Here is a 72,089-nt window from a genome sequence, read left to right as displayed (position 1 = left end):
TAGGAGCGGGCCCAGGAGCGACAACCGACCCATCGGCAACGGGAGCGAAATGAGCCGTGCGTTCAAGCAGGGTTTGCAACGCCACGGCGAACCGACCCAACAGGTGATCCTGCTGATCAAGTCTGGCAACCAGCGTGGGTAGCGAGGATGGCCCTGTACCGTCAGAATTCATGGCTTGGTCCTAATGTCACGGAACCATGAACCAGACGTACAACAACAGATAAGTGAAAATAAGAAGGCTTTATTGAAAATCAAGCTGTAAAGCAAAAGTCCAAACGGATGGCGAAACCGAGGCAGAGTCCTTGCGAAGCCAGAGGTCAGGAACCAGCAGGGTAGTCAGACGAAGCCAGGATCAGGAACCAGCAGGGTAGTCAGACGAAGCCAGGATCAGGAACCAGCAGGGTAGTCAGACGAAGCCAGGATCAGGGACCAGAAGCAGCAGGAGTCTTAGAAGCATGTGAACACAGGAGGACCAAGCAAGGAACTGAAGCCACAGACCTCCTATATATATGAGCTAGGCATCCAGCTCCTCCCAGTGGGAAGGAGGAGCCGCAGGGTGGGAGGCTACAAGAAACCCAGAAACCAAGATGGCCGCCAGCACATGTCAAACGAAGGAGAACAGCAAGAAGGTAAGACCATGACATGGAGTCCATCAGGAAAGGAAAATTACGGTAAGTATTTGATATCAATTTTCCGTTTTCCTGACAGACTCCATGGCAGCATACGTTCAGGAAATAACTCGCTATACACTCACGGGTGGGAAGATGCTGAACAAAGAAAATTTAAATTGGCTCCGTCAACTGACAGGACTTGAACGCCAAAATTAACAGAAGATAATGCGGCAGGTTCAACACAATAATGGGAAAGAAAAGTGTTGATAGATGACCAGGAGGCTGCCCTGCAGATCACATCAGGCGCAACGTGTTTAGAGACTGCCCAAGACGTAGCAATGCTTCTGGTAGAATGAGCCGTAATCGCCTCCGGAGGAGCCAAGCCCTTTGCTCTATACGCCCATTGGATAGCCTGGACAATCCACGCAGCCACCGCTCTAGAAGAGGCACGCATTCCTCTCTTTTTCCCATGGAGGAGAACAAAAAGAAAATCCGATTGGCGGAAGGAGGATGTGGACTCCAAATATTGATTCAAAGTGTTGCCCACATCTAGAGGATGGACTGGAGATTCCTCATCGGTTCTGAAGGTGGGAAGAACTATCTCAGAATTTTCATGGAAGACAGAGGTCACTTTAGGGTTTGATCCTAGCATAGGTATTAGGACCACTCTGTCCTGAAAGAAGGTCAGAAAAGGCTCTTTGCAACCTAGATTATGCACTTCAGAGACCCTTTTAGCAGAGGTAATAGCCACCAAAATACTGTCTTCAGCGTAAGCTCCTTGAATGACATGGAAGTAACATCCGCAGAAGTAAAGAAGTCCAAAACTAATGGGAGATCCCATTTTGGGAATCCCGGCTTTCTCTGAGGCCTGAGCCTGATTGCGCCTTTGAAAAACTGTTGGACCAGTTGATGTCTTGCCCACGGAATTCCGGTGAAGGCTGAGATGGCAGAGACTTGCACCCGGAGAGAACTAATCGAAAGGGAGAGATCCAGACCAGACTGCAAGAAACTCAGGACTTGCTGAATAGTAGGTGTGTCTACTGGACCAGACCCCTGGGCTTGATGACTCATGAACCTAGCCCAGATCCTCTCATAGACCCTGTTGGTGCTACCTCTTCTTGAACTCATGAGAGTAGGGATCACCTCTTCTGGGCATCAGAGAGCCTCCAATCTCCCCCTCTCAAGAACCAAGCCTTGAGGTGCAGACGCGCAGGGCATGGATGCAGGGTAGGACCCTGTGATAGAAGGTCCGGCCTGAGAGGTAGAGGGATTGGATCCCTGAAGCTGAGCCCTTGCCATCCAGATCTAAAATAGTCATAATGCACAAGAAGGAGACTGTCTTACCGTAAATCACTAAGCCAGAGTCTGGGGGAGGCTGTATATTCGTGCCGACCTTCCCACCAGCTCTGACACACTGAGAGTTTAAATAGACCGCTTTGCGGCCGCCGAACACTACTGCGCCTGCGCGAGTAACGTCACGCGTCACCCCCGCGCATGCGCACCGAATCCCGTACACGGAGGCTACTGCGCATGCGCAGAAGCGCCGCGCAACCCGGAAGCGGCGGCCGCAAACGCAGCCGCGGCCAGACCGGGAGGCGGAACGGGCAGAAGATACAGCAGTTAACGATGCACTAAAAAGGGGAACCTGGCCTAATTAAGGTAAAGAAATCCCACGAACACACGCAGGTACGCAGCAAGCATATTATGCACAATCAGCACAGCAATAACAAGACACAGAGAGAAAAGAAACAAAAGGGTCCCATAACAGGGCTTACCACCCTGCCCAGAGCAGAGGAGGGTCCAAGAGACGTAGCACCGGTCTGTATCTTCGGGCAAAATTAGGCCACCCGCCGCAGCTGGGCTCTCTCGCCCAGACCACAGAGCTCCTGCTGAGGGTCTCTTCTATTGCCCCCTCCATACCCTGCTAAGAGCCAGGGCTTAGCAGAGGCTCCATGACCCGATCTGCTTTCAATGTGTAGGACCAAAATAGTAGGAACACAACACCGTATGTATGAGGAGGACAAAAAAGGAACACTGATGCTGAAAGGGAGCAAAGATTTATGGGAGTGGGGTCCTATGAGGTAGGAGAGGAGGCGGGGCCTACCCGAACGTATGCTGCCATGGAGTCTGTCAGGAAAGAATTGTTGCTCTACATAAAGATGGCCAAGGCTATAAGAAGATTGCCAAGATCATGAAACTGAGCTGCAGCACAGTGGCCAAGACCATAGAGCGGTTTAACAGGACAGGTTCCACTCATAACAGGCCTCACCATGGTCGACCAAAGAAGTTGAGCGCATCATATCCAGAGGTTGTCTTTGGGAAATAGACATATGAGTGCTGCCAGCATTGCTGCAGAGGTTGAAGGGGTGGGGGTCAGCCTGTCAGTGCTCAGACCACACGCTGCTCACTGCATCAAATTGATCTGCATATCTGTAATTCCAGAAGGAAGCCTCTTCTAAAGACGATGCACAAGAAAGCCCGCAAACAGTTTGCTGAAGACAAACAGGCTAAGGACATGGATTACTGGAATCATATCCTGTGGTCTGATGAGACCAAATTATAAAATGTAAAAAGGTGCCCTGTTATGGTGATACACCAAAAATACCTAAAAAACAAAAAGCAGCTACCACTAATTCAAGTAATCATGTGCGTGTACAATAATTATATATATATATATATATATATAAAAATGGTGCGCTAATCAATGTATAAATAGTATATAAATAAATATATATGTGGTGCAGATTTAGCCAATAATGTGCAAACAGTGAATATGAATATATATATACAATCAATTGATCTCTAAATTAATTCTTTCTTCAATTCAATCAGTGATAAAATCCTATCTAAACCTTGTGCAAAATAGCAACTCTTGTGCAAATGAAGAAAAAAAAAAATCAATTCAATCCAGAATAAAATATCAGTTCATATAGAAGCCCATGAATGGTAGGATTCCATCAAAAAATATATATAGTCAGAAAATAGTGTATTAAAAAAAAATAAAACAATATGCCACTCCAAAAGTTTGATAAATATTAAACAATCTTCATCCACTGTTACTGCATAAATCCCATATCCCTGATTCCAGATATAGAAAAGAGAAAAGAAACACAATAATAGTGCAATATTGTCTTAATAAAGTACACCTAATTAAGAGTGAATAAATCCAATAGTGTAACAAAATTGTGTGCACACAGTGAAAGTGCGCAAATTCATTCAGGGTGGTGATAAAAAATCTCACAAAACTCTTCCACCAAAAAATATTTTCTGGCTTTCATATGCACTTACCTCCAGCACATAAGCTTCATATAAGAGTGTAATTAGTCCTTGCCCAAATCGCTCATAAGTTAATTAACTCATATATGCTAGACTAAAGCCCCGTACACACGTACCGAATGTCGGCCGAACGATCGGCCGTCTTTTGTCCGGTGCTGTCCTGTCGGTTGAAAAGTGCTAAAGACTGCACACGAATTTTGTCGGCCAACAACAGCCGACTGCAGAAGTGATGTCATGTGATGGTTAACTTTCCGTGTGTTTTTTCTTCTCTGAGCATGCCCAGTCTTGCTCATCTGCTGTTAGTCGGCCGAATTCTGTACTGACTGGTGAAAAATTGGCCGTTCTGGTGACGGCCAACAAAAATTTTATAGCCTGCACACCCGATTCTGTTCGGCCGAAAAGTCGCAGTCGGTTGTCGGAAGCATCATACTAACAAGCCGACAATCGGACGATCGTTCTGCGGCCGAATATTTACAGCCGACAATCGCTACGTGTGTACGGGCCTTTAGTGCCGGTTCACACTTATGCGCTTGCGCTTGCAATGCAAATTTGCAGTGTGAGTTTATCTTGTGTTTTTCAATAGTACCAGCGCGATTGTAATGAAAATTTGATTGCGTTGATTATGTTAATTAAGCTCAGGAGGGGTGGAGCTGAGGGGAAAATCAAACAAAAAATAAGAATTCGCACATAAGAATTCGCACATATCTGAACTGATAATGCGAGTCCAGACCGATTTACATTGATGTCTATGGAGACTAAATTCGCAACGCAACGCTGTAAACTCGCACAAGACCCTTTTTATCATCGCATCACATTCGCATCTGGATCGCAACGCATAGATCTGAACGACCGTCACAAATTCAATGTATTTTGTAAATGCATGCGATTGGAGACTATTTAGAACGCATCGCATTCGCAGTACAAACGCATAAGTGTGAACCGGCACTAAAGGTATAAATTGACAGGGTGCTTCTTATTTCAATCTCCCCAGTATATATAAATAAAACAGGGCGATTCTCACTTACATAATCGTAAGCAGCTATCAGTGATTCCTATCTCTCTGCAAGACTCTCTCTGTATCTCAGCCTGGCCTGCTAGCCAAACACTCAGCTGTTCCGCACACAGCAGACAAGCCTCAGACCATACGTCACTAACTCCGCCTACACGTTACATCACAGACACCTGACTTCCTCAAGGTGGCTCAGTGGATGAAGATTGTTTAATATTTATCAAACTTTTGGAGTGGTACATTTTTTTTTTTAATACACTACGACCATATATTTTTTTTGATGGAATCTTAGCATTCATGGACCTTTATATGAACTGATATTTTATTCTAGATTGAATTGATTGTTTTTTTTCCCTCATTTGCACAAGAGTTGCTATTTTGCACAAGGTTGAGATAGGATTTTATCACTGATTGAATTGAAGAAAGAAATAATTTAGAGATCAATTGATTTTATATATATTCATATTTACTGTTTGCACATTATTGGCTAAATCTGCACAGCATATTCACATATATATTTATTTATATACCATTTATACTCTAATGACATGATAACGACCCCAAACACACCTCCAAGATGACCACTGCCTTGTTAAGGAAGCTGAGGGTAAAGGTGATGGACTGGCCAAGCATGTCTCCAGACCTAAACCCTATTGAGCATCTGTGGGGCATCCTTAAACGGAAGGTGGAGGAGCGCAAGAGCTCTAACATCCACCAACTCTGTGATGTCGTCATGGAGGAGTGGAAGAGGACTCCAGTGGCAACCTGTGAAGCTCTGGTGAACTCCATGCTCAAGAGGGTTAAGGCAGTGCTGGAAAATAAAGGTGGCCACACAAAATATTGACACTTTGGGCCCAATTTGGGCATTTCCACTTAGGGGTGTACTCACTTTTGTTGCCAGCGATTTAGACATTAATGGCTGTGTGTTGAGTTAATTTCAGGGAACAACAAATGTACACTGTTATATAAGCTGTACACTCACTACTTTACATTGTAGCAAAGTTCATTTCTTCAGTGTTGTCACATGAAAAGATATAATAAAATATTTACAAAAGTGTGAGGGGTGTACTCACTTTTGTGAGATACTGTATGTACATGTTTTTTTTTTAATTTTTAATACATTTGCAAAGATTTCAAACATCTTATTTTACGTTGTCAATATGGGGTATTGTTCGTAGAATTTTGAGGAAAATAATGAATTTAATCCATTTTTGGAATGAGGCCATAACATAACAAAATGTGGAAAAAGTGAAGCGCTGTGAATACTTTCCAGATGCACTGTAGATGCACAGAGCCTGGCTCCACTATGCACCATTCCAAGTGACTTGTTAAAGGGAGTGGCAAGCCTTTGTTCATAATGTAACTAATTAAAGAAGACAAGTATGAATGAAAAACACACAACACATGCTCGTACAATTATACAACTTTTATGAGTCCTGCAGAGCTTAGAATTTCTTGTCAGTAATATATCTGCTGATAATTTTGCAAGCTGGGAATATTCACATTACTGGCAGATGGAGACGCAGCAAAAGCATTACTGGGCACATACATAATGAGCTCAGACTAGAGAAGGAAAAGCTTATCTCCTGCAGGGCCTGCTGTTGTCACTGTAGAGCTTAGGGCCCTGTGCCTCCACAGGTGGGCCAGGACTAGACTAAAAGAGGGGAACAGTGGTAGTTTATGTAGTTTAAATGTAGTTGGCTGAGACCCTGACCCACACGTACCTGCCTAGGTTGGCTTCAGGGTCATTTGCACTGATAACACATTGTATTTTAATTGAACACATAGTTTTGATAAAAATGTAATTGTTTATTAGATTAAAGTAAGTAACCTCCATTAGGAAAAAAAAGTTAAGAAAAAAGCAGTATCCTGTACGTTTTTCCCAGCAACACTTTTACACATTATAACATTCACCTCCAAAGGATGTTTTTGGCTCCCTCTGCCTGGCACTCATGATGACTCGCCACTACCTGGCCTTGTGAACACTGACACACCTGTTTGGGTTTAAAAGGACTTTAGATAAAGCCCCGGGAAGAGAACTGGCTAATCAAACAACTACAATACAAAGGCAATATTAACAAGGAATTACAGCTGGAGAACAGGCATGAAACAGGCTATATAGTACAACCTAACTGAGGGCAATGGACCTTGTCTAAACCTCGGTTAGGGTTACTAACAGCAATAGCCTTGTAGGCCGTGGGGCCTTTTCAGGGGAGTGTGTCATGGACATGGGTACCGAGGGTACAAGGATGTGGAGGACTGGCTGACACACAAGGTATCGACGTCTGTTTTGCATCTTTGGAAATCAACCAGCACTCTGGCAGATTATTACGAGAACCACAAGTTTCCAGTCCTGACATGGATAATAGTTGTTCAACCGCACACACGCTATACTATCCCACTACTGCCACCAAAATGTCATGGACTCAAGGCTACGGCGACTAGCTAACCAAGACAAGAACCTTGTTTGGTGTCGGACGGGTGTGATACACTTTTCACATCCCGCACTACCTCTGGCCATCACTAAAGGAAGACTCCACTCTAATTTAGCTAGCTGACCACACACAGAAGCAGATACAAATTTTACTTGCAATTTGGTGCACTCCAAAATTATGGAGCAGTCTAAGAATTAGCACATACTTCTTGGATTCCTTAAGCTATCCTAACAGCTAGAATCTCGGTGTTATTCACCCTTTCCACTGTCCACTTGCCATGACCTAGCAGTTTGTCTGCTGACTGGTCGACTGGTCTGCAAGGCCACCACATACACACACAAATAACTATCTGGCAGATCTGCTATTTACAATCTGCTTGGAATCTGCTAACACATAGCACATTTGCATACAGATTAGCAAGGCACTTAGACCAATTGCATAAGACACTAAGATGCAACAATCTCTCTCTAGGATATGAGCCCTAGTTTAGTACACTGAAGCCACTTATTCGTTTTATAATTTAATATCCCAAAGGTGGGCAGTTTATAAAATATGTACAAAAAAAAAGAGTTAAGAAAAATACAAAAAAAGGCAAAAGGACATGTGAATCACCCCATCCATACCACATGCTCCTCAGTTTATTGCGATATACTGTAGATAGGGGATTGGACTTTAGCCCGTGGCCAATCAACCCTGGGGGTGTCCTCCCCCTCAGTCAGGAGGACAGTTCTGAGTTCTAAAGTGAGCACAGTTAAATGGGCCATGAATGGTTCTGATGGTTGGGTCAGGGATAAGATTTCCAACACCAGCTCATCAGTCTGATCGCAACAAGACCAATTATCGCTTGGCTGTCTCAAGCTCCATACAACAGTTTTGTGGAACTCTCATAAATTCTATACACGCTACACAGACACTTTTTAATGTATGTGTACCCCAAAATGCATGTGATCAGAAGGAATTTATTTCCGTCTCTCTGCAAGTAATATTTTAGTTTTTGTAAGAGATAAAATATATTCCTCTGATCTTGACATAAATCAAATGTTGATGGCTTCTGGGTGCACAAGCCTTGTCCAATGTTAGGCCTGTAGACAGACTGGCTGGAGCTTCCCTTTGAGGCTCAGTGAGGTGACAGTTTGTTTATATATACCTCCAAAGAAGTGAAAATTCTCTTGGCACCTAGGTGTCAGCTCTGGTCTACAGGCCTGCTTAGTCCTTTCACATTCTAATTGAGTAGCACCTTTCTACTATTGATTGCTAAATCAGGAGAATGATGTATCTTTAATGCTACTGAATTAAACTATATCTATAGTCACTACTTTTACAGGTTATGTTACATCTCAGCTATTGGTAAAATGACCCTACTTTTACATTTTTGTTACAGAACACTCAACTAAGAAAAAACAAAATGGCAGTAAAATGCCTCTCAACACTTGTCTCTAGCGGCCCAGCCATTGAGCCAATTTTTGTCAGGTTTAACAAGCTGACTGGAACACAATGACAGGGTAGCAAGAACACTGGAATGAAGGATAGCTGAAACACTCCGGAAATAGGAACTGCTGGAGTGCTCTTTAGCAGTAGTACAGCAACACATGGTCTTGAGATCTTTAATAGGCTCTCTCTCTGTAGCAAAGTCCTCCACAGGCAGCACAACTCTCAGAGCCCATCCTGTCAGTAGCAACAGGAGCAGACAGTCCTGTGTCACCTTGGAGCCCTGTACATATTTTGCAGGTTCACAGGACTTTGAGCCCAGTATACATTAAACAGCATCTCCTCTCCTCTTTTACAAGGCTCCTGCCTCTCGGCTGTGCTCAACACATGCAGCAATGGCCCCTAGAACCTTGATGCTCCTAGGCTCAAGGTACTTTCAAGTAGATGAGACAAAATTTCTAAGGGAAGTTATAACCACTGCCAGTTTTTTCCCTTCACTTTCTGTGCCATAGCCACAACAGGAAGTAAGAGGAAATCCCTCCAAAATTAAGAAAAATCCCTGGTAGTCCCCAGAACTAGTGTCCCCTTTGCAAGATTAACCCGCTACCACTTACAATTTTGAATTTTCTTTCACTTTCAGAGCATCAACAGTGATTACACAAGCAATACACTGACACCAGTGCACATAGGCAAATTTTTCACCCCCTGATCACCCCCAAGTTAACTCTTTTACTCCCTGTCACAGTATCATGATATACAGTGTACAGTTTTTTTTACTGATCACTGTATTAGTGTCACTGGTGATGCCAGTTAGCATGAGTAGTTAGCGTTGATGGTAGTTAGCGTCAGTCCCTGATAGGTTTAGGGTACCCCCCATATATTCCCTAATAAATATTTACCCCCTTATCACCACCAGTTAACCTCTTCACTGCCCTGCCACAGTGTCATTATCATAGTGTACAGATCTTTTTTCTGATCACTGTATTAGTGTCACGGGTGGCGTCAGTTAGCTTTAGCATTAGTTAGCGTCAATCCAGGATAGTGTCAGATTGCCCTCCACATATTAAGTAATCAACTTTAACCCTTTGATTGCCAGTGACACACACACACACACATATACTAAACACCTCCATTACTAGTAGAATGTCTGAACAGATCAATATCTTTGATCAGATCAGAACAATACTAGCGTCCCCAATAGTTTAGTATAGTGTTCCCAAAACGCATCGTTAGCAACATCAGCCCCTGACACCTGCCAGCACCTGCAATTAGCCCCTCTACCCAGCCCCCAATTGCAGTATCAGGTGGTCACTGTCCCTTCCAATACACAGCACACAAAACTGCAGCGTTAGCAGAGTCAGGCCTGATCTCTGCTAGCGCTGGCAGTTAAATCTTTGGCAAACAGTCCTTGACATTGACAACCAGGTGCTTTTTTACCTGTGAGTCACACTAGGTATCTATAAATTTATTGGCCAAAATGTCCAAACAGAGGTACACTAGTGAAGAGGCCTACACGATGCTGAGCATGACAGATGAGAGCGATGGGGAAGCCTCACTGTCAGAATCAGGCTCAGTATTCAAACCTGTAGAGAGCAGCAGCACCCTGACAGTAGCTCTGACGACGGAGTAGTGGTCCTTGCTAAGGTCAGGCGTACCCGACCCCATTCCCAGGTTGCTGAGGTTCAAAGATCGCATTGGTTCTTGTATGCAGCAGAGTGTCAGTACTAGTGCCGCTCAACCTTCTGGTGAACTGGCAAGCACCAGTGGCCTAGTACATCCTGGTCGTAGACAAACCAGAACTGCAGTAACACTTGATGACGTGGCAAGTCCCATAAGTGCAGTTCAAGCTGGTGTCCCGTAGCCACCAAGAATTCGAAGACAGGCCCGTAGAGCCCATAGTGTCTTTCCTGATGCGCTTGCAAATCCTGATTGAGAGCCCACCACTTCTGCAGCACCTGTACTTCCCCCATTCACTGGCGCTAAATAATATCATATAAAACAATCAAAAAAGTATATAAATAAATAAATGATAACAACTGTTGGAACCTCAGTTGTGATAAGTGTGCTATACTAGAGGTTACATGTTCTTTTAAAAAACATAAAGTCCACAACTATGCAAGTTTTATGTAAATATATTGTGAAAATCCTACCCTCCACCAACATCCGTGTTGTACAGGGTGCTCCCTCTTCCTTTTCCTTTCGTGCAGTTAAATGAACGCATCCATATATCACCACGACGAGTGCTCCCCACCTTATAGTTGTGTTCTCACCTCAAATGATGTGACCTCGCAACTAATCTCGGTCTAAGAACGCCTGTCATTTCCACGTCATGTTACTTAGAAATCACTGGGTGGACCCTGGAGTCAAATACACTCAGCCGGATGGGATACACTCTCTCCTGGGCTTAACACCGATCTCCAAACAATCCCCTTCAAGCAGGTAGTTTAAAGAAGGGCCCCAAGATCTTTATCCCCAAGCTTGATCACACACTCCACCAAACAGCACGGATCATATAGCATTCAAAAAGGGGAGGGAACAGCTCATAGTGTAGTAAGCATAAACTTTATTAATTCCCAAGTAGCCCCCCTTCATACAATGCACTTCCACAGATCATAAAATTAAAACACTTTAAAATAGCCGTAGTGTCAGCGGGACCTTAATCACCCGCATCTCTCACCCAGCTACCGGCCCGCAGTGTACCGATGAGAAGAAGGTGATCCTGAACGATCTGTAGGTGTACTAGTATATATATATATATATTTTTTTTATTAACCGTTTGAAATACAGCTGTACTGCTGGCTGGTGGGTTCTGCCGTGGGTACTGTTGGCTGGTGGGTACTGCTGTGGGTATTGCTGTGAGTACTGCTGTGGGTACTGCTGGCTGGTGAGTACTGCTGTGGGTACTGCTGGCTGGTGGGTACTGCTGATTGGTGTGTACTGCTGTGGGTACTGCTGGTTGGTGGGTTCTGCTGTGGGTACTGCTGGTTGGTGGGTTCTGCTGTGGGTACTGCTGGCTGGCGGGTACTGTTGTGGGTACTGTTGGTTAGTGGGTACTGCTGTGGGTACTGCTGGTTGGTGGGTTCTGCTGTGTGTACTGCTGGCTGGCGGGTACTGTTGTGGGAAATACTGTCAGGCGGTTACTGCTGGCTAGTGGGTACTGCTGGCTGACAGGTTCTGCTGTGGGTACTGCTGGTTGGTGGGTACTGCTGTGTGTACTGTTAGCTCTCGGGTACTGCTGACTGGCTGGACTGCTGTGGGTACTGTTGTTTGGTGGGTACTGCTGTGGGTACTGTTTGGTGGTTACTGCTGTGGGTACTGTTGGTGGTGGGTACTACTGGCTGGTGGGTACTGCTGTGGGTATTGTTGTTTGGTGGGTACTGCTGTGGGTACTGTTGGTGGTGGGTACTGCTGTGGATACTGTTGTTTGGTGGGTACTGCTGTGGGTACTGTTGGTGGTGGGTTCTGTTGGTGGTGGGTACTGCTGTGGGTACTGTTTGGTGGCTACTGCTGTGGGCACGGTTTGGTGGGTACTGTTTGTGGTGGGTACTGCTGTGGATACTGTTTGTGGTGGGTACTGCTGATGAAGTGAGGAGTGGTGCAGAGCCAATGCTTCCTGTAGCTTCGCTCTCCTCAGTCTCCTCCCATGCATTTGATATCACTCCTCCTGTGACAGAACGGAGCCAGAACTACACAGGAAGTATCGGCTCTGTTCTGTCAGCTGAACTCTGACACAGACAGCCACGATATCGCAAGTCAGACATCCCAAGTCTCTGGCATGCGGGCTGCAGCTGTCATAGACACATATAACACTGAGTGGCCAAAATTCACAATCCATATACAGTGAGCCGGCTGCATGAGAAGCATTTTCTGGATGTCCTCCCTGGTACCGCTACCCAAAGAGCACCCCAAAGAAGATGTGGTGTCTGTAGAAAACACGGATATACCCTATTTTTGTCCATCCTGTCCTGGCCAACCTGGTCTCTGCATCGGGGACTGTTTCTGTCGCTACCACACACTAGTGGAGTATTAGTATAGGGTACAGCACGGCACAGTCTAGGGCACACTTTAACACAGGGTCTCGAAAGATGTTAGATGGCTATAGCATTTTGAGAGACCCTAAACTGGAACGTTTAAAGTTTTTTACAGTTACAAAATAAGTGTATAAAAAAAAAGTTAGTTAATTTTCTATTCTTGCTGTTTTACTGTACTTTATAATATACTGTTGTACTGTAATGTTTTATTGTTACTGTTTTTCATAGTTTGCTTTGCAGATACCACCCTTCTACTCCTACTGTACACTATTATATTGAAATATTTTATTGTAACTGTGTTTTATTGTTAACCATTGTTTGCTTTGCAGGTATGCCCATCAGCTGCAGCACTGATTTGTTTATCCTAACAGCAACAGCATTTGCTATAAGCACATATGTAAATCAATGATTGCAGCACTGTAGGAGGTGATTTCACCACCGCAGTTAAAAAAAGAGCATATATGGCAAAGCATAGGGGATGGAGTGTACACAGAGGACAGATTTCCCCAATGTTTCGCCATATTTTAATTTTTTTTACACTTTTCTTGGCAGAGATTGCTTTATCCAAATTGATCAATGTGAATGGAGGAAGCTGTTATGTTCTTTTTTTTTCGTTCAGCCCCAAAAAAAAAGAACATTGCATGTATGCCCATCATTAGAAGTGGGTGGATGATGGAAGGTCTAATGGTGGACATGCCACACACTTTTTGGCAGAGATTTCTTCATCCACATTGATCAATGTGAATGGAGGAAGCTGTTAGATTCTCTTTTTTCATTCAGCCCACAGGCTGCATTAAAAAAAAGAACCTTACAATATATGCCTAACAAGGACCAGCAACGTACTGATACGTCGCTTGACTTTGAGTGGTCATACCTGGATGATGCATGCAGGTTTAGGCATCATCTTGGTATCGGTTTTTACAGCCGGCAGTTGGCTTTCATGCAAAAGCAATCCTAGTGGCTAATTAGCCGCTAGACTGCTTTTACAAGCAGTGGGAGGAGACAACTCCCCCTCTCCCACCGCCTTCCACGATTTCACGGCTCTCCTGTCCCACCGGGTAACCCAAAAATTCGGCCGGTGGTTCAGTCAGCTGACCATAGAGCTGATCGGAAACCAGAATGGCTCCAATCATCTCTATGGCCTAAGATACCGGAACCCGGAACCTACAAGCATTTTATCACTTCAGTTTCATTAGATATAAACAGCGCCATTTTTAAATTGGGAAAGCATCTTACCACACCTATCTTAGTGTAGTCAGATGCTTTAAGGGCAGAGGAGAGATCTAGATTCTAATAGATCCCGATTTTTTTAAAAAAAGAGTACCTGCCACTACTTATTGCTATCATAGGGGATTTTTACATTACCATAGATAACAATTAAAGTGATTAAAAAAAAAAAAATCACTGCCTTCAGGCTTTCTAAGGGCGTAAATTGCTAATTTTACTTCCTCTCTACCCATCACAGTTTCGGAGGTCCTGAAATGTCAAGATAGCCCAAAACCCCCCAAAATGACCCCATTTTGGAAAGTAGACACTTCAAGCTATTTGCTGAGAGGCATGTTGAGTCCATGGAATATTTTATATTTTGCCACAAGTTTAGGGAAAATAACACATTTTTATTTATTTTTTTTACACAAAGTTGTCACTAATTGATATATTGCTCACACATACCATGGGTATGTGTGAAATTACATCCAAAACACTTCTGCTGAGTACAGGGATACCACATGTGTGAGACTTTTTGGCAGTCTAGCCATGTACAGGACCCTAAAAACCAGTCACTGCTTTCAGGCTTTCCAAGGGCATAAATTGTTGAATTCACTCCTCACTACCTATCACAGTTTCAGACGCCATGAAATGCCTTTTCGGAAAGTAGACACCCAAGGTATTTGCTAAGAGGCATGGTGAGTATTTTGCAGCTCTCATTTGTTTTGAAAAAGGAAGAAAGAAAAGAAAAAAACTATTTTCAAAACTTTGTGACAAAAAGCAAGACCTGCAAAATACTAAAAATGCCTCTCAGCAAATAGTTTAGGGTGTCTTCTTTGCAAAATGGGGTAATTTAGGGGGGTTTTGTGCTGTCTTGGCATTTCATGGCCTCCAAAACTGTGATAGGTAGTGAGGAGTGAAATCAACCATTTACACCCTTAGAAAGCCTAGTCATTGGTTTTTGAGGTCCTGTACATGGCTAGACTGCCGAAAAGTCTCACCGATGTGGTATGCCCATACCCAGGAGAGTGTATTTTGGGGTGTTTTTCACATATACCCATGGCACAGTTGAGCAATATATAATTCAAAGTGTTAATAAACCCAGATCCTGCAATCACTATATCTGGTCTCCTACAGTTCACAGAACATGGAAATGCAATTATTTTAGTGAATATAAACTGATAAATACCTTTTTTCATCAGCTGTATATAGCAATTAGAGCAATCTTGTGACTTGTATCTGTGAGTGCTGATAGGACAATCGTGGGAGAAATTAAAATTTCTCCTACAAACTATCAGGCTTCAAGAACCTTAATTCTCTGTCTGAACATGTCTGGACAGTGCTGATTGGCCCTGTGCTGATCACATGTACCCTCCCAAGAAAAAAAAAATATCCATCAATCAAGATGTGACATCCCACCCACTGTGTTCTTTTTTAGTTACTGAGTATGGAGGAGGAGGGAGGGACTGGGCTGTCATTAGGATCTGTATACATGCCCACACGTGTGATGTTAATTCAATGTAACCTGAATACAGTGCTGGGACAAGGTCATTCGGTGCCCAGGGCGAAGATGGCAAACTGCGCCCCCCCCCAATGTAAAGAGAGTCAGACCCCGTTCACACAGGGGCGACCCGACTTGCTGGGGCAACCTGTGACACCGCGACCTCGGCGCGACTTGCACGGACTTCATATAATTGAAGTCAATGCAAGTCGCCTCCAGGTCGCCCCAAAGTAGTACAGGACACTTTTTCTAAGTCGGAGCGACTTGTGTCGCTCCTATTAGAACGGGTCCTGTGCTAATCAATGGCAGGCGACCGACCGCGACTTGTCAGGCGACCAAGTCGCCTGACAAGTCACGCTAGTGTGAATGGGGTCTCAGTGTCATTTCAAAACAAGTAAATACTTAAAACAAATTAAATTAGGTCTAATTCAATAGAAACTGAGTTTTAATTATATGTATTTTTATTAGAGGCAATTAGAGTGCTTTGAAAACATAATGCAGCAAATGTGGGGTGGGGGGGCCTTATTAACCACTTGAGCTCTGGAAGATTTTACCCCTTCCTGACCAGTCCATTCTTTGCTAATTAGAACTGCGTTACTTTAACTGGTATTTGCGTGGTCATGCAACACTGTACCCAAACAAATTTTATATCATTTTTTTTACACACAAATAAAGCTTTCTGTTGGTGGTATTTGCACACCACTTTTTACTTTCTGCTAAAAAAACATCAAATAAGAAAAAATGTTTTTCTGCTGTCTTTGGTAAAAAAAATAAAATAAGTGTATATCAATTGGTTTGTGTGAATGCTATGGTGCCTACAAACAATGGGATATGTACAGGATTTTTTTTTCTTTTTCTTATACTAATAATGGCGGAGATTAGCAATCTATAGTGGGACTGAGTAACACTAACCCCAGATACCCCCTGCACTGTAACCTCTCTACCTCAGGTACCCCCTGCACTGTCACCTCTCTACCCCTGATACCCCCTGCACTGTCACCTCTCTACCCCTGCACTGTCACCTCTCTACCCCTGATACCCCCTGCACTGTCACCTCTCTACCCCTGCACTGTCACCTCTCTACCCCTGGTACCCCCTGCACTGTCACCTCTCTACCCCTGGTACCCCCTGCACTGTCACCTCTCTACCCCTGGTACCCCTGCACTGTCACCTCTCTACCACTGGTACCCCCTTCACTGCCACCTCTCTACCCCAGGTACCCCCTGCACTGTCACCTCTCTACCCCTGGTACCCCTGCACTGTCACCTCTCTATGCCTGGTACCCCCTGCACTGCCACCTCTCTATCCCTGGTACCCCTGCACTGTCACCTCTCTACCCCTGGTACCCCCTGCAATGTCACCTCTCTACCCCTGGTACCCCCTTCACTGCCACCTCTCTACCCCAGGTACCCCCTGCACTGTCACCTCTCTACCCCTGGTACCCCCTGCACTGTCACCTCTCTACCCCTGGTACCCCCTTCACTGCCACCTCTCTACCCCTGGTACCCCCTTCACTGCCACCTCTCTACCCCAGGTACCCCCTGCACTGTCACCTCTCTACCCCTGGTACCCCTGCACTGTCACCTCTCTATGCCTGGTACCCCCTGCACTGCCACCTCTCTATCCCTGGTACCCCTGCACTGTCACCTCTCTACCCCTGGTACCCCCTGCACTGTCACTTCTCTACCCCTGGTACCCCCTTCACTGCCACCTCTCTACCCCAGGTACCCCCTGCACTGTCACCTCTCTACCCCTGCACTGTCACCTCTCTATGCCTGGTACCCCTGCACTGTCACCTCTCTACCCCTGGTACCCCCTGCACTGTCACCTCTCTACCCCTGGTACCCCCTGCACTGTCACCTCTCTACCCCTGGTACCCCTGCATTGTCACCTCTCTACCCCTGGTACCCCTGCACTGCCACCTCTCTAACCCTGGTACTCCTGCACTGTCACCTCTCTATGCCTGGTACCCCCTTCACTGTCACCTCTCTAACCCTGGTACTCCTGCACTGTCACCTCTCTAACCCTGGTACTCCTGCACTGTCACCTCTCTATGCCTGGTACCCCCTTCACTGTCACCTCTCTACCCCTGGTACCCCTGCACTGTCACCTCTCTACCCCTGGTACCCCCTGCCTGCACTGTCACCTCTCTACCCCTGGTACCCCTGCACTGCCACCTCTCTATGCCTGGTACCCCCTGCACTGTCACCTCTCTACAGTTGTGTAAAGTTTTGCTTATGTGCTCCCCTCTAGCACTGTAATAAGGACTAACCTTTGTACCATGTCCTGTAGGCAGAAGGTGGTCCCAAACTCAGCAACATCCACAGCCCAGCCCCAGTCACAGTTCTCACTGGCAAGACAGACTGCTCTCTGGATCCTCCATGCACTTCCTGCTTTTCAAATAGCCCGCCCACAAAGTCTTCTTCACAGGCATAGCAGCATAGGTTGCAGGGTGGGCGGACAGAGGGATATGGACGGGGGTGGAGCAACCTCCCTCCTCTTTCATATACTGTACATGGCAAGTGAGGGGGAGCTGTGCTGTGCTGTCTGCCAGACTCAAATCACAGCCAGCCACCAGCGTGTGTCTGCTAGGCAGGCTCTTCTCTCTGCAAGGAGCCTCTCCGTCTATGCAGGGAAGAAAGGGGCCCCGCCCACACCCGACATCAATGCTTAATTCTGACAGCTTCACTCACTCTCCTGCCCCCATCGCCCACCAATCCCTCTCCTGCCTCAGATCGGCCACCAATCCCTCTCCTGCCTCAGATCGGCCACCAATCCCTCTCCTGCCTCAGATTGCCCACCAATCACTCTTCTGCCCAGCCAGATTGTAGCAGAACACTGCCACCACTTCACCTATCACTGCGCCCCCCTTCCTCCAGCAATTTGTTCCGCCCAGGGCACCCGTCCCTTCTGCCCCCCCCTTGTACCGGCCCTGCCTGAATAGCTCAGCTAAAACCAGGAAGTGTTCTCTCCAGCAATAGAGACCAAACTGAGCATGTGCAGCTGAACTATACTTACTGTGCTTATCTGGATTTGTCCAGAGTGAACGTGCAGGAGGGGGAGGATCTGTGCATACAGGCTTTTTACACAATGCAGAGGATTAATCACTTACTATACATTACACAGTGAGTAGAACAAGCATGCTATACTGCATCTATAGACAGATTTTACTGTTGTGGGTTTACTAACACTTTAAGTGACAACTTTGTGTAAAAAAAATAAAATAATTTTTATAATTTTTCTGAAACTTGTGGCAACATATAAAATATTCAATGGAGTCAACATGCCTCTCAGCAAATAGCTTAGGGTGTCTACCTTTCCGAAAAGGGGTCATAAAGCACAAAGGGGGGTGTGTGCTATTTAGGCATTTCATGGCCTCTGCAACTGTGATAGGCAGTGAGAAGTGAAATCAACAATTTACGCCCTTAGAAAGCCTGAAGGCGGTGATTGTTTTTCGGGGTCCTGTATGTGCTAGACTGCCAAAAAGTCTTACACATGGGGTATCCCCATACTCAGCAGAAGCAACAGAATGTATTTTGGTGTGTAATTCCACATATACCAATGGCATGTGTGAGCAATAAACATGGCTCAATAAACCCCAGGCGTCAGGTCGCATTAGTCCTGGCGTTTGGGTTACACTACGGCAAATGTTTTGGCGCCAGACATCCCAAGTCTCCCGCGAGGTGTGGGAGTCCCCCGCATGCGGGCTGTGGCTCCCTGATACCTGCAAGTGCCGCGCCCGCATGGGGGAGACTTTGCACCTCGCAGGAGACTTGACAGATGTCTGGCAACAGAATGCTGTCTGTCAGCTGTGACAGAACGGAGGCGATGCTTCCTGTATAGTTCCGGTTCCGATATCAAATGCACTTTGCCTGTGAGAGGAGAGATAAAGGAAGCATCGGCTCTGCATGCTTCCTCCAGAACGGCTCCTCACACTCTCCACCAGCATTTCCCGCCAGCAGTACCAGCCAGCAGTACCCACAGCAGTACCAGCCAGCAGAGAGAGAGAGAGAGAGGAGGGGAATGGGAGAGAGAGAGGAAGAGAGAGGGGGTGAGAGAGAGAGAAAGAGAGAGGGGGTGGGAGACCCCCTGGCTCTGCCTGCAGTCCCTCCTGTTCCCTGGGAGGTGCCAGGGATGCTGCACCCACTGCTGCTTAGGACAGGGTGGCGCCGTGGCAGTGGAGGTCTTCTCCCTCCCGGGCTCTCAGTTCTAGCCAGCCTCCAGGGCCGGCTGGCTGCCAGCTCGCTGTGTGAAGATCCTGCAGCTCAGCAGCAGCTGTTGTTGGCGGTGGATTGGCGGACCCCGTTGTCACCGAACCAGCAGGACACTTTGGGCCCCACGAGCACTAGGCACGGAAGGGGAGGAAGTTAAATCCTCCTCCACTTTGAATTATGGGCAGGGCCTGGGAGTCCTGGCTGTGATGTCACTGGTTGCTAGATGCCAGCCGGCTCTAGCAAACAGTGGCTGATAGAGTCTCAGGTGGAGGCGGGGGTGGCTATTTTGCCACCCCCCTGCAAAGTGCCTCCCCAGGTCGGGGCCTTGTTGGCCTAGGCCAAAATACAGCACTGCATGGGAAAATTATCTATTTGTAGTGTGGTTATGTTGTGGTGTTCTATTCTATTCCATTCCTCTTGCTATAATTTATTTTGGATTTATTGAAATTCATTATTATTATCACTATTGCGATTCAGAATCTAATAAACATATGTTATTAACAGATGTGTGATCAAGCCCTATCATGTATCATGTATCATGAGATGTTACAGGGATGAGATAAACCATTCAAAACTGGTGGGGGTGCCTACAATGATCAGTTTTATTTATTTAAAATAAACTATAGCGCCCTCCTAGGTAGATGCTAGAGTGAGTGTATAACGTTTTTGGTTTCTCTGCTTAACAGGGGGACAGTCAGACAAATTCAAGTTCTGTCTGCTTAACAGAGAGCTGTGATTGTTTAGTAAGGTCTGCTCGGTGTGCTCTGGTGCGGCTCACGCTGTCTTGAAAATTCCACACTGATCCAATAGCTATGGGGTATATTGGACAGTGGGTGGAAACCTGGCAGATAGGAGCAGAGCATGGATATCTGTACAGCCCTGGTCAATTAGAGGGGGATGTGCCCCAAGGCATGCGGAGTACCTGTATTTATATCTGAAGAGCTCATGGGCATGCGGTCCAGTCCAGTCTACCTCCACAGAGAGAGATTCAGGTGGGGAGGGGGCTGCTGCCTCTCCCCAGTACAGGCTGCCATGCGGCCTCAGGTGGGAGACCTGAGGGCCTGAAACATTGAAGTTCTTATGAGAGCTGACAGAGATGTCCACAGATCCTTGATGGTACCACTGAAGAGGGCTGCTGTGTGTGCTTCAGGAGCCTTGTGAGTACAGACCCCCCACAGGGGATCCCTTGGACTTGTGCTGTTAGATCCCCCTCTGGGTGCTATAAGTCAGCTACTGGGTGCAAGCTAAAGGAGACACTGGCACTGATGGGTGTCAGTGTTGGTCCATACACTGGTGGATTTATGTTAAGTAGAGATTTGTTGGAGGAGGCTTGAATATCGTTGGCGCAATATTAATGGGCTTTACACACCACAGAGACTTTATTTTTTAACTTTATTGTTTGGTGAGCATTTTATTTTATCACTATTACTAACATCTCTTTCAGATGGAGTGGACTCTGTCAAGCAGATCTGCCTGCTCAGTGGGGGATCACTCCGTTGATCCTTGCTAAGCTTGCGGGTAACAGGTCCATGTCTGCTCCGCTATGCTACACAGCCCGCTCATGTCTATAGGGTGGTCAGATGGAAACGGATCACCTGTCTGTTTCCATCTGACTGTCATCCAATCCACCGGACGGATGGCGAATGTATCCACATTTGTCTGTTTTTAGTGGAACCAGAGCAGATGCTGGCGGGTGCCAGCGGACATCCGCCGCTCCATAGAGAACAATAGGTGGTCTGATCAGGTCCACCTGAAAAACAGACAGGTAGACCCGATCAGTTCGCTGGTATGAAAGGGGACATATTTGTATATGTAACAAGAGTATTTGAGGATTTTTTTTTGTAACTATACACAGTGGCGCAAACTTACAAAAGTTTGTTATTGCTTAAGGAGAGCATATTGGAGTAGTTAAGTATCATGAAGACCTACAGTATATACAGACTGGTATTTCAGAAAGTGACAGGGATTGTTTTTTCCAGGTTTCAGCATACATTTATTTGGCTGGCAGAAGCACAAAGTTTGCCAATTTTTGCTGGTGGTTGGAGAGTATACAAAGTTTTAGTATTTAGTAGGACTTCATGCATACTAATACAAGTTTGAAATAGGGAATAGGAGGAGGCAAAACACTTTTTTTTTTTTAAGGCCCCTTTCACACATACGGTCCATTCAGTTCATCAGTTCAGTCACATCAAAATGTATCAATTTTTCATCCATTTTTCATCCGCTTTTCATCTGTTTTTCGTCAGTTGTCATCCGTTTTTCACCCGTTGTCATCCGTTTTCATCCATTTTTCATCCGATCCGTTTTTTTGGCGGATGAAAAATAGGCCATTCATCCGTTCGAAAAAACGGACATTGACGGAAGCGGATGAAAACGGATGTTAACAGATGATCATCCGTTGTCACCCGTTTTTACATAGAGGTACATTGATGTCCGTTTTTCATCCGTCAACGGATGGATAAAAAAACGGACAAACAGACAGCATGTGTGAAAGGGGCCTAATTCTTTTTACTGAAAAGCTTCAGGTACAAACAAAGCCTCAGGGGCATACCCCCGGCTAAACAAATACAACCTTAAGCACTAACACCAGTAAAAACACAAAAAAGGAACAGAGTGGAGGACGAAACGATAACCTCCCAAACACATACTGCTCAACGCCCAATAATTGGATACAGTAAATGGAGAAACATATAAAATACAATGTCAGGAGACTATATTTTCTCTCCCCTCATGTTCCACCATACCGTCCCACCAGGCCCGAAGCCCGAAAGCAATGCCAAAAGTGGCACAAACCCAGGCCGCATCCATCAGCATCTCATGTGTGTAAGAAGGCTACCTGTCATGCAAATACCTGCACCTCAGGGTGTTTCAGTCTCACAGTGTCGGTCTTTCACTGTCAATGTGGACGTTACCCACACCTGCCAGACCTTTACGTATTTTATGGGACAATTCCTAGAAAAGTAGGTCGCCCTGTACAGGGGCACCACAGCGTTAACCAGTCCCTTCCAGAAACCAAGAGTCGGGGGGAGGTCCGACCTCCACTTCAAGACTATTGCCTTCCTGGCATAAAATAATAGGATACAGATCAGGGTACGTGTCACCTTGGCCGTCGCCAACTGGTCAACCAGGCCAAAGAGAGAAACCCCCACCATCAAAGGGATCGAAACAGAGGTCAGGCTTGAGATAAACGGAGACGCCCCCGACCAGTATGAAGCGATCAGAGGGCACTACGAAAAAATGTGGGAAAAACCTGCAGAGTCGCATGTGGAGGCGAAACACTTTAGTCCAGAATTAGATTGTTATAGGACTCATGCTTTTTTGGTATTTACAAATAATTTAGAGGAACAGGTTAATTTGATCAGGGACCTAGGTGTGTTATTCTTCCACCCATAGATTATACTGCTGACAGACTACCTGTGTCTGTACACTCTGGTGCAATCCAGAATGATGCTCATTATTGTGCATTTTCATTGTTGAAATAGTGTACTATGTACGGGTGTACAGTTTGGCTACTCTATGCAGCTAAAACTTAGTGTAACTAAAGGCAAAACTTTTTTTTTTTTAGCTTCAGATAGAGTGGAGAGGGACTAGAACACCTGTCAAATTTTTATTGTTGTCTGTGCGGATGTTTGGAAGATTTGCCTTCTCTATTGGTCCTATTTGCCATTATCATATAAAGCAAAAGTAAAATGAAAAAAAATAAATAAATAAAAAAAATAAATTTCGGTTTGTCCCTAGAAAATTATGAGGGAACATTTTCCAGCAGTGGCACTGGTTCTGGTGTCCCTTATGCAGTGGTGTACCTAGAGCATTTGGCACCCGGGGCGGATCCTATATCTGGCACCCCCCCCCAACTTTAAAATGTAAAAACACCCACAAAAATTTGTAATGTTTTCAAGAATATTTATTGCACAAATCTCACAGCCCCCCATCACAATGCCCCTTGCAGTCTGCCCTCCGTCTCTCTAATCACAGTTCCCCCCTTTTCCTCTCTCTGCCTCCCCTGCACAGTCCTACCTTCAGCATAAATAGATAGCTAATATTATTAGCAATGTGTTTAAATTTGAGTAAGAGATAGGAGATGGTCTGAGACTGCGGACATGGTACAAGAGATGGTCAGAGACTGCAGACATGATACAGGAGATGGTCCGAGACTGCAGACATGGTACAGGAGATGGTCAGAGACTACGGACTTGATACAGGAGATGGTCAGAGACTACAGACATGATACAAGAGATGGTCAGAGACTGAGGACATGATACAGGAGATGGTCAGAGACTGAGGACATGATACAAGACATGGTCAGAGACTGCAGACATGATACAAGAGATGGTCAGAAATTGAGGACATGATGCAGGAGATGGTCAGAGACTGAGGACATGATGCAGGAGATGGTCAGAGACTAAGGACATGATACAAGAGATGGTCAGAGATTGAGGACATGATGCAGGAGATGGTCAGAGACTGAGGACATGATGCAGGAGATGGTCAGAGACTGAGGACATGATACAGGAGATGGTCAGAGACTGCAGACGTGATACAGGAGATGGTCAGAGACTGCAGACATGATACAGTAGATGGTCAGAGACTGCAGACGTGATACAGGAAATGGTCAGAGACTGCAGACATGATACAGTAGACGGTCAGAGACTATGGACATGATACAGGAGATGCTCAGAGACTGCAGACATTAAACAGGAGATGGTCAGAGACTGAGGACATGATACAGAAGATGGTCAGAGACTGCAGACATGATACAGGAGATGGTCAGAGACTGCAGACATATTACAGGAGATGGTCAGAGACTGAGGACATGATAGAAGATAGAAGAGCACTAGGGGGACTGGAGAGCACAGACAAAGCAGAGAGCACTGAAGGAGCTGAAGGGCACGGTGGGGGGGGGGGGGGGTACTGGAGAGAATTAAGAAGGGGTTTAGAAAGTATTGCAGGGGGGTTGGAAGGTGCAGGGGGTGGAGAGCACTGGGGGGGACAGGGAGCACTTGAGGGGCGGGCAGGGAAAACCAGGGGGGGGGGAGCACTGGGGGGGACAGGGAACATAGGGGGGAGGGAGAGGAAAAGCACTGTGGGGGGCTAAAGAACAGGGGGGGTCCAGTGCACTGGGGGGGGGTAAGAGCACTGAGGGGGGGTTAAGAGCACTGGGGAGCCAGCAAAAGAAGTTGTATGTATAGGAAGGGGATGGGGCAGCTGCATATAGATGAATTGATCTTTCCCTATTCTTCCTGAAGGAGGGAGAGGAGGAGAATCGGTTATTCAGCAGCTGCAGGAAGAATAGGGAAAGATGAATTCCATTATATGCAGCTGCCCCATCTCCCTCCTATCCAGCACACACACTTGGGCACTCACCTTCTTCCCGCCGAGGCTCCGTCCCTTCTTCCCGCTGAAGCTCTGCCCCCTTCTTCCTGCTGCGGCTGTGCCCCCCCCCCCCGCTAGCAACGCAGACTGAAGGAGCTGCCACTGCAGCTGCCTTCACACTGCTATACGGGATCTGTCAGAACACGCCGGGCAGGACACCGGCTGACACCCCCGAGTGCGTGGCACCCGGGGCGGGCCGCCGCCCGCCCCCCCCCCCTTCGGTACGCCACTGCTCTGATGACACCTTGGGATTCCCTCAATTTGGATAGATTTCCTCTCACTTCCTGTTTTGGCTGTGGTACTAGATAGATAGAAAAAAAAAAACTAACAGCGATTATAAGCATCCCTTACTCTACCTATAAATAAAAAAAAATTTTTTTGGTTCTACTTTAACTGCTAGCAAAATAACAGTCAGCATAAGTGTAAAACATGCTTTTATTCCTGTAGGTATTGTTTGACAACTAATCATCACTGCATCTGGTGATTAATGTTTATAGCAGCTGCTACAAACTGTTCTGTCCAGTTGGCATTCTGTGACTTGGTGCAAACATGGAGTTATATTTATTATAGGAATATGATACTCATCTGGTTCATTAAAAATAAATATTTTGGACCTAGACTTAGGCTGCTGCAACCAGAGGATTTTTTTTGTATTTGTATATTTGTACTATGTGCCTCAGGTGATGAAAAAAAAATAAGTTTTATGTATTTCACAGTACAGCTATGCTATATATTCTTATTTCTTTTTTGCGAAAATCTGTTCATAACATTGTTCTTTAGCACACTTTGATTCTCACTTCAAATGAAGATGTTTACATATTTTCTTTTTCTATAATATATTTCACTATTGGACTAAAAATAAAATTCTGTTTTAGTTAGGTAAATATAAAAAAAGTACGTATGAATATTTTGTATTCTTATATTCAGGCAGCATGTGGAGCTCTGTTTGCCTTTTCACATGTTCATCTGTCTATCCTTTAAACCTTTTCTCAAAAAGAGTCATTATTTACAGAGTTTTGGCCGGTGGTCTATTCTCATAACCCAATAGCCCAGTGGATCATCAACTGGAAAGCTCTCCATCTCTCTTTTCGCCCCTAGATAATTGTCCACCATATGATGCACTCGCTACCAATGGGATGTGGAAGCTGAGAGCCCTAAGTTGTGAAATGCATCACTTAGGCGGCCCCCTTCTCCACCACTCCTCTCTTGACCAACAGAAGCCTCATACCTATGTTTTCCACGACTCTGTAACCTACCAGAATCAGGAAAAGCATTAAACTCCTCTTTAAAGTGACCTCAAGAGATTTCATATTCTGCTCCCTCTGTGGGAACGGGATGAGTTCTGAGACTTTCCCCTTGTAACGGTGATCAAGGAGGGTTGCCAGGCAAATAGGGATCCTTCTCCTTAAAACCACATATTCTTGGGTTCTTTTGCAGGTTTTGAAGCATGAGTGAGACCATGCACTGAAAGTTTGCAGAGGCATGAGAAGCAGACTCCTCTGGGTCACAGTATCTGGAACTGCCTCCTCCCAGCCACGTACTACTCCCAAGGGTTCTGCAGATGAAAAACCACGTGTTAATAGTTGACGTATGTTTTGTGGCATAGAAAGAATGGTGTCTGCATAAAGCGGGCCTTGAGAGGAAAGGAAGTCTTCCTCTTCCTCCCGCTGCTCTGCCTCGGGTGCCCTGTCCATAATTCCACAGAGTCTGCTCCAGCAGGAACACAACAGCGATTGTGTCACTGGTGAAAGCATTGTCACAGCTCATCATCCTTGTGGCCTCCTCAAATAGTGACAGTACCGTGCATACATCCTTTATCAGCAGCCATTGGGTGAAAAAAGCAGAGCCGACCTGAGGCTGTCATTGTGTCGTACTCACACAAGTACTCATTGACGGCCCTCTGATGCAAGTGCAGCCGTTGCAGCATTGCCAAAGTCTAGTTCCACCTGGTGGGCATGTCACAAATCAGGCAGTTTACAGGCAGGTGCAATTCCTGCTGAATTTCAGGCATCCAAGCATTTCTCAGCAGTTGCCAGTCTTTTTGAGCTCTGTAGTTGCCAGTCTTTTTGAGCCCTGCACTCTCCCCTATACTGTATTCTATACAGGGCCGGATTAAGAGCATCATGGGCTTGGTGCTGAGGATTTTGAAGGGCCTTAAGGGCCGTGCCTTGGCATGCACCCAGAGGAGGAAGGGTGCAGCCATGCATGCCTAATTCAACATGGGATGCTGTCTCTGAAGCCCATAAACACATCCATGCATCGGCAACTGTCCCTCCTTGTCCGGCCTTCGTGCTGTGTGGGGAGGTTCTGAGGGTGCTGCCTGGGGAAGCGAGCATAGAAGCCAGACTTCTGTGTTTACAAGTGACAGAAGAGCGGTAACAGTGAATATGGCCAACCCGGGGCCTATATAAAAGGTAGGGGCCTGAAACTGCAGCTCCAATAGCCCCTACGTTAATCTGGCCCTGATTCTATAGGGGAGAGGCAGAGCTCAAAAAGACTGGCAACTTCAGAGCTCAAAAAGACTGGCAACTGCAGAGAAATGCTTAACCCTTTCCCAGCCTGGGCAGCATGTCTTACTTGCTAACAGAAATCATTCCCTGTGTAGGCAACCTACCTACATACGTGTCACAGAAATCAAGGGAATAAATGTGTGGGAATCTTTACAACATAAGTTTACAAACCTCAAGGACATTCAGATTATTAGAAGCAGGCTAGAAATAATTGAAATGCAATGCAAAAATGAAAATAATGATTTTACATTTTGAGCATAGACACGTTTTAACGTTTACTAACAAATAATAAACAATTCTAAACCACTTCTTTGTACATGAGTTCTTATATAACAATTGTACAAGACTTTTTCCTGGTGTCATACTAACCTGTTTCCAAACAAACAAGTTCACATAATCTTATTAAAACCACAAGCAGCAGAGATTTGTCTGTTACCAAATAAAACTTCCAGAGCGAGAATAAAACACCCTTCTATTTAGCCTGTCTGTACTGTCAAGTTTATTTCAAAGTGTATTCCAGCATTCAGTATGCCGCGAGGCTAATGGGAGTATCACTCTATGCTAATGCTTATTGCTGTGCTAATGAAATAACACAGTTCTGTCACCCAGGGTTGTGGGCTTCCAAGCCACCACAGGCTGCTTTCAGTAGGGCATTAACGAAAAATACAGAGTTTGTCAGAGCTTGAAAAATATTTATAATTTGCGTTTAGGGGATGCTAAGTGCCACTGAGCTTTAATGTTGTGGCAGCAGTAAAATCAAAGAAATATAAAAAAAGATGAAATAAATGACAAACACAGGCTGCAGATAACTTAGTACTGTGTTAGAGAGCAATGCCCTCTAATTTACGTGACAGCTGAATACCTTCCGGGCTCTTCCAGCAATCAAATGTCACAATCTTCAGGCTATTGTTTTGCTAAACTTTATTGCCTTACAATCATGACAAGAGGGAAACACTACATTTTTAGTATAAAGCGGAATTCCAGGTAATACATTTTATTAACCCTTTGCCAACCGCCCGCCACAGATATACAGGCAGCCGCTCCTGCGCAAACCAACGTAGGCATACGTCAGTCGCGTGCCTGCAGTTAGGGGGCGTGAGCGCGCCACCAGCAGCACGCGCCTGCCCACGCTCGTTGGTGGGGAAGCCGATGCACGGGGCAGGTGACTCCCATTGCCGCCTGACACCCGCGATCGTTCCCCGCTGTGGAGAGAATGACCATCAGCTGTTGTAAACACAGCTGACCGTTCTTCTCCCTGGAATGATCACAGAGCGCCTGTGATCCTTCTATATAGGAACACAGGTCTCTGTGATCATTTCACAAGCCACGCCCCACACAGTTAGAAACACGCCCCTAGGTAAACATTTAACCCCTTGATCACCCACAGAGTTAACCCCTTCCCTGCCAGTGTCATTATTATAGTAACAGTGCATGTTTTTAGCACTGATTATTGTAGTAATGTCACTGGTCCCCCCAAAAGTGTCAAAAATGCCAGGGGTCTGATATGTCCGCAACAATGTCGCAGTCCCGCATAAAATCGCTGATCGCCGGCATTACTAGTAAAAAAAAAAACAATAAAAATGACATAAATCTTTCCTGTAAATAGTAGACGCGATAACTTTTGCACAAACCAATCAAAATGCGCTTATTGTGGTTTTTTTTTCCAAAAATATGTAGCAGAAAACAAATTGGCCTAAAATGTTAAAACATTTTGATTTTTTTAATTTTTTGTTTGGGAATGTTATATAGCAGAATGTGAAAAATATTGTTTTTTTTTTTCAGAATTGTTGCTCTTTTTTTGTTTATGGCGCAAAAAATAAAAACCGCAGAGGTGATCAAATACCACCAAACGAAAGCTCTATTTGTGAGAAAAAAAGGACATCAATTTTATTTAGGTACAGCGTCGCACGACCGCGCAATTGTCCATTAAAATAACGGAGTGCTGAATCGCAAAATATGGCCTGGTCATTAAGGGGGCAAATCCTTCCGGTCCAGAAGTGGTTAAGTAGCTTGGACCAATATGAGAGAAGCACTACCCCCTGAAAATTGCCCAAATTCCTTTTCCCGGTAATTGCCCCACAGCCAGACACACAATCACAGTTACTCTTTGGCTCAATAACAAGTCTAGGGGTGTTCTTTTCGGTGCTTTTTGTTTTGAGTTAACTTGGATAGGGATGGGGAAATTCAAGCAGAGCTCCAAGCAAAAGGGGAAGCTCTGCTTGTATGCTACCTCCGACCCTCCGTTGGCACATTTGGCACCTTTCGAGGGGAAGGGAGGAGCGGGTACCTGTTTTTGACAGCGGCAAAGTCGTTTTGAAGTTCGCCCCCCTCCTTCCCCCGCCCCTGGGCCATTCCCAAAGCACGGCGCGCTTGGCACATGCACAGAAGCGAACCGACTGTGAAGCCACAAGGCTTCATTGCCAGTTTCCCTTACAACAAATGGCTGCAGCAGCACCTGACAACTGATAAAATGGCTGGGGTGCAGACATTGTGGGATCCCTGGATATGTAAGTGTCCTAAACAGTATTAGTAGCCGCTGACTGGTAATTTTTTGGTGAGGGGGCTGTAGTTCTGCTTTAAGTGGGATTTTACAAAAAGAACTATGTCCAAGATGAGGACAGCCCCATTTTTTCTATAGCGCTTACTTCTGTAGAGCTCAAGCAAAACTCCTTGCAAAAGCAAGCAAGACTTGACTTTGTAGCAGAAGCAGTTAAAAGCACACAAGCTTCTTTGAGCGATCAGAGCAGAGTTCCTTCACAACGAACTAGATAGGCTGAGCTCTTCAGGTCACCAGCCGATGTCCCCTTTACACAAACGCATCCAGAGGGGTGGCAGCAGCCCAAACGTCTCTAAGATCTTCCACAGCAGTCTAAACAAATGTCCTACGAAAAGTGGTTGCCTCCTTTCAACATCCATGCAACACCTTTCTCTGGTGATACCAGACTAGATCTGCAGACGACAGCCCCTCAGTCAGCTCTCAGTAGCTTCTGCATTCAGGCCCCTCAGCTAGCCCAACTCAGGCCTCACAAACAGCAAACACATGACAGGGCTGCCCAGAGGCAGAAAGCCCTCATGGCTGGACTTCTCCTCTGCGGGATGACACCTAGAGGCTCTGTTTCTCAAAGCATTTATACAGACTCCCAGCAGCCTTTAGGGCCACAGTCCCTGGGATTGGCCAGGGCTGTATAAATATTAATGCTGCTATCTGAATTGCAAAGTTCTACTGAGTAGAGTTCTACTGTTCCCTGGAAAGCAGAGGAAGCAATCAAACCAGCAGCAGCTGAAACACTGAACAGACCTAAATAAACACATGCAGCTGCACTGGTTACCGTGAGTTAGAACTAAATTTGCCTAGCTCAGCAATTGCAGCCACACTGATTACAGTAAGACAAGTTAAATGTACCAAAGAACACATATACAGCTCCACTGAATACAGTGAGTCAGAAATGAATCTAATCCTTACACCTATTTAGGGGGGTGCTACAAAAGTATGCATTTGCAGTACCCGTGGGATCCTTGTATTCTCTACTATTAGGGAAATCACTGTAGTAGTCTCCACTGCTACATTTTTGGGTCCAATGCTGCAGAGTAACTACCGTTCACAGAATATACCTGTTTATCTTTCCAGAAATGTAGTGTCCTTGTCTCTTCCTCTGAGATGAACTGGAAACAAAAACAGTTTGAGGCTGGGTCACAGCAGGGGGTCTGGAGCATCCCTGTTCACCAATTTAGATGCAAATCAGGTCCCAATTTGTGGCTGAATTTGCACCTGAAACAGAGCAAAAGACACACAGAAACCTTCTCCAATGCAGGCCGCGGCCGCCCCAGAGGTGCGTGAACCAGCTTTATTAAGAGATGTTCACACTCTCCTGTCATGCAAATTGGATGCAAGGAAACCTGCATCCAATTTGCATTAGTGTTAACCCAGCCCTAATGTAGTATTAAACCCTAAGGCTCCATTCACATTAGCACATCTCCAAAGTTGCACGATTTCCAGGACAACTTTTGGTGCAACTTTGATCCAGCTTTACATTCTATGAACCAAAGTCACATCAAAAGTCGCACCAAAGTAGTGCAGGCACCTTTTTAAAGTCGCTGAAAATTTAGGTCACACAGTTTTGAATGGGTGCTATTGAAAAGAATGGGCTGAAATTTGTCATGCAACTTTGATGTCCAAAATCACATGACAGGTGACACAAGTGTAAATTGAACCTCAGTGTTTTTAATTTACCACACTGAACACAACAAAATAAACATTCCCCGGTAAATAATTTGTTTAAATTCCTATACTAGCACTTACGGTTTACAACGTTGCTGACTCCTGGTGCTGCACCCCTAAACTTTGCCTTCATAGGAAAGAGTTAACAGTGGACAGTGCAGTCTGATAGCTTGGAAAAGGGAGGGGGAAGGATGAAGGAGTAGCATGGGAGTTTCTTGCCATCCTAGGCTATGGGGCTGTGTGTTTCTATTGATGCACACAGTGTAGGCAGACACAACTCTAGTCCCTTCATGCAAGAGTGACTCCATAAGATGCTGAAAGAGAAAGGGGCAACAGTGAAACCTGGGACAGTGATCAAGACACCAGATTAAACTGGAACATAGGCAAGAATTAAAAGATAAAGAAATGAAATTAAAGAGGTTATGAATGATTGCTGGATTCTGTATGTAGCAGGTTTTCCAGGCATTTGGCCTGATGTGGGTCTGCCATTGTTGCCGGTTACCTCCCCAGCCCATGTGAGCTGCGACCCTGGGTGTGAGAACTGAGACATTGACAATTCCGGCGTCTTTGTTTTTGTGGTTTTATTATAGATAAAGGGGATGGGAGAAAGGAATGAGTGGGATACTCCTTTAGGCTTAACTAGATAAGATTTGGGACTTTATCCGGAAAATGTCTGTTAACGCTGCCTTGACGCCAGCGGACGCTAGCCAGCGCTCACTGATGCTTCGAACACACTGTAACTTGACTCTTGGTCCAGAAGACTCAGGACTGTGGAGCATAGAACTACTGACACTGCTGCAATGCAAAGTCTCTGACCACCCTCTCCAACCTGGCACTGGCTGGAGGTGGCGTGCTGTGAATTACTGTATAGCTGCAATTCTCAACTGGTACTCTGTACAATTCAGGGCCCAAACCGCAGGTGCCCCTTTACACTTTTAGCTCTTTGGGGTCCACTGACTATGTACCCCCTCTATTACTTCAGGGTCCTCAACCTAGGTACCCCCTTTCCGCTAGCTGGCACTGGATCCCAGAACCTACTTCGGAGCGGCCTCCTCTAACACTTCAGGCAGGCCCCAAGGGGCAATCCTCAGTACTCACGACCTGTGTAGGCTTTCCTGGGACTAAACCCCTCTCACTCTCCGCTGGTTCTTCGGCACACCGGATCCCCTCAGCTCAACTCAGCACTCTCTGGATTCTCAGGCGACACCCTGAGACATCCGTCTTCTTCAGACAGGAGGAGAGACAGCCGTTCTCTCCCTCCTGGGACTCTGCTCCCGCCAAAGACACCGTGTCACGCGCTTTCCCCAAACTTATACCCACTCCCAGAATCCTCTGCAGCATATTCTGCCTTCTGGGGTAGTTACAGACTTGGATGTGTCCCCTGATTGGGTTTCCTCCACTGCCCTATCAGAAGCCTCTAATAGAGCCAGTGGGGAGACTCCCCTCTCAGGAGACACACTTGGAAACCATGACAACCTACCTAGCAAAGAGAAACATAGCCCTGCTGTTAGGCAGACAAGGCCCACTATGCATTTACCTAGTACCTACCTGTAGGGTGCTACATGTATAAAAATGTATTTTGTACCTACGCATGACTAATAGGTCATATCATTCTGGTGAGTGTCCTATCTGCCTGTTTGTTAAACTGGAAAAGTTTAAGGGAGTCTGCATGTATTAACCATAACATACTACACTATGGGATTTTTTTCTTCCTTTAAAAAAAAATATCATATTGCAGTGAAGTGGATCACAAGAATGGGAGAATGACTTGACCACCTATCTAACTGAATAAGGGGAGTTTCCTGAAAACTAGTTGCCACAGACTGAGATCTGTTGGAATACTTTGTTCCTGTATCTTTGTACAGCAACTACAGATATATTCTTCAATCAGTAGATGGCAGTGTTTCTAAGTTTGTAGCTGAATCTATGACTTTACTCTATGTCTTCTTCCTGAATAAAAGTTCATGTTTCCTGTCTGCAGTTAAGCAGCAAAGCCCATGTGGACTGTGCACCGCCTGTTTGTCCTGTAGGACTATATACAGAATTTCTAACAAAATATTATAAAAGAGTTGTAAGACTCACTTAGTGATAAAGAGTCAACTAGATCTGGTAAGCCTCCTTTACCCACCCGGCTGTTAGCACGCGTTGGTGGACCACAAGAACTAATTTGATTGTAAAAGGTTTTTAGGAATACACATAAATACAGAAGACTCAATGGAGAAATTCCTGGATTTGAGTTGTTATGTCACTTTGTTTACTGATTTGGAATTTTATCACACAATATATAGTTTTGTAAATCCAGTTTAAGTGATAAAACCTGCCTCTTTTGTCCTCTTAGGCCAATATGCAACAATGAGTAAATAAAGAGAAGATGAGCCCTGTCATACATGCTGTATATTTAATTTGTATAGTAATAATATGAGCAAAATCATTTGGAATAAAGGTTCATGTAGACATGTCATCTACTGGGACCACAGATTACAAATCATAGTTCGCTCAGTGTTTCATTCGGGAGATAAATGCACATTGAAATTCAAATGCTAGGATGATGTGTAAAAACGGAAAAGCTTTCATCTGTAATAGTTAAAGCGCTGATCCAGTCAGTGATCTGGCAAATGTGATAAGCTATTAAAGCAATGTGGTAGCAAGAAATATACAGATTGTGCATAATCCTTTGGGTAAACAAACCTGTTCCAGCATTCCAGCAATTTGTAGGAAGCTTGTAACTTTAATGTAATGCTAGATTCACACCTTAGCATTTTTGTGGCCCGCGTTTGACCGGGCACGGCAGCCCATTCATTTCAATAGGCTGCCGTGCCTGTGTTTTCCCGCAGAAAAAAGGTGCATGCACCTTCTTCAAAATGCGACTTGCAGGGAAATTGCATGGTCATTATGACCATGCCATTTCCCGGCGGTTCCTGCACAGGCACTGCGATTTTACATGCGTGGGTGTGCCAGAATGAATGGCAGCCCCATGCGTCTTCTGATAGCAGCAGTTTTACTGCGGAATCGCTGCAATTCCTGCACCCATAGCCACTCCCATAGGTGTGAATCTAGCCTCAAATCTTATACTTATTTCCGCAATGTGTTTCAAATATTTTTAGCCTACTCCTATTAATTAGACTGATCTTAAAGGGTAAGTTCACCTTTACTGAAAATCTGTAAGGTGAACTTACACTGGACCCCTTTCCTCACCCCCCCCCCCCCCCCCAGTCCTGCTGACCTGGAGTCCTGCGATCACCCGCTGTGAGACATCAGGTTGCCGATTTACGGGTCCCGGAATTTGAAATCCCCATAGCTTAATCTCCTAAATGTACCTCTCTGCATGTACCGATAGGATGCACTCTAATTGGTGGGCGCCGTCACATGGCCAGCACTGACCAATCAGAATCCACCTAACCTGTCCTGTTGGTGCTGGAGAAGAGGAGAGAAAGCCACGGTGACTTAAAATCCCTGGAGCGGTAAAGCAGCGACCTGATATCTCACAGCAGGTTATTGCAGGACTCAAGGTCAGCAGAACGGGGGACAGGGAAAGGGGGGGGGGGTGTTGAGGAAAGGGGTCCAGTGTAAGTTCACCTTACAGATTTTCTGTAAAGGTGAACTTACACTTTAGGTTTGTAAACTAATTCTGTGACGATCCCCACAAATTTACTTCCTTGAATTCTGTGACACATATTCATTATGTCCAATGAGTCAGAACTGCTGTGTCACACATTTCACAGAGCCTGCCTTTGAAAGCACAAATACCCCAAAATAACCCAGTTTTGGAAAGTAGACATCCCAAGATTTTTAGTAACAGACATGGTGTGTTTTTTTAATTTTTTGTCACAATTTCTGGGAAAATGAAATACATAATTTATTTTTTTTTTAAAATACTGTCACCATAGCAGCAGTACAGCGTCACCAAATGACTGGTGTGGTGGTGATCAGGAACACTGACTGGTGAAAAATTATACACTTTCAATTTGTTTACAATTTTTTTTACAATCTCTGTTTACATACTGTCACCAGAGCAGTACAGTGTTACCATAGTGACACTGTACTGCTCTAGGGAGGTGATCAGGATTTTTTTTTACACTATTGCTTATCACAGTAATGATCACTATGTAAGCAATAATTTTTACACTGTGAAACTGTGAATGGCATTCATTCATGTGCCATTGGGTACAACTGTGATAGCTGTGAATGGCCACAACTATCACATGTTACAGTTCCGCTGTAATTGGCCCTGTACTGTGTGATCACTGTGACCAATCACCGAGATCATCACAATAGTACACAATGGCTATGAATGAAAGCCATTGTTTATAACTGACATGATTGGTCACAGTGATCACATAGTACCAGGGCTGCGCACAGGGGCCTGGTACAATTATTTTTGTTCCACTGTGTCCAGTGGATACAGTGGGTCACAGATCCCATTGCTGCACGGCCGCTAAGGTGCAGGTGATGTGCGCAAGTGGAGGGAAATCATATAATGTCCACCCAGGATAGCAGTGTTCCCTCCCGGACGTTTGATTACAATAGGCCAAGCAGAATTTATGGCAGATTCCTTCATTTAGAAATAGCTGCTTGTTTGTCTGTATCCATGTGGAAAGAGCATGCGAATAGGAGTGATTTCATAATTGTTAATATTTTTTTTATTTTCTATGTTATATTCATATGAAAGTGGAGTTATACTTTAAGTGCATATTGATCTTTTGCCTACTCTTATAGTATAATCAAAGTCAAAATTATTTCTTTCAGTTTTAGACAGAGTGGAGAGGGATTAAAACCTCTGTCAGGTTTTTAGTGTGTGCCCTTTAGGAAGTTTTACTCTTTCTATATGTCCTCTTAACCTTTTTTTACTAAAAGTGAACGAAAACCCAAATTGTTGTCTCCCTAATGCCCCATACACACGTGCAGATTATCTGCAGACTTTTGTCTGCAGACTTACCTTTTCTATGTAGTGCAAGGGCCTGCCGGATTGCATACAAATTGAAAGTGTTTAGATTTGACCTCATATTATATGGTTTTGGTAAGTCTGCAGACAAAAGTCTGCAGATAATCTGCACATGTGTATGGGGCATTAGACAGCTGTGTGTACTCTCAATTTTGAGTGTACAATTTGTTTTTCTTTTCCCTCTCTGATATAAAGCAAAAGTATAGCCTTTCAACGGTGTACAAAAAAACAACTATTTTCTCTTTACTTTTAAGTAATATCTACATTTTATAGAAATACTTTTAATGAAATAACTCTGTAAAGGAGTCTAAAGATCTACCTGCTTGCTCACAAAAAAGGCAAAATAAATGAATGTGTAATATTTCCTAATTACCAGGCAAAAAAATAGATTTTTACATTTTTATAAGCTTTTTATATTTTATATGCTTTCTTTCTTCTTTTCTCCTTTTTTCCCCACTGTACTAGCGTCTGGTGCATTTTTGATACTTTTCAGTGCATTCTGGTGCGTTTTTGATCCAGTGCAGGAAAAATGCTGCAAGTTCTACTTTTTTCTGGTCATGGAACTCCCTGAAACTGACCACACTGGCAGGGGCGTTGCTAGGTGGGAAAAAGACCAGGGGCTTCAGCCCGAAGGTAAATTTGATAACCCCCTCCCACATTTTAAAGGAAGTCCCGCCCAAGCTCCTCCCACATTTAAAAGTACCGCCCAAGCTCCCCCTAATGCCCCCCTCAGTCAAGGGTCAGTCAAGGGGTGGTATGTAGAGGAGTACAGGGGGTCAGACATGGGGTGGGATAAAGAGGAGAGGTCAGACATGGAGAGGAGAAGAGAGGAGAGGAGAGGAGAGAAGAAGAGAGGGTCAGACATGGAGAGGAGAGGAGAGAAGAAGAGAAGAGGAGAAGGTCAGAGATGGAGAAGAGAGGAGAGGAGAAGAGAGGGTCAGACATGGAGAGGAGAGGGTCAGACATGGAGAGGAGAGGGTCAGACATGGAGAGGAGTGGGGCAAGCATGGAGAGGAGAGGAGAAGGTCAGACATGGAGAGGGGAAGAGAGGAGAGGGTCAGACATGGAGAGGATAAGAGAGGAGAGGGTCAGACGTGGAGAGGAGAGGAGAAGAGACGAAAGGGTCAGACATGGAGAGGAGAGGAGAAGAGAGTAGAGGAGAGGGCCAGACATGGAGAGTAAAAGAGAAGAGAGGATAGGAGAGGGTCAGACATGGAGAGGAGAGGAGAGGGTCAGACATGGAGAGGAGAGGGTCAGACATGGAGAGAAGAGGAGAGGGTCAGACATGGAGAGGAGAGGAGAGGGTCAGACATGGAGAAGAGAAGAGAAGAGAAGAGAAGAGAAGAGAAGAGAGGGTCAGACATGGAGAGGAGAGGGTCAGACATGGAGAGGAGAAGAGAAGAGAAGAGAGGAGAGGGTCAGACATGCAGAGGAGAAGAGAGGAAAGGAGAGGGTCAGACATGGAGAGAAGAGGAGAGTAGAAGAGAGGAGAGGGTCAGACATGGAGAGGAGAGGAGAGGGTCAGACGTAGAGAGGAGAGGGTCAGACGTGGAGAGGAGAAGAGAAGAGAGGAGAGGGTCAGACATGGAGAGGAGAGGAGAGGAGAAGAGAAGAGAAGAGAGGAGAGGGTCAGATATGGAGAGGAGAGGGTCAGACATGAGAGGAGAGGGTCAGACATGGAGAGGAGAGGAGAGGAGAGGGTCAGACATGGAGAGGAGAGGAGAGGGTCAGACATGGAGAGGAGAGGGTCAGACATAGAGAGAAGAGGAGAGGGTCAGACATGGAGATGAGAGGGTCAGACATGGAGCGGAGAGGAGAGGGTCAGACATGGAGAGGAGAGGAGAGGAGAGGAGAGGAGAGGAAAGGAGAGGAGAGGGTCAGACATGGAGAGGAGATGAGAGGAGAGGGTCAGACATGGAGAGGAGATGAGAGGAGAGGGTCAGACATGGAGAGGGTCAGACATGCAGAGGAGAAGAGAGGAAAGGAGAGGGTCAGACATGGAGAGAAGAGGAGAGTAGAAGAGAGGAGAGGGTCAGACATGGAGAAGAGAGGAAAGGAGAGGGTCAGACATGGAGAGAAGAGGAGAGTAGAAGAGAGGAGAGGGTCAGACATGGAGAAGAGAAGAGAGGAGAGGGTCAGACATGGAGAGGAGAGGGTCAGACATGCAGAGGAGAAGAGAGGAAAGGAGAGGGTCAGACATGGAGAGAAGAGGAGAGTAGAAGAGAGGAGAGGGTCAGACATGGAGTGGGGAGGAGAGGAGAGGGTCAGACATAGAGAGGAGAGGGTCAGACATGGAGAGGAGAAGAGAAGAGAGGAGAGGGTCAGACATGGAGAGGAGAGGAGAAGAGAAGAGAGGGTCAGATATGGAGAGGAAAGGGTCAGATATGAGAGGAGAGGGTCAGACATGGAGAGGAGAGGGTCAGACATGGAGAGGAGAAGAGAGGAGAGGGTCACACATGGAGAGGAGAAGAGAGGAGAGGGTCAGACATGGAGAGGAGAGGGTCAGACATGGAGAGAAGAGGAGAGGGTCAGACATGGAGAGGAGAGGAGAGGGTCAGGCATGGAGAGGAGAGGAGAGGGTCAGGCATGGAGAGGAGAGGAGAGGGTCAGGCATGGAGAGGAGAGGAGAGGGTCAGGCATGGAGAGGAGAGGGTCAGGCATGGAGAGGAGAGGAGAGGGTCAGGCATGGAGAGGAGAGGAGAGGGTCAGACACGGAGAGGAGAGGGTCAGACATGGAAAGGGTCAGGCATGGAGAGGAGAAGAGGAGAGGAGAGGGTCAGACATGGAGAGGAGAGGAGAGGGTGAGACATGGAGAGAAGAGAGGAGAGGAGAGGGTCAGACATGGAGAGGAGAGGAGAAGAGAGAAGAGGGTCAGACATGGAGAGGAGAGGAGAAGAGAGGGTCAGATATGGAGAGGAGAGGGTCAGACATGAGAGGAGAGGAGAGGGTCAGACATGGAGAGGAGAGGAGAGGAGAGGGTCAGACATGGAGAGGAGAAGAGAGGAGAGGAGAGGGTCAGACATGGAGAGGAGAGGAGAGGATCAGACATGGAGAGGAGAAGAGAGGAAAGGGTCAGACATGGAGAGGAGAGGGTCAGACATGGAGAAGAGAGGGTCAGACATTTTTATTTTTTAAACTAAAATTTTTGTCAGTTTTTTGTTTTTTCCTTCATCAATTAAGTCTATTCCTGTGAGAACGACAATCAATTTGGTTTCTGTGAGAACGACAATCAACTGGCGGACTGGGTGATGCTCTGGATATTTTAGATCCTTACGGTCAGCCCAGTCTGGCCAGAGAGCGCATGCAGACCTTTGCTCCACGCTACGTCATCCGCAACAGGGTCCCGCGGAGGGACTGGCCCACAAGTGGGACACCTCGCGTGGACACACATGACCTGCTCGCGGGCAGAGTTGCAGCATTACCCTGGGCCGCAGCACCCCATGCTGAAATGGGGGAGTGACCAGCTTGGAGTAAACCCCTGCTTGGTTCCTACTATATGGTGAGTAGTGCCCCCCTTCCCTTGGGTCTCAGGGGGGCCTGGGGGGTCCTCCTGTGGTCGTTAGGTCTCCTGGGTCCTCCCCTCCTTTCATCCACCCCCCCTCCCTCCCTCTGGGGTTCCCTCTGTAGGGGTTATTCCCCAGGTTGGTGGGTGATTGGCATGTATGTTTATTTCTAAGTGTTCCCCACACTATCACTTCAGTGATAGTGCATGATCAAGGTGTGGGGGGATCTGATTATCCGGTCCGCTTAGCAGCAGCGAGCGGCCGCATGGTTGACGAGATTACCGGGCTGCTCCCCGGCTAGTTCGCGTGCGTGAAAACCATCAAGCCCAGTACTTGCATGCAAGTTCTGAGAGACGAACGATGGTTGTACAGCAGGTGAAAAAAAAATTAAAAATCCCATTTTGCAATTTTTAAGAGTTTTGTGTCTATGAGGAACACCCGGGCTGAGGATGAAACCAGAGTCAGCCCCAGGAAGTCCAACCTGGTGGATGGAATCAGACTGACATTTGAAAGTTCAGAGTCCAACCGAACTCCTGCAGAGTTCTTACTGTGATGTCCAGATCCTCCTGCAGGATGGAAGATGATTCTGCCCTCAGAAGAAGATCGTCCAGGTACCCCAGTAGTTTTCACGAATGTGTTAGCAATGGTGCTAGCCTTGCTCAGACAGCGGGGGATTTCGTTACTAGGTTACCTGGATGATCTTCTTCTGAGAATACAATAAAAATGCACTCACTAGTTAAAGCAGAGTTCCAATGGCTTTTGTGTTTATTAAAAGTCGGAAGCTACAAAAAGTGTAGCTGCCGACTTTTAATAAACACACACTCAGCTGTCCCACGGTCCAGTGATGCGACCAGGGGGGAGCCTCAGTTCTGTCCGTCTTCTCCCCATGGCATCTCAAGTGTGGGCACCCGGCTGTGACAGCTTGTGGCTTCACAGCCGGGTGCGCACTGCGCATGCGCAAGTCACACTGCGCATCCTGAATGGACGTGCAATCTTCTGGGACCTGTGATGTGTCCCAGAAGATTGCAGGGAGGGAGGGGCAGAGGAGAACTTCCATTTGAGCCGCCTAGGCACCCAGAGCGAAAGTGGGAGCGGGTATCTCTACTGAACTAGGTACCTGCTCCCCCCCAAAACAAATGACGTGCCAAATGTGGCATGTCAGGGGGTCAGGGCCACTTAAGGAAGTACAACTTTTGAGTGGAACTCCACTTTAAATGAGGATCAAGGCTTTTTATAAACCCATATAGACCCAGTGGTGTATTTTGGTTTTCTGCTGCCCTAGGCAAGACTAAAACTGGGCGCCCCCCCCATCCTATGTAAATTTGCCCCACTCCCTTTTTAACGGATGTGACTCCCTTAAAAATTGAAGGACTAAAAGTCCCAGCATGAACCCCTGAGATCTCACGAGAGGGGGGTGGGTGAGAGAGAGAGAGAGGGGGGCGGGTGAGAGGAGATGAGAGGGGGGGTTAGAGAGAGGGGGGATGAGAGAGGAGGGGATGAGAGAGAGAGGGGAAATAAGAGAGGGGGGTGGATGAGAGAGATGAGAGGGGGGTGGATGAGAGAGATGAGAGAGAGGGGGATGAGAGATAGAGAGAGGGGGTTAAGAGAGAGAGAGGGATGGTTGAGAGAGAGAGGGGGGTGAGAGAGAGAGGGGGGGTGAGAGAGGCGGCTCTAGCAACCAGGAGCCAATAGAGTCTCAGGTGGAGGGGGGTGGCTTTTTTTGCTGCCCCCTGCAAAGTGCCGCCCTAGGCCTGGGCCTTGTTGGCCTAGGCCAAAATACAGCACTGTATAGACCTCCATAGGATCACCGTGAGGCTGCATAGCTCGGCAGGCAAGCGGCTGGCGTAAGCAGAGATCTTAGTGGAAGTACAGCTGTCAGGCTTTAGGCTGGAACATAGGCAGCAGCAGCTTCCAGGTGTAGCAGGATGGCTGCAGCTCCAATCAGCACCTCCCTCAGCTGGGTGATGATGACGACGACAGGAAGTGGAGTGGGTGTGGCTACATGTTTCAGAGCAACAGGACCCCCCCCCCCCTTTATCAAACCATAAAAAAATTACCTTCCTTTGGGATAAGGACTATTATAAGCATATCAGACTAAGGGTGCTCGAGAAGACGTAAATATATAAAAGTACAAATTGTATTACATATCAATTTAAAATATAATTGAAAATTAAAGGATGTGGATTGTACACATCTGTATAGACAATACAGCAGTATACAGTAATATGGATACCAAAACCTCAACCAAGCATAATAATGAGATGAGACATTCAACGTATTTTGAAATTGAGGGTTTACAATCTACTTTAGGGAGGCTCATAAGTAGGTATGGAGGTACTCTATAACGCAAGAACAAGCAATGAATATTCAAATTCATTCAACATAATATATATATAGACAGATGGTGCAAACATTGTATAGATACTGACCAGATCCAATATCCTGCCATCAAAATGGACAAGCAAGAAATTGTAAAAAACAGAAAATGAATGCTGCCTTAGGTGTGCTCAGATTAGGATGGAAGGTGCCATTGCACGGCCTGCAAGGCCATAGGGGGCATCAAAATAAGCCAAGTGTTCTCAGTTGGATCACTGTATGTAAAAATATATGTACTATTAGTCAAACAAAAGAAGTCATATCAGGCAAAAAATGCTTATGAGGTCTCAGCGGCAAGGGGCTTACATGTGGTAGTGCTGGTAACAGTGTAGCTATGCTGCTAGATGTGGCTATTATCCACTATTGGGTGCAGTGCTGGGCAAAGAATATATAGATGAACTATAGGCATCTGAACTGAGTTCTCAGGCTCACTGAAAAAGACCAAAAAAGGAAGAAAGTAGAAATAGCTACCTACCTGGTCCTGGCTGGTGGTCACGACACCACCACATGTCCTCTTCTCTCTCCCTCTCTGACTTGAAACGGCGCCAGTGCCAGAAGAGGGAGGTGGCCAGTGGGTGGAGTCAGTTCATGGCGCGGAGGCGGAATTCTCGGGGCCGCCGCCGCGCGCTCTGCTGCTGCTGTCACGTGACCTGACGCTCCTGTACTGACGTCACTGGTTGCTAGATGCTAAGCGGCAGGTTAGCAACCAGTGTGTCAGCGGCTCCGCGGCTTGCAGGCGAGAAGGAAGGAAGAACGATCGGAGGCAGAGAAGGAGTACACAGCGGCAGTTAGCCAGCCAGGTGAGGGGGTGGAGGAGGCTCGGGCTAACAGTTTTTTAACTTGAAGAGGAGACTCGGGGCTTTTCAAAGGGACACTCGGGGCTATAGCCCCTGTCAGCCCCCCCCTGCCGACGCCACTGCACACTGGTGTGAACTATGCCATTGGAAACCATATAACTAATCTCCATGCATTTTTGATGCAGAAACAAAATGGATTGGACTGCATGTGGTATGAACTGGCCCTTACACATTTCCTGATGAAGGGGACAAGATATGTTATAAGTTATAACTACTATCTGCATAGTCAACTACAGGAACATCATTGTGTCCTTGCAGATCTAAAGAGGGACAATGATAACATAACATCTGCTGAAAAATGGGGGGACCTCAGCACGCAGCTGAGAAATTCAGGTATCTGACGCACCCAGAAGGATTCTGTCTAACTGTGTAAGAGAGTGAAAAAAAGAAGAACTGCATTTGCTTTAAAAGCACAAGACATCACCAGCCAGAACACCACTTCCCAGAACCAAAACTTCCTGCACCAGGAAAATATGGTGTTGAACCAATCCTGAGGAAACTACTGCAGAAACTGAAATCAAAAAGTGTGTACCGCGCTATGGACAACTAAATAAATAAATAAATAAATAAATAAATAAATGAACCTAGATGCAGCTGTTCAAAATGGTGGATACCAAATTAGTAAAGTGCAGTGTCAAATATCAGCGCAAACAGGTAAGGTGGTGAAATATCAAATGGGTGAAATCACTGAATAACACTCATAAATAAAGTGCAATATGCAATGTGCAATAATATACCGATATAAAAATATTTTAAAGGTGAAAATACTAATAAAAATAAGAATAAAAATAATAGCCTCCTCTCAGAGTGTTATTATTGGAAATGCAAAAAACTACTGCTAATACAATAGATGTGCTATTGATAGCGTGCAACAGTCCACATATATTCCACAAAGAAAGTCCCAATATAAAGTGCTTAAGTGCTGAAAACGCTGTGCAAAAGCATGCCGTTATCCAGTGCAGTGAGACAATGGTGACAGTCAGCCCCCTGTGGATGTTCCACTTACCGGACTAAATTGACCCCATAAGCCATATAGCCTAAAAAGGTCAGATAGAGCTGGTGTCCCAGTAAGGAACGTTGGTGTGTCCTTGAGATTAGTGGCCAGTGGTCCCTGTGGTCCTTAATACCCCAAGCATATATAGGAGAAAGGAGAGATCCCACAATAGTGTAATTCTGATAACACTTTAATAGTAATTGAAACAATCGTTACACTCACATTTGTTGGGATGTAATAGCGCAAAATAAGACAAATCAGGCGGGTCTGTAGATCTTCCTGGCCGTGGATGCTCTCGGGATGGCGCCTAGTCCCGGTTTGCGTTCCACCCGTGCCGGAAGTGACGTGCCGATGTCCGTAGACCGGAAATTGCGTCGACACGTTTCACCCTCCCCTTCCGGGCGTTTTCAAAGACGTATTTCCGGTCCGCGGCTATGGGTATTCCTTATATGCTACCTGATCTCTTTAGCATAAATGGACTTCCTATTCCTGTTGGGTGTACATAGTTTCATCTCCACCCAACAGGAAATACCCCCGCCGCCATACATACATAAAAATTTCATCATAGACATGTAAAAACACTCGATCCTGGGCACAATACCATCCTAGTCAAACCCAATACTGGATGGGTGTTTATAATAATTTAATAATGATATGAAGAAACGACTTATGTTAAATAGAAACTATGCATAAAAGCCTATAGAATATGTGTATTGATGGGGACACGGATTGTTCATAAACCTATAATAGGAATTAATATAAATGGCATAATTTAGGGAAAATGTCCAAAATTTTAAATATAAAACAATGTCGTACTTAATGTATAAAACAATCAAATTGTGATTGGTAATTATTAAAATTCATTTTAATTGATACTAAATTTACTTTTAATTTTAGAAGTAATATTAATTAATTTTGAAATAAATATTATTATTATGTCTCGTATAAAATGCCTACATACATGAATTACTAAAAGGAGGAATAGATTGAAGTTAAAATTACCAATTAGATAAAAAACAATTGAGGGTCAAACTCCACGTTCAATCCCTCAGGCTGCAAAGTTTTTAATAGAAAAATCCCTTTTCCCTCATTTTGTGAGATGCCCTGTTTCATGTTTCCTCCTCTCCAATTGGGTTTAACCCTATCAATTCCACAGAATTTTAAAACAGAGGGATCCTTGTTGTGTACCAATCTAAAATGATTGGACAGGCTGTGTTTTTTAAAACCATTTTTTATGTTGGTTACGTGCTCCCTTAGATGTACCCTCAGCTCACGAGTGGTACGGCCCACGTACTGGAGCTTGCAAGGACACTCCAGAAGATATGTTACATGGGTGGACATGCAGGAAATGAATTTGTCTATTTTAAAATTAGTCCCTTTACTAGTAGATGCAAATTGTGTGGTTTTCTGAGTTCTATATTTTTAAGTTTTGCATATTGCACACCGCCCACATGAGAAGAAACCTGTTTGGTCAAGAAATGTTTTGTTGGCTGCAGGTGGATTCACTACATTCTTGGCTAGTTTATTTCTTAACCACTTTACCACCGGAGGATTTTGCTGTCTTCCGTCCAGGCCACTTTTTGCGATTCGGCGCTGTGCGACTTCAACTGACAATTGCGCGGTCGTGCGACGCCGTACCCAAACGAAATTTACGTCCTTTTTTTCCCACAAACAGAGCTTTCTTTTGGTGGTATTTGATCACCTGTGCGATTTTTACTTTTTGCGCTATAAACAAAAAAAGAGCGTTTATTTTGAAAAAATAACAATATTTTTAACATTTTTTTATATGAAATTCCCCCCAAAAAAGATGTAAAAACCAATTTTTTTAAAAATTTTTGGCCAATTTGTTTTCTGCTACCTATGTTTGGTAAAAAAAATCGCAATAAGCGTATTTTGATTGGTTTGCGCAAAAGTTATTACGTTTACTAACAAAGGGAAAGATTTCTGTCATTTTTGGTGTTTTTTTTTTTAACGCGTAATGGCGGCGATCTGCGATTTTTTTTGCGGGACTGCGACATTGCGGCGGACAGATCGGACCCTTGACTGACATTTTTGACACTTTTGGGGGTACCAGTGACATTACTGCAGTAATCAGTGCTATATATATGCACTGTTACTGTAAAAATGACACTGGCAGGGAAGGGGTTAATTTTATTGGAGAGGGAGGGGTTAATGTATGCCTGGTGCTTACTGACGTGTAGGGGGGGAGGTGACTGAGTGAGTCATGGACAGATCGGATGTCCAGCTATGCTGAACAGTCCGATCTGTCACTCCCTGTCACTATGGAGATCCGCCCACTGTGTTTACACACAGCGGGCGGATCTCCAGACTCGATCCCCGACGATCGGGTAAGAGCAGCGGCGATCGCCGCTGCTCCTCCCCTGGCCCGACTCCCGCTGTGAATGAAAACAGCGGGAGCGAGCCTCCGGCGGCGCGCAAGCGCTGCCCAGAAGGGTGAGTGTCTGACGACGTAGTACTACGTCGTCAGACGATAACGAGCCACTTCGCCGCAGTAATATTACTGTGAGCGGTCGTAAAGTGGTTAAAGTGCCGGTTTTGGTGTAAATGAAAACAGGCTTTTTTGGTAAGACTTTTTCCAAGATGGGGTCCTTCTGTAAGATGTACCAGTGTTTTTTGATTATTTTCTCTAGTTGTTTGTGTTGTCTGGAGAAACCAGTCATAAATGCTGTCCCATGTTTATTGTTTACATTTTTTGGACGGGTTTCCAACATTTGTTGTCTGTTGTACTTGCTGACTTCTTCTTTAATTCTTTTCAGCGCATTTATCTCATATCCTTTTTCTTCAAATCTCTTGAGGATCGTATCTGCCTGGATATCGTAGTCTTCATCATTATCGCAATTGCGTCTGATTCTTATTAACTGACTTTTCGGTACTGTATTCAGCCATCTAGGGTTGTGACAACTATGTACCGGAATGTATCCATTTCGATCCATTTCCTTGAAGTATGTTTTGGTACATAGTTTCATATCTTTTTTGTATATCACCAAATCCAAAAAGTTGATACACTCTTTATTCCACTTGTCAGAGAAGGATATGTCATACTCATTCATTCTGATTTCTGCCATGAATTCTTGAAATGATTCCACACTCCCATCCCAAAGAATCAGGATGTCATCTATATAGCGTTTGTATAATCGCAGCTGTGGTCTAGGTTTATTGAAAATTACCTCCTCCTCCCACTTGCTGAGGAAGATGTTTGCCACAGAGGGGGCATATTTAGCCCCCATTGCCACACCCTTGATCTGTCTGAAAAAATCACCATTATGCCAAAAAAAAGTTTTCACTCATGGCTAGTTCTAATGCCTGGACTAAAAATTCAACTTGTTCCGACTCCATGTCTGAGCCTTCAAGGGCCCACCTGACAGCTTGTAATGCATGCTCTTGGTGAATATTCGTGTACAATGAGTCCACATCCACACTTGCTAGTATCTGGTGCTGGTTGGTATTGATTTCCTGCAATACCTGTATTACCTTCTTGCTATCGCGTAGGTAGGCTGGAAATTTCTTTGCTAGGGGTTGCAAAAAGCAATCAATGTATTCCCCTAATCGGCTGAACAGGGAATCTATCCCACTTATAATGGGCCTTCCCGGGGGTTTCTCTTTGTTTTTATGGACTTTAGGGATTTGATAAATGACGGAGCGTCAGGAATCAGATAACGTGCTTCCCTTTTATTGATCAACTCATCATGCTGTGCCCTTTTGATCAATCTTTTAAGTTTTGCTTTGTTTTTTTTTAGTAGGGTTTCCTCTCAATTTTTCATACGTTTCTCGGTCTCCGACCAGCCTATTCAATTCATCTAGGTAATCCTTTTTATTTAAGATGACCAGACCCCCCCCCTTTTTCCGCTGGTCTGATGACCACTTCTTTTTTATTCTCCAACTGTTTGATCCCTGATTCTATATCTTTTTGTTTTCTTGAATTACCAACCTTCAACTGTTCAATTTCTTGTTCAACTAAGGCCTTAAAAACTTCACTAAAATGGGGGTTCCATACTTTGGGATTAAAAATGGATTTGTTCCTCAGTTGTGTATAGGTAAATTTAGTATCACAAGTTTTAAAATCCTCTTTGTTAAAATAATGTTTCTTGATGTTGATTTTCCTTAAAAACTTTTGCAAGTCAATATATACCTCAAATTTGTTGATGTTCTTGTTTGGTGAAAATATCAATCCCAGTTCTAATACCTTCATTTCTTCTTCATTGAATGTGGCATTACTAAGATTGAAAATGCCCTGGCCTATTGTTCTTGTTTTCTTTTTCCTCTGGCCTCCTCTGCATCCTCGTGTTCTGCATTTCTTCTTTCTGGTTCCTGGCTCTGAGCTATGGTGTATTGCCATGGTGTCCAAGAATCCTCTCTCTGAGGGTGGTTGTTGCCATAATTCCCTCCTCTCCCCTGATGTTGATTGTGTCCTCTCCCCCTCCCAGGGGGTCCTCCATATCCTCTCTTGGGAAAACCCCCCCCTTGGTTGATTGTAATTCCATGAGGGCTGATCATTGTGGTAATGATAGTACTGATCATTCTGCTGCCAATGGGGTTTTCCTCTTCCCCTACCTCTTCCTCTTCCTCTCCCTCTATTGTGTTGAGGGGGAGGGTTCCCACCATTATTTCACATAATAAGGTGGTGGTATTTCTTCTCTTAATGGTGCAAATCTGTTATGCACCAGAACCCTATAATAAGGGGTGCTGGGGAGTCTCTCCCTGGGTTGAGGGGTGGGGTTGTATGGGGTATCTGGTGCATATCTCACCAGGTGTGGAGTGGAGTATACCTCATCATAGCTTGGGCGTCTCCCTCTATTTTCCCTAGGCTCTGTATCACCATGATCATAAGGGAAAATGTCCCTTTCTTCAGTAGATGCTCTAGAGGTTTCTGGAGGATTATTGACTTCTTCCTGCCATTTATATATTTTGTTATTTTTATAATCATTAGTGTCCCTATTAAATTTCTTGAGTTTTTTGTATTGCGTGTCCCTATCAACTTTGCCCACAAAGTCTTGTAGTGACTTCATTTTGTCTTTGCATTCATTCGTTTCTTGAAAGGGTGTCATAATTTCTTTTAACCCTTTCATTTTGTCTTCTAATAATTTAAGCTTCTTTTCTCTCCTGGAAACTATCAGCTGTAAAAGTTTCCGTTCTGCTTGATTAAAGAAAGAAAACCATGCCTCCTCTAATTCTTTACCCTGCATACCATCATTGGGGGACAGGTCCAAAAAGTCTCCTAGGTGTGATACCTTCTTTGAGGTATTTTTTAAGGGTAAAAATGTCCCACCAGGCTCTTACTTGTTTATCAAGGGTATTTCTAAGATGTTTAAAATTCTAAATAAGGTCTCCACTGGCTATATCACTGGAGAAAAATTCATCAGGGTCTAACCTTCTCCCTGAAATGAATGAAAACACTTCCATTGCTGGAAATCAAAAAGTGTGTACTTCTAAAATTAAAAGTAAATTTCTCTATCGCTCATTGACAGACGTAGTCCTCGGTGATACAGCACCTTCGGGTTATGTTGCCTCCACAGGAGCAGGACTAGACAGGAAATTAAAATGCTCTGGCCACACCCTAGGGGCAGTCCCAGAGGGTATATCCTCTCTCTCTCTGCCTCAGCAAATCAGTTATTTTCTGTCTAGTTAGGAGTAAGGACCTAGATACCTTGCTGGGATCTTCGGTCCTGGCAAGATTTTTTTTTTTTTTTTCTTAAAAAGATTTTTTAGACAGCTTTTTTCTCCAGTGTTCCTGTGAGATCTTCAAGCAAGAAAGCTGAACTGGGCGACGGGCTGGATGTTGAGATCCGGTGGTCACCCCAGTTCAGCCTACGAGCGCGTGCAGGCCATAGCTCCGCGCTGGGTCGGCCGCGACAAAGTCCCATTAAGGGACTGACCCCGCGAGTTAAACGTCTCGCTGAAACGCCAAAGACCATGAGTCACGGCGTCCGTATTGGTCGACAGCCCTCCCGCCCTGGTGGAGAGGGGTACTGTCAGGAGTTGGTGCCTGCCTGGTTCTGGTATGGTGAGTAGTATGTTCCCCCTTTTCCCCCTGACGGGTCTTGTGGTGAATGCGGGCCCCTCTCTGTATGGTAAGATAGAGTCCCCCTCTATCCTATAACATGGCACAGATCCCCCTACTTTGAGTGTGATTTTATGTGCAAAAAGCCAGGAGGCTTGGTTTGGGAGCTAACAATCTAATTGTATACATGTTTAAAAGATTGTAATCAGTGGCAGTCTGGGAATCTTACTGTGATAAGAATAAGGTACCTACCAGTCAGAAGCCACGGACATGTAGACTGCCTTCCTAGTCAAATCTCCAGCTATAGCAGGCCTTCCGAACGGCCATGAGGTCCGCCAGGGCCGGTACCGCCAACCACGCCAAAAATCCCCATGCAGAGATAGTGTTGTGTGCCCTGCAGCACACCGCTATTCGGTACAGGCCGCCGCCATTTTTTTTGCTGGATTGCACGAGCCGCCATTTTGGCGTAGCCTCGTGTCTTCAGCATGGGGGCGGCCATGTTTGAGGTGATCCAAACACCTCGTGGAGCTAGGGGAGGCGCCGGAAGGCGTGCAGAGGGGCGGAGCCGCCTCCTTTCTTCCTGGGCAGCCAGCCAAAAGACTTCCTGTTTGTCAAGACAGCGCTGTAACCTGTTGCAGTTAAACTCTGAGCATCAAGTGGTGAGCCTGGGGGTCTATCTCTCTCTCTCTCTCTCTCGATCGATAGGGATCCCTAGCAGGTAACACTAAGGGGCTTTTGTGGCGCTGGGGGTCTGTGAAAAAAAAAAAAAAAAAAGTTTTTTATTTTTGAATTATATTATCCGGGAAGTTACTGGAATAATCATGGACCCTGCCACACAAATTCCCCCACCTGTTTCCCTCGAGGGGGCCACGGGACCCGCCGGTGCACAGAGTGTAGAGGCATTTACAGCAATTTTGGAGTCTATGGTGGCTCGGGTGGAGGCGGCCTGTCAGGGACGAGGGTCAAGGAAGCGACCCCCGCCTACCCCTATATTATCTGACACCTCTGACTCAGATTCAGAGATGGTCACTGCAGTTGCAGGTCCCTCTGCAAGGGCTGTTACCTCAGGTAAAGCTCCCTCAGACAGTGAGGAGGACGTTTCTTCTCCCGCTATAATTCAGGAAGAAGCATTGGTGGACGCACTAGTTGTGGCAGTGCAGGAAACCTTAAAACCCTGAGGTTTTACCGGCAGAAGCAACTGATACAGAGATTCCTTTTGGTACTAACAAGCCCATCAAAACGGTGAAGGTTTTTCCTGTACCCAAGTGTTTTGGTAATAAGATTAAAGGAGAATGGGAGCATTCTAAACGTACCTTTACTATTTCCAAGCGTATTGCTAGACGCTATCCGTTTGAGGAATCCATCATTAAGAAATGGACGGTACCACCAGTGGTGGATCCACCTATTTCCAGGCTGAATAAAGCCACGGTTATCCCAGTGGAGGACACATCGTCCTTTAAGGATCCGGTGGATCGAAAGATGGAAGCAGAGTCCCGCACCATCTTCTCTCTGATAGGGTCAGCATTTAGACCAGTAATTGTTATTGGTCTAGTTTCCCAGACACTTACGGAATGGGCGAGATTGGTACGCCAAGACCTTAGGGGAAAAGATATTCCCCAGGAAACATCTGATTTGATGGAACAGATTATACAAGGGCTACAGTTTATCTGTGACGCAGCCTTGGACACTACTCCCCTATTAGGGCATGCATCTATGTCAGCGGTAATCCTCAGACGTGTGCTGTGGTTAAAATGCTGGTCAGCTGACCTAGGTTCCAAAAAGACCTTGACGAATCTCTCCTTTCAGGGGAATCGTCTATTTGGGGCCACCCTAGATGAAATCATTAAGGATGCCACTGGGGGCAAGAGCACTTTTTTGCCACAGGCTGCTAAAGCTAAGGGACCTCGCAACAAGCGAGGACCTTTCTTTACCGCCCATAAAGGGTTCGCACGCCCGGCTGGAACAAGCGGGAAAGGCAAGACTCCTCCAGGAGGGTTCAAGAAAGGCTGGTCGGACAAACAGAGGACCAACTCAGCCAAACCCGAAGCAAAGGAGTACACAGCCTGAAGGTGCGCCCCCACCCGGTTTGAGGGTGGGGGGACGTTTTCACCGGTATTCAGGACATTAGATCGAGCATCAACTACTACTACCGGTGCGATTCTTCCCTTCCAACATTTAAGTACTACAGGGAGCGGTAGTCACCGTTCCCTGAATAGATCTTTTCCTTTACCTTTTCCTAAGATTAGTCTCAATTCCCCACAGGAATCGGATCTGGTTGACCAGACAGGCCAAGAAGCCTCTAGCCGGGTGACTTCGGTCCCTGAGGTTCAACCAGAAAAGATCACCCTTCCTGATAGCAATCAGGTATCTGATAAATGTGTGGGAACAGAAAACGACCAGACTTTCTCGGATGGTCGGGGCCAGATAGCTCTAGGGACGCCTGGTTCAGATCCAGTCAGCACCAGTGGTCCTAGAAATTCTAGGCTGGCCTCGTCAAGCCGGCCTGGCCGACTTGGACAGGCTAGTCGCAGACGTTCCGTGGGAACTTCGTCTCAGGGAGTGTCTGTGGTCTCAAGGACCAATTTACCATCGTGCTTTACAGTCGCTGGTTTTAATGGCCTGGCCATTGAGACCCAAGTACTGAAGGACAGAGGTTTGTCAGCTTCAGTCATTCCTACCCTTATTAAAGCAAGGAAAGCGACTTCCAGCAAGGTCTATTATCACACATGGAAGACTTATATTGCGTGGTGCGAATCTTTAGGATTTCCTCCACGTACCTATTCGGTGACTCGAATATTGGCTTTTTTGCAACAAGGGGTTGAGCAGAAGCTAGCCTTGAGCACCATCAAGGGTCAAGTTTCAGCATTAGCAATCTTCTTTCAGAAACCTTTAGCTACCAAGTCCTTGGTGCGGAATTTCATCCAGGGGGTGCGGCACCTGGCTCCACCAGTCCGCGCGCCCTTACCGCCCTGGGATCTTAATTTAGTTTTGTCGGTTCTACAGAAACCTCCCTTTGAAAACATCAGGGAGATTCCCTTGTTTACTTTATCCCAGAAGGTGGCCTTCTTGGTGGCTATCACTTCTGCTCGCAGGGTGTCAGAACTGGCTGCATTATCATGCCAGTCCCCATACCTAGTGATTCATAGGGATAAGGTAGTACTTCATCCTAAGCCATCCTTTCTTCCTAAGGTGGTTTCAGATTTTCATCTGAATGAAGATATTGTACTACCTTCCTTGTGTCCTCAACCCAAGCATCATCGGGAACATGCGTTGCATTCCTTGGATGTGGTTCGGGCAATCAGAGTATACCTGAAAGCTACGGAATCATTCCGTAAGACGGATTCACTTTTTGTGATCACGGATGGCCCCAGAAAGGGTTTGCCTGCATCTGCCGCGACCATTGCCAAATGGATTAGACAGACGGTGGTACAGGCTTATTCTATTAAGGGTCAGAGTCCTCCGTTCCCTGTTAGGGCGCACTCCACTCGAGCGCTCAGTACTTCCTGGGCCTTTCGCCATCAGGCGTCAGTGGTCCAGGTATGTAAGGCGGCCATCTGGTCGTCGGTACATACCTTTACAAAATTCTATAAAATTGATGTGACGGCATCGGCGGATGCCTCATTTGGCCGCAAGGTTTTGCAGGCCGCAATTTGAGGAGACCGGTGGTCTACCTCGAGAGTTTTTTTCTGTTTGAAAAATTTATTTTTTGTTGAGTCTCATCATTAAGGATGAGCATTGTAAACTTCTAGTTGGCACCGGTTGGGCCTTCTAGATTGGGATTTGATTTCCATTTTCCCACCCCTCATTTGTGATACTGCTCTGGGACGTCCCGAAGGTGCTGTATCACCGAGGACTACGTCTGTCAATGAGCGATAGAGAAAAATGGATTTTTGTAAAATCTTACCGTAAAATCCTTTTCTCTTAGCTCATTGACAGACGTAGTCCCCGCCCCTCTGTTTTGGAGTTGGGTTGGGTTAAAATCTCTAAAGACTGCTTTTTGACATAACTGATTTGCTGAGGCAGAGAGAGAGAGGATATACCCTCTGGGACTGCCCCTAGGGTGTGGCCAGAGCATTTTAATTTCCTGTCTAGTCCTGCTCCTGTGGAGGCAACATAACCCGAAGGTGCTGTATCACCGAGGACTACGTCTGTCAATGAGCTAAGAGAAAAGGATTTTACGGTAAGATTTTACAAAAATCCATTTTTAGTATCAATTAAAATGAATTTTAATAATTACCAATCACAATTTGATTGTTTTATACATTAAGTACGACATTGTTTTATATTTAAAATTTTGGACATTTTCCCTAAATTATGCCATTTATATTAATTCCTATTATAGGTTTATGAATAATCCGTGTCCCCATCAATACACATATTCTATAGGCTTTTATGCATTTTTAGCCGTTTTTAATCCATCCATAATAATTAGTTTCTATTTAACATAAGTCATTTCTTCATATCATTATTAAATTATTATAAACACCCATCCAGTATTGGGTTTGACTAGGATGGTATTGTGCCCAGGATCGAGTGTTTTTACATGTCTATGATGAAATTTTTATGTATGTATGGCGGCGTGGGTATTTCCTGTTGGGTGGAGATGAAGCTATGTACACCCAACAGGAATAGGAAGTCCATTTATGCTAAAGAGATGAGGTAGCATATAAGGAATGCCCATAGCCGCGGACCGGAAATACGTCTTTGAAAACGCCCGGAAGGGGAGGGCGAAACGCGTCGACGCAATTTCCGGTCTACGGACATCGGCACGTCACTTCCGGCATGGGTGGAACGCAAACCGGGACTAGGCGCCATCCCGAGAGCATCCACGGCCAGGAAGATCTACAGACCCGCCTGATTTGTCTTATTTTGCGCTATTACATCCCAACAAATGTGAGTGTAACGATTGTTTCAATTACTATTAAAGTGTTATCAGAATTACACTATTGTGGGATCTCTCCTTTCTCCTATATATGCTTGGGGTATTAAGGACCACAGGGACCACTGGCCACTAATCTCAAGGACACACCAACGTTCCTTACTGGGACACCAGCTCTATCTGACCTTTTTAGGCTATATGGCTTATGGGGTCAATTTAGTCCGGTAAGTGGAACATCCACAGGGGGCTGACTGTCACCATTGTCTCACTGCACTGGATAACGGCATGCTTTTGCACAGCGTTTTCAGCACTTAAGCACTTTATATTGGGACTTTCTTTGTGGAATATATGTGGACTGTTGCACGCTATCAATAGCACATCTATTGTATTAGCAGTGGTTTTTTGCATTTCCAATAATAACACTCCGAGAGTAGGCTATTATTTTTACTGCAGAAACTGCACTTTTTTCATGCATTTCCAAATGTGCATTCAGGACCGGCAATACCTATAGGCAAGGTAGGCACCGGCCTAGAGTGCACATCAGCTGGGGGCGGCGCTCAGTAGTGTTGCTATGGGCAGAGGCGGATCGCTCTCTCCACTGGCAAATGATAGTCCGAGGAGGAGAGAAACTGTGCTGCCCATCTAGCCCCCCCCCCCCTCCGCTCGAGCCCCCACTGTCTGTCTCCTGCATGTTCCAAAGTCTGTGTGGAGAAAGAGCAGCTGAGCTGTGGGCTGTACAGCCGCTGATGTTTCTCCCCTCTCCTTCCTATTGGTTACAGGCAATGGTGACAAACTGCATCTGGTGGCAGGCAATGGTGTCAAACTGCATCTGGTAGCAGGCAATGGTGACAAACTGCATCTGGTGGCAGGCAATGGTGACAAGCTGCATGGGGTGGCAGGCAATGGTGACACGCTGCATGGGGTGGCAGGCAATGGTGACACACTGCATGGGGTGGCAGGCAATGGTGGCACGCTGCATTAGGTGGCAGGCAATGGTGACATGCTGCATCGGGTGGCAGGCAATGATGACACGCTGCAGTAACATACAGTATTACAATGGTGTGACCTATGCTTGTTAGCTAACATGGATTTTCTATGCAGTGGGACTGCATTAAAAAACATATCCAACTGCTTCTGCTGTGAATGGACCCCTACCTGCCCTAAAATCTCCTTCCCCGCTGACCATAATTATATTTGCCAAATGGCAACAATGTTACTGAAATCTCCTGTTTTTTGGCAATACTCCTTATTGGCTAATCCCCAGTGCCTATCCACATAGATCACACTGCTGAAGCTCACCTATGTGACATCTTTGCCACTTAATAAGTGGCCAAAGCCAGCACCATAAACAGTATGTCAGGGAGATAGCTTGAAAACGTGGAACTGTCCCTAGTAATGAATAAATATTCAGGGAGTAGACCTAGCCCTTATTTTGAATGGAAAACCAGGTGTTCACTTTGAATAGAAGGAAAAAAACGATTTTCCTTGTATGCATTGTACATAAGGCAATACTATAACATTTTAATGTTGCACCAATGTTTTTTTTTTTTTGCTTGCTGCAAATAAATTGCTGAGCAATCCTTCATATTATGAACATGTATCAAAATGGACCCCAGGAATCTGACTTCCTCTCCTCTGAGCCCTCCTCCCTCTTATACAATTGGGAATTTTTTCACTCGTTGCTTCTTAAAGCGTAACTTTAGTCAGAAAATGAGGTCCTGCTAGATCACTTCAGGCTGGCCCTTTTTGCAGGTATAGTGCCTATGCTGTTTAACCACTTGCCTACTGGGCACTTTAACCCCCTTCCTGCCCAGGCCAATTTTCAACTTTCAGTGCTGTCGCAATTTGAATATGAAAATTGTTAAAACATTTTTGAGACAGACAGACAGCTTTTTTTTGGTGGTATTTAACCACCTCCCACCCGGCCATAGTACATATACGGCTGGGCGGGAGTCTCGTCCTTCTGAATGGACGTTCCGGAACATCCTTCAGAAGGAGAGAGATCGCGCCGCTGCACGTGCCCTCGATGTGCCTGTGTCCCTCGGACACAGAGCAACATCATTCGGCAGGAGGGCCCTGTGATTGGCCCTCCTGATCACATGACGGCTGTGTCCAATCACAGCCGTCATGTAATGTAAATAGAGCCGTTGTAACGGCTTCGATCTCTTCTCCTCCTGACAGATCCTGTCAGTGAGGAGAAGAGGGATGATCGGTGCTGCTGCGGGGGTGATCAGTGAGTATTTCTAATTACTCACTGATCACAGGGGGGGTCTGTGCTGGTAATCAGAACATTGATTACCAGTGCAGCCCTGGGGGGGGGGGGGTGCCACTAAGCCACCAGGGATGCCCACCCATGACCACCAGGGATGCCCACTATGGCCACCAGGGATGGTAAGCAGGGCTCAGAGAGCCCCCCAGTGCCCTCCCTATCAGTGTTGCCCACCAATGCCATCTATCAGTGCTGCCCACCAGTGCCATTATTGCCATCTATCAGTTCCTCCCACCAGTGCCCATTATTGCCCACCAGTGCTGCCTATCAGTGCCCATCAGTGCCCCCCATCAGTGCCGATCAGTGCCACCCATCAGTGCCGATCATTGCCGCCCAACAGTGCCACCTATTAGTGCCCATCAGTGCCGCCAATCAGTGCCCATCAGTGCTGCCTATCAGTGCCCATCAGCGCTGCCTATCAGTGCCCACCAATGCTGCATATCAGTGCTATCTATCAGTGCCACATATCAGTGCCCATCAGTGCTGCATATCAGTGCTACCTATCAGTGCCCATCAGTGCTGCATATCAGTGCCACCCCATCAGTGCCACCCCATCAGTGTCACCCCATCAGTTTCTCCTCATCAGTGCCTGTCAGTGCGGCATCATCAGTGCTCATCAGTGCAGGAAAAAACATATCTATTTACAAAATTTTATAACCTAAACAAAAAAACTTTTTTTTTTTTTCAAACTTTTCAGTCTTTTTTTATTTGTGCACCAAAAAAGAAAAAACCTGATGGTGATCAAATACCACCAAAAGAAAGCTCTATTTGTGGGGAAAAAATGACACAAATTTGGTTTAGGTACAGCGTTGCATGACCGCGCAATTGTCATTCAAATTGCAACAGCGCTAAAAGCTGAAAATTGGTCTGGGAAGGAAGGGGGTTTAAGTGCCCTGTATTGAGGTAGTTAATCACCACTGAGGTTTTTAGTTTTTGCTATACTAAGGAAATAAGACCGACAATTTTGAAAAAAAAAAAAAAGTCATAAAATTTTGTAAATAAATAATTTTTCTCCTTTACTGATGTGTGCTGATGAGGCTGCACTGATGGGCACTGATAGGGTGCACTGATAAGGCAGCACTGATGGGCACTGATGAGATGGCACTGATGGGTACTGATGAGGAGGCACTGATGAAGCTGCACTGATAGACAGGGGTCTGATGGGCAGCACTGATAGGTGGCACTGATGGGCACTGATAGGTATTGACAGGTGGCACTGATGGGCATTGATTGGTAGCACTGGTGGGCACTGACTGGCAGCACTGATAATCAGGACACTGATGAACAAAGCCCTTATATTCAGTGTAGATGTCCCTGTGTGGATTTGCCGGTCATCGGCTCTCCTCTCCTCACGCGCTAGTAGTGTAAGGAGAGGATTGACGATAACCGGCAAATCCTGTTTACATTGTGATCAGCTGTGAATGGACACAGCTGATCACGTGGTAAAGAGCTGCTGTGATTGGCTCTTTACCCCAGTCTATGTTCAGCTGTGTCCGAAGGACACAGCAATCACAGATCACTTTCAATGTGCCTCGCAGGGGGCGCACAGGCAGTACGAGCACAGGAGGTCATCATATGATGGCCTCCCGGCAAAGTGTGTCCACACTGTAGCTATCATTCGGCTATATCACGGTCGTGAACAGGTTAAAATCCAAGGATGACATAAGTGGCATGATCTGACATATGTACAGACGTGCCGTGGGATCTATGGGACCTGGCAAAGAACTGTGGCGAATGTGTGACATGTGCAAAATCCTGTTAAGACCTCTATATATGAGCAGAAAGCAGCAGGTATCTGCCAGTCTATGGTATGGGTTATTGGTCAGAAATGGCAGCATAGGAGCAGAGCGACTCAGAAAAACTTTGCCCTGGAAGGAAGCATGCATGCTCCGAACGCGAGCACCCCCCTGCCACTATTGGATGTAAGCCTGCATACTGAACGCTGCCAGAAACACAAGGGGTGTCGGACTCCACCGGCACAGCCAGGACCACGGCCGCCACAGTGTACTTCCCTAACATCCCTGCAGTGTTGCAGATGAACCATCACCATTTGCTGATCAACTATTTCCTCTGTGTGAGTCACTATGTTGTTTTTATGTAATAAATAACCTTTTAATCTACACTGAGGTGGCGCTGCTTTTCTTCTCCTACCCCTGAATTTCATTGTGGCACCCTCCTAGGTAGGTGCTAAAGAGAGAAAGTATAGTTTTGTGTCCTGTCTGCTTACCAAGGGGATTGCAGGTAAATCTATATTTTTCTCTGTCTACCAGAGAGCAGGATCTGTTGGTGAGGTCTGCTCATTGTGCTCAGGTGCAGCTTGTTCTGTCTGCCGAGTGTTTCACGCTGGTCCAATAGGGAAGCATATTGGACAGTAGGAGGAAACCTGAAAAATTACTGCACAGATGTTTGATACATCCCTGGTGATTAGGCTGAGGAAAGTGCCTCGTTGCATGCTGGGATACTGTATAAATGCCAGGAGCACATGTGCTTAGGGACTTTCGTCTGGATAGTGGAGTCCTAGAGGGAAGGGGCAGCTGCCTCCTCCTCTGTAGAGGTGCCACGCGGCCTCAGGTAGTTGACCTGAGGGTCTACAGAGAGCTAGCAAGGAACTGACCCCAGAGTCCCGTGAAGCTAACTGAAAGGGTAGACACTGGAGGATCTGATTCTGCAGTACAGTGAGTACAGATCTGTGTCAAGGGGCCTGACCTGAGGGGGGGCATCCGTGCAGCTAGAAGAGTCAGTGGACAGGTTTCAATAAAGGGGATGCTTGTGAGTGTCCCGAAGAGAATATAGTTCACCATGTATTTTGCTGGAGAAAAAGAGCAAGGAGAATTAACCCTTTCCATACATGTGGCAGTATGGTTCAAGCAATGTAGCTGCTTCCACAAGCAACTTGGTGAGAGTTGTGAGTTGTCCTTATCCATTGTGAATAGTTACAGTTGGGGTATCCCACTATTCCCTTCTCCCATCCAAGTTCCAAAATTAACACAAGAAAAACAATACCCCTGGACTGTTTATTGAGTACATTTAAAAAAACGAAAAGATGTCTTATGCAAATAAATCACAAAGTTGAACACCAAGGAATTAACATATAATGAAAAAATGCAGTAAGTGACCAAAGTTGTTACAGTATGTCACTGAAAAACATTACAAACGACAATGAACTTGTCCCAGAATACAAAAATCAAACCATCTATCCCGCATTTCTCAATGACTGATGATTCAATTAAATAATTTAATTTAGTGTTTTTTTAATTGGAATTTTAATAAAGGATGAATTCTGAACCTGAGGTGACTTAATTAAAGCATTTCCAATTAATCCTTCTTACAACATAGGTATTAGCAGTATCTAAGAGGCATTACACCCAGGTGCAGTTACTATCTGAAGATGTATGTGTTTTCTCTCTCTCTCTGTATATACATTTTTTTTATAGTATAACCAGTGATGGAAAACCTTGACATCCCAGATGTTTTAGAACTTAATTTCCCATGATGCACATGCACTCTGGAGTGTAAATGCATATGATGCCACAGGGCACTATACTGCCCATCTACCAGAAGCTGGTGGCATTTGTGCACACGCATGGACATCTACCACTCATGGTCTTCACCATTCCCCAAACACCTGGTGTAACAGACCCAACTGGGACAGGGGCTTTTGGAGGGGGCTGCAGGGTAGTCACTTGCCTATTGACTATGGGCCCTGGCTTTTGAGGGGGCTCTATTCTTTGGGAGGTGTGTGCCTGGGGGACCATTGGAGTGGTTTTGCTTTGGATTTGGGTCAATGTCTCCCCAAAACACACAGACTCTGGGAACCCAGGACCTGGATACAGATTTGGGGCCTCTGTGTCCAAACCAGCAATGACTGCTTCACCCCCCTCCTATATTTAGAGACTCAGAATATATGTTAATATATACATCTCAAAACATTTCAATTACATAGGGGACAGGGCAATTGGTAGTTTACAGAAAAAATCTAGGGAGGAAGATATTCTTTGGTGCATCTCACAGGGAGTTACAAGGATACCACATGTCTAGCAAGATTAGGAGGTATTTGTGATTTGTGCATTTGCAAAAAATGTTCTTAGCGCGAACAAAAAAATAGATGCAGCCACCATATCTAAAGACTGTAAGCTGCAATACAGTGCATTTTTATTCTTGGGTTTAGTTATCATTTATTGAGTCAAATTCCATTAGTAGCATTGTTTTTAGTGTACAGTATATGCATATACAGTAATTTATATTTTGTTCTTGGTATAACTTATATGGCCCCTTTTAGCCTGAAGTTGACAACGCAACCAATAACTCAAAGAGCATGTAAAAGTCAAGTAATTTATAGAAGGACAGAAACTTCTTGGCCATCCTAATTTAAATGTATGTATTTCTAACATGAAATGTCATTTTTTATTACTTCAGTATACTGTATGGCTTAAGGCCCATTTAACCATAAATAGCTAATACTGGAAAAATAAATAAATTAAAGTGCGCTATCCTAAAGTGTATATACGTTGTCAAATTCCTTCAACAGAGTGAAGGAATATCATCTACATAGGAACAACTGATTGGGAGAAAGGCTAAAACTGGGAATGGAGTGTAGCATGCACCATCACCTTTCCATATTTATCTACTGGAGGAGGAAAACTTCCTGTTAGGATACAAGGAACCCCCAGGAGGCTAACGAGCTTTGCTTCCGCCCGTATGATTAGAACCGATACTCCCCTGTTGACCTAATGTGATAAAAAGTCTATCTTCTACTTAGGATACCTTGTATCGTTTGAACTGACTGGATTCGTGATTACCGCAGGATTATTATTTTGTTATAGCTTCACTGTACTTTTGGCACAGCTTTAAGTGGTTTTCATTTGGATCATTTATCCCATTTTTTATGTTTTTTTACCACACACTCTGTTGAAGGAATTCTACAACGTACTGTATATACACTTTAGGATAGCACACTTTAATTTTTTTATTTTCCCATTCATTATTTCCACTATTCAGGAACTTTAGGTGCAGCAATCCCCATTTATAATAAGCGCATCTTTTTCCAATTTTTCCGCAATACTGGGTAGTGGCTACTTCAATGACAAGGGATTAGACGTTTGTATGAGAGGCAAAACCTTACAATCGATGCCTATACTGTGCAAAAGACATGCAAGGTAAAATTAATTACAAACAAAATTTAGTAACAGTTATATATATAACAATTAGATTCAGCTGGACCCCAGTACTGCACAGTTACTGATCATTTTTATTTTGGATCTAGCAGAGAAAAATCTGACAATGTGTCAAAGGTTTGAAGGTGCAATGTTGTACCCTCAACACTAGAGCAAGCCTTTTTCGCCAACACTGTAGCAGTTTATTCATTTTTTTGTAAAATGTTACCTCTTGAAACTGATTTATTAAAGTAGTTGAGACTCTTCACTTACAATAATTTAAGCACATGAAAAGTATCTGCACCTGATTGGGTATTTAAAGTAAACAGGATTTGCTTTTCACGTGACTGATTAATTGAAAGGAATATTCAATTTACTGAGTGAAGATTCTCAACTCCTTTAGTGAATCAGCCTCACTGTCTCATAGATGCCCATTGTCCCATATATGCTGGGACAGTCCCACATCTAGCTGCTCTGCCCTGATGGTACTGTGTCCTGGGCTGCATCCCGAGATCACAGCATCACTGTTATTTGCATTACTGAACATGCACAGTGTGATGGGAGTCACTTTGGCTGGGGGCTTATGGAACCCAGATTGCTTTTGGGAGGTTGGGAGACTACTTGTCCAGCTTCCCCAGCCCCTCTTATGTGTAAGTCACCCTGTGTCTATTAGGGGCACAGGGTGACCAAGAACCCCAGTCGGGTCTGCACTAATCAGAATCGCTTTACTCAGCCTTTTATGTTACCCTGGTTATCCTGGGCTCTATATGTGTGGTTTGTGTTGGGGGAGTGAGGGGCTCTTTCACTTGGGACTGTAATATTTCTGAACAGTGTCCCTCAGGAAATATATAAAGATATATTGCAGATTGCTAGGATATGGCATAACGTGTTTTCATAGACCCTTGCTAGTGGGGTGGGGGGTTTGTTATTGTTGAATACCTGCATTTCATTGTTCTATTGTTCATGTCTGCCTTGAGTAAGCTTATTATGGGATGTGTATGTTTGTGTGGATTGGCTAAGGGGGAGGTGTTGTCAGAGTGTATATATTCTGCTTCTGGTTTGACTCCAAAACTTGTACTTTCGAGTTCTTGGGATAACTATAGCCAGATTCACGGATCTCGGGTTCCAGAGCTTAGGAAGCAGGTTCTTGGCGGAGATACCCAGTCAGGGCGTCTGGATTCTGTCACATTGGTGGCAAGCAGTGGGATGCTTCCTGCAGTCTGGGACATCCAAACCTCCACCGGGATCCAAGATTGGAATAGCAGACTTTGATCGACCCAACGGAGATATGGACCTGGCATCAGAATTTGAGGGGGTGCTGCCGATCGCCCTTTCAGTATACCCCAGGACGGTATATGCGGATCAATGCCTGGAGCTCAGGCAGCACATTCGGGTGGAGCTTTGGCTTGGAGCCCTCCAGCTTGCTGGTATATACCAGGGCAACTGCAGCTTGAGCCTGATATTAGTGGATGGGACTGCGGTATTCACTGACAGCAATCCAGCAGAAGAGCTGACAACAGGGCAGAGTGCTTCTGGCCTCTGTCCCCAATTAACAGAAGATGGATTTCCTGTGGTAGTGGATGGGACTTCGGTTTCCACTAACACAACCCCAGAAAAAACTCTGGCATTGGGACAGGAGGATGTCAGCCTTGTTGTACAATCACTGGCGGATTTTCATTGAGAAAAAGGGTATGGGACTACAGTCTCAACCTGGATACCCCAGGGATGCTGGGCAGTCGGCCCAGATCCTCAACAGCATGATGGAGTGAGCCCAGCCACCCTGTCTTCTCTCCAGCGGCTAAATGGACTCCAGGGAGAAGGACCAGTCAACACTTCTCCCCAGCAGGGGTTATGTTCTACGAGAGAAAGGTTGGCTGGGTGAGTAATGATCTGTTCCGGACAATTTTTTTGGGGTACTGTGTGGGTGTAGACATTGGGGGACTGGAACTACGGACTAACTTCGAAGTCAACCCTTTTGGGCTCTCCTTCTGTGTTAGTCTCCTGCCTGAAAGGGGAGATATGTGACGTGAGTCACTTTGGCTGGGGGGCTTATGGAACCCAGATTGCTTTAGGGAGGTTGGGAGACTACTTGTCCAGTTTCCCCAGCCCCTCTTATGTGTAAGTCACCCTGTGTCTATTAGGGGCACAGGGTGACCAAGAACCCCAGTCAGGTCTGCACTAATCAGACTCGCTGTACAACCACACTGGACTCAGCCTTTCATGTTACTCTGGTTATCCTGGGTTCTATATGTGTGGTTTGTGTTGGGGGAGTGAGGGGCTCTTTCACTTGGGACTGTAATATTTCTGAACAGTGTCCCTCAGGAAATATATAAAGATATATTGCAGATTGCTAGGATATTGCATAAAGTGTTTTCATAGACCCTTGCTAGTGGGGTGGGGGTTCGTTATTGTTGAATACCTGCATTTCATTGTTCTATTGTTCATGTCTGCTTGAGTAAGATTATTATGGGATGTGTATGTTTGTGTGGATTGGATAAGGGGGAGGAGTTGTCAGAGTGTATATCTCCTTCTGCTTTGTGTTTCAATAAACAGTTTGATACTAGTTTGACTCCAAAACTTGTACTGTCGAGTTCTTGGGGTAACTATAGCCAGATTCACGGATCTCGGATTCCAGAGCTTAGGAAGCAGGTTCTTGGCGGAGATACCCAGTCAGGGTGTCCTGATTCCGTCACACACAGTAAATGTAAAATCACTGTATCGTGGCAGGGTATGGGTGGTCCTCCCGTAATCAGGGGTGAGACCACCAGGGAAAATGGCCATGATTACGGCAGGTCCACTGGAAAATTGAGCATAGTCTGGGCAAGGCCACCCATAAGATGGGCATGTTAAGTGTGGACCAGGCTTAGAGGTGACAGTGTTCTTAGGACTAGGATAAAGATGTTGTTGATCCTGTCTTAGTTTAGACAGATTACTTGCCCATTGGGGGGACTTAAGCAAAAAAAAAAAAAAAAAAGGAAGTTTCTCCCACATAAATTGATGTTTCAAATGAACATCGTTCAGCATGACCAGTTTGGTGGTGGCTAGAAAAGGTCCCAGTTATCTTGCTGGAGAGATGACTTGGCACAAATCCAAATAGCTTACATATTTAATACTAGAGTTGGGCAAACAGTTTGAGCCGAATGCCCGAATTTAGGGGAGCTTGGTGGGATGTTCGCCTGTTTTTCTCTCTTTAGTGATGTTGCCTGTGCTATCCAGTCACAGCATGCAGAGAAGGTAGTGGACTGGCTTACTAAATCCTCCTCATCTTCCCCATCCTCTATCACCCAAGCTGAGACTTGTGTGCAGTCCACCGCAGCTGCCAGAGCGGCTTATTCTGCCTCGTCCACAGCTACTCCTGCCACAGCCCCAGTATCATGCATGGAGGAGTCAGCTGGATTATTTAAACACAGCTTCAGCCACTTGCTTCTTGGCAAAGCATGGGAACTACTGGATTCTCATGTTAATCCTGAGGTTGAGGAAGGGAGTAACATAAGCCTACAGAAAGGAGAGAATACTAATAAACAACAAATTGGCAGTATTCCCCCAACTGCAGTAGATTGCCAAATTGGCTCCAGTGATGTTGAAAATGGAGAGGATGATGATGATGAGGTCACTAATACGACTTGGGTGCTGGATAGAGCAGAGGAGAAAATTGAGGGGGAGGCACAACCCCATCGAGGCAGGATGTCCTCCAGAGGCAGCCATCGTGGAACAATAGACAGCAGCTACCCTATTCCATCAGATTGTGTAACTGTTATCCCACGCCCACTTCCCACAGCTCAGCTGTGGGGGCCTTTTTTAGCACATGTGCAGCTGATCACACTGTTGCACATTGCAATCTCTTCTGCTAGCAGATCAAGCATGGCAAAAACATCAGCCATTTGGGTATCACATGTTTGCAAAGGCATTTAACCTTCCACCACTCAGCCCGTTGGCAAGAGCACCTGAAAGCCACACAAAAAGGACACAATTCTTCTCCTCCTCACTCCTCACCTTTTATGTCTATCCCCACTGACCTGTCAGCAGCCACCACTGACAGGGATAATGGTATAGCAAAGGGTGTCACAGGTCCTTGCAACACGTCTGCCAGCAGCACACAACCAGCTGTAGAGTATAGCATGCAAATTACTCTGCCCCAGTTGCTGCATCAAAAAAAAAAAAGAATACACTCCCTGCTACCCACATGCTCTGCATCTAAATTCCAGCTTGTCCAAATTGCTGTCTTTACAACTCCTGCCTTTCCGTCTGGTGCATTCTGCGTCCTTCTGTGAATTTGCAAAATGTGCTGTACCACAATGGCAGGTTCCCAGTCACTATTTTTTTGCATGTAAGGCCATTCCAGCTCTGCCCCATCAAGTGGAAGGCAATGTTTTGGCATCGTTGGTCAAGGCAGTCAGCCAGCAGCAAGGTCCACCGTACTGATGACATGTTGTCCAGCAAACGTGGTCAGGGACAGGGCTCAGTGCTGGAACTTGTTTTTCTACCACATCTCCAAGTCTGAGCAAAGATTCTTTCATTTCTGCAGGGGCAGGTCCAGAGGAGGTTTACACCGTGTGATAAAGGCACTAACCTTCTGTTTGCCCTTCGACAGGGAAAGTTGACACATGTGCCATGCCTGGAACATGTCCTCAATTTGTTGGTTCAGCGTTTCTTAAACAGGTACCCAGGTTTGTAAGATTCTCTGGGCAGGCCAAAAGAGTCTGTAGCCATTTCAGGTGGTCATACACAGCCAGTGTTCAGTTGCCTAAAATTCAGTGGGAATTCCACCTGCCCGTAAACCATCTGATTTGATGCCCACCAGGTGGAACTCAACATTGGCAATGCTGCAGCGGCTGCACATGCAGCAGTGGGCCATTAACGAGTACCTGTGTGAGTATGGCACAAGGACAGGCTCAGGGGAGCTCAGCTTTTTTTCCCTATGCCAATGATAAAGGATAAAGAATGCATGCACTGTACTGTCACCATTTGAAGAGGCGACAAGGATGGAGAACCGTGACAATGCACGCATCAGAGACACTATCCCTCTTGGGTTCCTGCTGGAGCATACTCTGCATGGCATTGTGGACGCTACACAACACACAAGAGGATAGGGAGGAGTAGGAGGATTCTGGCATTTTTAGAGGCATTGAAGCAGAGGACGACATATGTCAAACCTTAAGAGATTGTTTTCAGTCCCCAGAATCCTTGGGAGTAGTACATTGCTGGGAGGAGGCAGTTACAGATACCGTCATCCTCTGTGAACCCGAGGACTCTGCTTCTTATGCTTCTGCAAACTTTCGGTGCATGGGCTCCATTATTCTTCAAAGCCTGCAAAAGGACCCAAGACATTGTGGCATCAACGAGAAGGATTATTATTGGTTGGCAACCCGCTTTGACCACAGTTACAAGGGGAAAGTCTCTGAACTCGCCCTGCCCTCGTAGAGGGAGCACAGGATGAAATATCTTGAGGACACCTTAAAACACACCCCTTATGTGTTTAGCGATCTATGCAAGTACACCACAGGTAGTACACCTACAAATGTGAGTGTGATGCTTATATTTTAATAAAAATTAGCTTTTTAAACAGTTCAAGCACTGTGTCAGTTTTCTCCTATCCATGTGCACAATGTGTATGAGGTATACTACCCAGGGTGAACAAGTGTCCCAGGCACAACAGGGAAGCCACCAGCCACTGGATTAATACCCCTAAGGGGAAGGCGTATGTAGACCCTTGCAGGGTCTCCCTGGGAGGTGAGTGCATAGTTTGACTGGTGGAGGGCACCTGATATTCATATGTGAACAACACAGTACCCACAGAAGTTTGATATTTGGTTTATGACTAGCATGTTAACTTATTGAAGGACTGGATATATTCTAATATTATGTATTTACACGGATTTTATACAAAATTTACTGTAGGGTGGTCTCTTTATCTTAGTTTATTTTGAATTTATGATTTTCATTTCATAATTTTGTTTATTATTATCACTATTTCCAAACTGTTATTTCATTTATTATATACCGCCATTTGAGGGTCACCACTAATATTGCTTAGACACTATATATACCCACACTTTTTTTCTTAAGTTGTGGGTTGTCACAGTTTTTTACGTTTTGGGAAGGTAGCCCTTCACTTTCTCTGTTATTTTCTGAATAAATTATTATCTTATGCAATAATGATGGTTAATTAGCCCCTCTTTAGCTAAATTTAAGCATGTTCAAAATAATAATTATAACATAAGTGCTATTGATGTCAGTGATCAGTGCCCTTCTAATGCAGCCTTGCCAGCGCATGCCCATCCAGGGCAGCCTCACCAGTGCGAGCCCATCCAATGCAGTTTCAGCCTCTGCCTACAGTTGGTTGGAAGCTGCTGTGGCCTTGCCCCAGACTTGACTTCCTTCCTCCCCAGAAAGAAAAAAAAATTGTCAGGGGGCAGTGGGCCGCATTGGCTGCAGTTCTGGGCCGCATGCAGCCCTCGGGCCGCAGGTTGGACATGCCTGCTCTATGATATGCTACTAATCAAGTGACATTTAGCTACAGGACATGATATATGCTGTCTATTAGTGTACCTTGACAGATTTTTTAAAATTATTTTTAATAAAGAATCTTTTTCAAAGACAGTTTTTATAATTTACCTTTTGTATCCTTAACCTTCTTTCACACTGGCAGACTGATTAGGCCCCCCTGTCAGTTTTTCAGGCAGACCCTATAGGACCATCTATTGCTCTCTATGGAGTGGCGGATGTCAGTGGACACCAACTGACATTTGATCTAATCCTGTCTACTAAAAACAGACAGAAGGGGATCCAGCGGATTGGATCAGTGCCATCTTAAGAGCATTAAAGAGCCACGGGCAATGCAGTACACTGGAGCCTTGCTTACACAATCACCCACAAGAATAAAAATGCAAAATATCGATAAGGCTATATATATTTGTACAGCAGTGCCAGGTTAATGACAGCTTCCAAGTTTGGCGGCTGGGTCCGGTGAACACACACAGACTCGACTGTCCTGTGTGTGTGTCTGTTCCCATGGAGGCAGACAGGCATTCTTGCAGTTGTGGGCTCCCTCTCCACGGCCCAAGTGGCTTGACAGTAGCGCAGGGCCGAAAGACGCTTGCCACCTGCTAAGTTCAGCTGTGGGATGCACATGGGAATCGGGACTAATGCTTGGCTGAGGCTAGGTTGCTGGGCGGGTGGTGCTCCCTGGGCAATTGCCCAGAGTGCCAATACGGTAAGATGGCCCTGGATCGGATGACAGTCGGATGGAGAACAGCAAGCTGTGCCATCCGCCTGCTCAGTTGGGATCAGCAGAGAGATCCCTTGCTGAGTGGGCAGATCCGCTGCCTGAATTTTCCCCGTGTGAAAGGGACCTAATGTTAGGCATCTAAATGCATTAATATCCAACCAAACTTTAACCGACATTTACTTATGTATACTCACTTCTATGAAGAATTTTCAGCTATGAACTGCCTCTGTTATCTATGCACACTTATTTTGGCACCATCTCTAAATGACAACCTACCAGATCAATATTTAACTTTATCAATAAGTGTAACTAACGCTAAACCTGCTCTCTGCCACATTCTAGACCTAATCTATCTAACCCTATAAAGAAAAAATTGCTGTACTTACCTATTCTGCAGCCGATCTGGTCCAGTCTCCAGCGATGGAAGCTGTGAGCAGGAGAGGACTGACAACGGCTGTGTAATGAATGGTAAGTGATGTCACTCATAGACTTACTATGGAGCTTCCATTGACGGCTGCCTCTCCTGCACCCGCCTCCACAAATAAGTCTCCTCTGACAGCTAATGATTGTTAAACCAGAACTAATACATGGATAAAATCTTACCACTGAAAGCATCTCTGTCAAAGGTAAATTGTTTGTCTCAACCTTCTCACTTTTGCTGGACAACTGGGTTATTCTGACTCCAACTGTAGTAATAGTGACTTATCCCTTGCTGAGACCTATGCCTGGCCTGTATAAGTGGATATAATTACCGTGGACAATCTTTATCAGATAGCTGAACTCACCAAAACACTGTTTTATCAGCATGGGTCTTTATTGCAGGCAGCAGGTATAGCAGACAACAAGATGTGGCAGGTGATGATTGAAAGACGATATTTTGCATGTCAAAATATGGTAATATGTTACAGGATGCGAGCAGATTGCATGAGGCCTTTACAGAAGTAGCTATCTTCATCCCCACAAGCATAATGAAAAAGGAAGAAGAGGTACATCACAGGTGGGAGGGAACACAGAAGGGAAAGACAGAAAGGGCAGATGCAACAACGAAAACAACCACAAGATGGCAGTATAATAACTAATTATATAGATGTCAAATAACAATGGCTTATGAAAATTAACTGTATAAATTCTCACAACATGTAATAGCACATTAATCTTTTACAGGAAGTGCAAATGAACAGACTTACTGGCAGGATCACCAGGTGAAAATAAGGGGAAAAAAGCCTAAAAAGGAAAATGAATGCAGTCATCACATTCAAGGATTGGTAAGATGAAATATAATGTTTTGGTTTTTGGGTTTAATATTAAAATGTTTCTTAAACTAAAGTCAGCTTTATTCAGTAAAAGCAAAGGACACTGAATGTTCTAGGTCACAGAGGATGGAAGAGAATATGTTAATCCATTTTACTATTAACAAAGGAGTGCATCTAGTTCATATTTGATGTAAGCAGAGCTATATAACTAAGAGACTTTTTAGCTGTGCACAATTAGCAAGGGAAAAAATGTGAGTGCATAATTTTTCCGCCTAAATTAAAAAGAGAGGCTTCTACTTTTTGGGAAATTTTAGAAAATGTAGGGTGGTGTGTGATGCGATCTTATTAACTACTTGCCGCCTGCCCACCGTCAAATGATGGCAGAGCGGTGCAGCTCTCGTTCTTAGACGCCGTCATATGACGGCGCACCAGAACAGCCTCTCTCTCACGCCCGCGGGGGCGCGCAGTGTGGCGATCATGGCCGCGCCGTGTTGCTAGGACACGGCGCGACCCCGATCTTGGTAAAGAGCCAATGACATGGCTCTTTACCCATGTGATTGGCTGTGTCCAATCACAGCCAGTCACATGTAAATGAGGACGTGCTGTTTATCGGCGCTCCTCGCCTCACACTGTCAGAGTGTGTGGCGAGGAGAGCCGATCAGCAGTTCCTCCTCAAAGGGGAGTCTAGGAAAGGTAATCAGCTCACTTATCATCAGTGCCCTGATTACTGTAAAGTAAAAAAACAGTGCCCATAAGTCCCCCAAGCAATGCCCATCAGTGCCCACCATCAGTGCCCACAATCT

The sequence above is a fragment of the Pelophylax lessonae genome (assembly GCF_965119305.1).
Source record: "Pelophylax lessonae genome assembly, chromosome: 3".
Lineage (NCBI taxonomy): Eukaryota > Metazoa > Chordata > Amphibia > Anura > Ranidae > Pelophylax > Pelophylax lessonae.
This window is presented reverse-complemented; position numbering follows the sequence as displayed.